The sequence below is a fragment of the Meriones unguiculatus genome, chromosome 20 (assembly GCF_030254825.1).
Source record: "Meriones unguiculatus strain TT.TT164.6M chromosome 20, Bangor_MerUng_6.1, whole genome shotgun sequence".
In the NCBI taxonomy this organism is placed as follows: domain Eukaryota; kingdom Metazoa; phylum Chordata; class Mammalia; order Rodentia; family Muridae; genus Meriones; species Meriones unguiculatus.
The window spans coordinates 20,194,659-20,266,747 of NC_083367.1; the positions used below are offsets into that span (position 1 = coordinate 20,194,659).

The following is a 72,089-nucleotide window of genomic DNA, read 5'->3' on the forward strand; positions in this document are numbered from 1 at the left end:
TCGCTCGTAGTTCTTTGAAGAGGCCATTTTAATCATCTGCAGTGGTAGACAGTAGAATCCACATGAGTTTACCCATATGTGGGGTGAAACCTTAAGAGAAATTACGTCTTGACCTTGGTGAGAGGCCTCGGACATGGCTATTAAAAATAACTTTTTAAGTGAAAAAAAAATTTATTCTTGGCAAAAACAGATAGTCTAGAATCAGGCATTTTCCACATAAGATTATATATTAAAGTAATGTGCAGTAAACTGGAACTGGGGATGCAAGAACCCCCCACAAAAACACAATTGAACTGAGAATGGTAAAATGAAGCAGAAAAAACCTCCTCATAAGGGTACCAGGACTTCCCAAAAGGGTAACCGGGGGCTGAGATGACATGTGTGGGCGCTGCCCACATTCAGGGGTATGCCCCAGGTTAAAACTGTTTCCAAAAACCCCTATTCGACCACAGACGGCGCAGAGCCTGCCACACTTATATTTAGAAACAAAGCAATAAATACATGAAGGAATTCCATCAGATATAATGAGATTAAAACAAGCGGCTTCTCTCCACTTTGAAGAAAAATAAAATTGTATGTACCTAGTCATCTTGTTTGAAAAGTGAACCAAAAATACACTCTCTCTTTCTTTTTTTAAATAACTCAGTGGGAAAAATAACTTTTATGAGGGTAATTTTGCAAAGTTTTCCTAGGTAGTTTTAGTAAAAATTTTAGGAAGTTTTTGGTTCCATTTAATGATTCAACATTAGAGGTGTGTGTGTGTGTGTGTGTGTGTGTGTGAAAAAAGTAAATTATCTTGGTTGCTTGCTTGCAGGCAGATATGCATATCTGTGCCTAGACAGGAGAGAAAGAGGGAAGGGAGAATATGATTACAGAGTGGATCAAGCACATGGTTGGTGGAGGAACACATCAGAACAAATCTCTAGAGGATAACCTGGAAACACTATCAAAGTTTTGTGCTCTGTTTCCACAAACTTACTCTGAGAAAATTATCACAAAATAATGAAAAGTCATAACTTTATAATAACAGAATATTGAATATGTTATGTGATAACATAAAATAATTAATTATATTACATATCATGGAATGTACAATGGGTCTACCAAAAGATGCAGAAGGCTTACAATAATTGATAAGAGGATGGATGGATGGATAGATAGATAGATAGATAGATAGATAGACAGATAGATATTTCACCATTTGGTTAATCAATGCCTAGAAAAAATGAGTTCATTTGTGTAAAAATGTGTTTATTATTGAATAAAATCTGAATGAATATAACATCAAAGACCTTATGGTGGTTATTCATCTGAAAGCAAAATCCTTGAAATTGGAAATAGCACATTTGTATTACAATGGTGATCCAAAGCTAATTTGAATGACTTCATTAAATTGTGTGTTGGGGTTATAGGTAATAGGTATTTTAATTCATTTTGATGTTATACCAATTTTTCTATTTTTTCAGTTTTTATTTAATATTTTATGAAAGACAACAGGAGCTGAGTGTGGTGGCGCATGCATTTAATCCCATCCTATCACTTAGAGAGGCAGAGGTGGACAGATTGCTGTGAGTTCAAGGCCAGCCTGGTCTACAAAGCAAGTCCAGGACAGCCAAGACTACAGAGAGAAACCCTGTCTGGAAGAAAACAAAACAAAACAAAACAAAACAAAAAAACCCAAACAAAACCAAACAACAGCAAAATAACTGAATAAAAACAATGGGGCTTGAATGATGCTCGGTGCATACCCATAATCCTAGCTAAGGCTGGAGGAGGACGGGCCTGGGCTAGAGCAGAATCATCTCTAAAAACCAAAAATTAATAAGAAATAATCAATAATCAACCACATGAATAAGAAAACAGACAAAAATGTGTTGTGGAAGTTAATGTATATGCAGAGAGAATTAAATACACGAAAGTAAAATTAAAATTTTTGTTGACTAATATTAATAGAATAGTAAAATAATAGAATGTGTATTTTTTTAGCATTTCTATCCACATGCTTACATAAGTACACACACACACACACACACACACACACACAGAGTTGTGGGCTCCGTGGGTAAAGGCAATAACTGTCTAGCCACATGCCCTTCATCCGTTTTTGGAATATGTAGTTGAAGAAGAGGACTGACTCTGAAAGTTGTCTTCTGTCTGCCACACAGATGACAATAAAAAGCCAACAAAAGAAAAAAAGGTGAAAACCACATGTCAACTGACAAAATATCAAATGTTTATGGAGAGTCCTCTCAAATTTTTAATTTACTAAAATTCAAATCTGTGCATAAAAGTCAATTGAGTTTTTATGTAACTGAAAATAAGTTAGGAAAAAATATTTAAAAAAAAAAAAAAAGATAGTGTCTGACCATTCTAAGAAAAGGCCTTGATGGGTAGCTCAATCTCACTGAAAACTCTTGATTTTTCCTTCTTCAGCTTTCCCATAGGCCATTATCTCAATTTACTCAGTTTAAGAGTCCCCTTAAACCACAGAATAAATATCAAAGGAAGAGAAAACACAAGATATAGAAATACTTTCATTTTCTTTCTTTTTTTTAAATTTTCAGTTAAAATTTTATTTTTTGTATTAATTACAGTTTATTCACTTTGTATCCCAGCTATAGCTCCCACCCTCATTCCCTTCCAATCCCACCCTCCCTCCCTCATCTCCCTCTCCAAGTTGACTGACAGGGGAGGTCTTCCTCCCCTTCCATCTGACCCTAGCCTATCAGGTCTCATCAGGACTGGCTGCATTTTCCTCCTCTGTGGCCTGATAAGGCTGCTCCTCCTTCAGGGGGAGCCGCCACTGAGTTCATGTCAGAGACAGTCCCTGTTCCCCTTACTAGGGAACACTCTTGAATACTGAGCTGCCGTGGGCTACATCTGAGCAGGGATTCATTTTCAAAAGAAGAGCCAAATTGTATAGAGAATATTGTGTTGTTTTATTTGTTAATCTAAGAAATCTGGCTTCGTGTGTTGTGTGACCTCTTAAGTTCATGGCAAAGAACATGATTTCCCATCCTCCTGCTCTAGCATATCTCAAAATCAGTTTCAGAGGTTAAAGACTTAAATGTGAACAATAAAGCTGGAAACACATGTTTGGTTATTGAGACAGGCTCTATCTACACAGTCCAGACTGTCAAAAGTTCCTGGTGAGCCTCCTGCCTCTGCTCCCTGAGGGCTGATGCTGCACAGAGGCGTGTGCTGCTCTGCCTGACTGTTAACGAGATTTTTAAATAACAACACAAGACAACACCTTTATGACTTCTGGAAAGGGAAAGATTCTGGAATAAGACTTTCATTTGTCAAAGGAATAAGATTAAAATTTTTTTCAATGTAAAAATTTAGTCTTGGTAAAAATTCAGCTACAAAATTCACAGAATATATTTGCAATATATTGATCTAACAAAACTATGTGAGACAACTGGCTCGTTAATAGGACAAAAATGAATAACAAGAAAGATGCTTTAAAAGAGTATTTTTGAAAAGAAAGAGATGCCATTATTTGTAACATTAAAAGTTACATAACATTCAACCTGCTGATTTTTAAACATTTTTATTCCAGAGAACTTTCTATACTTATGCAATGAAATATAATCATACTGAAATAGGATCACATTAAACTTCCATTTCTTCTTTGCAAGTGGCCCCATCAACCTGCTGATTTTAACTCTAAATATAGCCCTAAGAAAAATTATAGCATACAGTACCAAGACTCAAACAAGAATGCTCAATTGTTTGTACAGAAAAACAAGAAAACCACAAGTGTACATAAATACAGGGATGGACAAATAAATAAAATTCATAGAGTTGTATATTAAATAGCAGTGGAAATGAATTATAAGCTATCCTTTCAAAAATAGACAGCATTTAATCAGAAGAGAAGATTAAGTATGAAAAGTTTGTAATGAGGCAAAACTAACCTTTTGTTAGATTGTTCAGAGTAAATACAGAGTAGAACTGAAAGCAAAACAAATTACTTTATAAAAACCTAGACCCTCCTTTGTAGCCAGGGAAAAAGCTCATTCCCTGTACTGGGTTGACAGTCTCTGGAATAGAGAACCATGGGAATAAAAAGGGGTCCATGGACCCTCAAGAGGGTTGAAATGTCTGATTTCTTAAGCTCAGAGAATTATATGTATTATTATTAATTATATTTATTTTTATTTGTTTGTTTGTGTTTCAAGACAGGGTTTCTCTGGTGTAGCTTTGGCTGTCTTGGACTTGCTTTGTAGACCAGGCTGGCTTCTAACACACAGTAATCTGCCTCCCTTTGCCTTCCTGAGTGCTGGTATTAAAGGCATGCAAGCATCAGACCCAGCTTATTTTATTTTTATTATAAACTATGCCTTGATGTATTAGCTTTTTATTCAGTTTCTTATTAAGGTTCAAAGGCATTACAATGAGTTTATAATTTTCTTTTTCTTTTGGAGACCAACGTAGTTTGGGCTTCTAAGAAGCACAGGTGACATTTTCAGATGTGATGATACTGAGAGTCAGTCGTTTGTCAAATGAAGACAACACTTAACTCATAGTGTGTTGTTAGGATGATGTTAGAGTATAGTGATAAAAAATGAGCTTATATGATATAAGGTTCATATTTGAAATATACTGATGATAAAAATTTCTTTAACAATAAGCAAAAATAGAAATCATGTGTTTGAAATGAAATGTGCTAAATGGCATTAAATTACTGCTGCTCTGTTCATTACATCACTCCCAAATTGTAGTATGTTTTATTGAAAGGACTCAAAGTTTGTGGTCTAAACTTCCTCGCCATCCATTTTGCACACAGCATTACTACTAACATGTTTCAGCTAACATGTTACTAACTAACATGTTACTACTAACATGTTGGATCGGACATGCAGAATACCAAGGGTCTTCCAACTTCAGACTTGAAGGAGCCACCTGCCAGCAGAAACAAGGAAAAAAGAAAGTGGAATGAAGTTCAAGGAGATTCAGGGGTTCAAGTTTGAGCAGACACGGCTAAAAGTGAAGTCTTGAATTACTGAAGAAGGCAGAAGGAGCCTCGTTCCTCCAGAGGCCAGGATTGCATTGCAGGCCACTATCTGCATGACTTCATTTGATCAAGACATATCAAAGTGAATTGGTTTGACACCCCCAAAAGGGTAACTTCCACTAGCAAAAGTCATACTGCTCTATAGAACAAAGGAAAGGTTACTTTGCTAAAAATCTTTTGAGTCAAAAGAAGACAGAATTTCCTCCCATCACGAGGAACCAAGAAAAAACATCGTATTTCCTGGCTGCCCACTCACCTTACCACTCCCTCCCCCAAGTCCCTTTTCACAGCAGAGAAAGAAATCACAGAAGAGAAACACTGGCTGGGTGAGCCAGACTTTCCTTCCCAGTGTGATTCAGCCTCTGCTGGAGGAGGGGTAGGCAGCCAGCTCTAACTGTGTACCCCGGGCTGGCTTTCAATATTAGACATCTGGAGTTTTTGAAAATTAACACTGGAACAAAAGTTACTATCATCCTATATGTCCCCTTCACCCACCCTCAGTCCAAAGTTTATTTTAGCCTACTTGAACAAGAAGGAGGAGGAGGGGAAGAAGGAGGAGCAAAAGGAGAAGGAAAAGAAGGAAGAGCAGGAGGAGGAGGAGGAGAAGAAGAAAGCTATTGGGAAACACTGTCTAGAACTTTAGAAATCAAATCAACATAAGGGCATGTTATTAGGGATTACAACCACCCATGATTGATTTTTATCGCAAACTAAAGGAACAATGTGTTAAGTGACACTGCATCTCAGTTAATAGCCTTCCTCTCTCCTTCCAGCATATCTACTTAACCGTGTGTGACTGCCGCCAGGGTGATCAACAGTATCTGTTATCTGTGTAGTTGTCTTATCTAGGTGGAATGATACAACCTGTGATTGAGTCCCAGAGATAACACAATGCCATGGGGTCCTTTGGGCATTAGAATAGCAGGGGGAGTTTTGCCAAGGCCTCCTAGGGTGTCTGAGGTGCTTAAGGACCCTGGGAGGTACCCTCTGGTAATCCACAGACCAAATAAGAGCTCTAGGTTGCTGGATTGTTTAATCCACTATACATGCTCCACATTTCTGACCTAAGACTCTAATAATACATTCCCCTTATTTGGTTGCAATGTACCTAAGATAACCTAAGTGTCCAGAGGATATCTGTACATTACCTTTGAGAGGCCTGATCACTTTTGTTTTAGGTTCCCCACCAAAACTGTCAGGATGATGTCTGTCTGTTAAGGTACACTTATTGTGTGAAGTTCACACTCACGGGTATTGTGAATTCTTCCGGGCCACCAGAGTACAATCAACACTTGTTTAAACCTCAACAGACTCACCCCACAAGAGTGATTTATTGTATCAACAATATACCTGTGAAGCAGCTGTGAAACACTCACTGTCTAGCAGAAAAAGAGAGCTCCCAAAGCTCAGTCTACATGAACTTCACTATTATTCTCTCGAACAGGATAGAACATTCTAGAAGGGGCTCCCAAATTGCTTGCCTTCAGGGTAATAAGGAATCTGGGTTGAAAATTTGGACAGCTGCCATCTTCTATGCCCAGAACACAGTAAGGAAAAGTTATTTGTATCTCCTGACAGCTTGCTAGAGTCTTCCACCATGTAGGTTTCAAGGATCAAATTCAGTTACCAGGTACCTTGATGACTCAGGCATTGGAATTTGAAGTCACAAATCCATATGATCCTATTCATTAAATACATTTCACACAAGATCATTGTAAAACATTTTAATCTAAACTCTGCTCCCCAACTATGATATATTCCCACTTTTGAAAAACAAAATTGGCTTCGACTCTTTCTTAAAACTGATATTTACTTTGAGCGGGGGGGGGGGGATGGAAGGCTTAACTTTGGCCCACTTAGTTTTTCCACATAGCACTCTTGGGAACTGGGACAAATGGACAAGAAGCCTTCAGATTTAATACTGCATTTAAAAATAGATGCTGGCTTAACTTTATTGCTATTTATAACCACTGCCTTTTTTGGATATGTGTGCTGATCACCAAGGGTACGCTCATTGAGAAAATGAAGTCTGGCTATAGGGCTTGGGGGAAATCATTTATCAAATGTAGCAGTCTTTCAGTGTCTCCTGTTTGGTCTCGTTTAAAACAGTCTTTTCCACTCTCAAGTCAGAGAAATATTTTCCTAGATTTTCTTCAAGGTTTAAAATTTGGTTTTGACACATGACTTTCTTACTTTGTCTAGAACTGTTTTTTAGTGTGTTATGAGCCAGATATCCAACTCAATTTTATTTATAATTATCATTCACTACCAGCTGTACTTAAATATCTTGTCCTTTCCCTGCTATTCAGCTATGTCACCCCATCATAAGACAACTTTTTTAATGTATACATGCAACACATGAAATAATGGTCTCAGTGACGGCCAAGAAATGCTAACCAGGAATGGGGAGATACCATTTTATAACCATTTGGTTGACCTGTCTACTCTGTTCCACTAGAAATAGCTCCTTCTCTGTGTCTCTGTATTCCAGCCAATTCTATTACTTGTTTATTTTGTCTTAGGATGGAGCCAGTTTTGTTTTTTGTTTTTTGTTTTTGTTTTTGTTTTGTGTGTGCGTGTGTGTGTAGTATCTTTCCATACAGAGCTAGAGTTGCTTTTCTAATAGTTTCTTATCCATGTACTAATGTAATGGCAAATTAGGTCCGTGGGTATTTTTTCCTGTCTCATTCTATACTTGTCCAATTTAAACACTTTAAAACTTTATTTTATTTGTTTGACTAAATAGTCTAAAACAAATCTACTTGTTGTTTTCTTGTGTTGGTGAACAAACCCAGAGGTTTATGATACTATCCAAGGGCTGTGTGTATTTTTGCTGCTGGGACAACTCACTCAGGATGATCCTTTCCAGGTCCCACCATTTACCTGCAGATTTCATGATTTCTTTATTTTTCATTGCTGAGTAATACTCCATTGTATAGATGTACCACAGTTTCTGCATCCATTCTTCAGTTGAGGGGCACCTGGGCTGTTTCCAGCTTCTGGCTATTACAAATAAAGCTGCTACAAACATGGTTGAGCAAATGTCCTTTTTGTGTACTTCAGCCTCTTTTGGGTATATGCCTAGGAGTGGTATGGCTGGATCTTGAGGAAGCGCTATTCCTAGTTGTCTGAGAAAGCTCCAGATTGATTTCCAGAGTGGTTGTACAAGTTTACATTCCCACCAGCAGTGGGAGGGTTCCCCTTTCTCCATAACCTCTCCAGCATGTGTTGTCACTTGAGTTTTTTATGTTGGCCATTCTGATGGGTGTAAGGTGAAATCTCAGGGTTGTTTTGATTTGCATTTCCCTATGGAGGAGCTAGGAGATTAGATTGCTGGAGATAGTTTAAGGCCAAGCACATTGGATAAGTCAGCTGTGAGAGGGGTTTGAGCCAGAACAACTGAGTTGAACAAGCCAGCTATGAGCTCAGAAAGAACAAGAAATGGTGACCTTACTAAGTAGTAGGTCTCAGAGGCTGATACATTCTAGGCCCAGGTTAAACAGGAACTCCACAAGGAGAGCAACAGAACAAGAAAATTTGAACACAGGGAACTTCCCAGAGACTCGTACTCCAACCAAGGACTATTCATGGAGATAACCTAGAACCCCTGCACAGATGTAGCCCAGGGCAGTTCAGAGTCCAATTGGGTTACATAGTAATGTGAAGAGGGACTGCCTCTGACATGAACTGACTGGCCTGCTCTTTGATCACCTCCCCCTAAGGGGGGAGCAGCCTTACCAGGCCACAGTAGAGGACAATGCAGCCACTTTTGATGTGAACTGATAGACTAAGATCAGAAAGAAGGAGAGGAGGACCTCCCCTATCAGTGGACTTGGGGAGGGGCATGCATGCAGGAAGGGGAGGAAGGGTGGGATTGGGAGGGGAGGAGGGACGGGCTTATGGGGGATACAAAATGAATAATGTGTAATTAATAAAAGTTAAATAAAAAATTTTTAAAAAGTTCCATTTATGGGGAAGAGCCTTGAACTCATTGGCACAGGAGACAACTTCCTGAACATAACACCAACAGCTCAGACTCTAAAATCAACAATTAATAAATGGGACCTATTGAAACTGAACAGCTTCTATATGACAAGGCAAAGGACACTGTTAATAAAATTAAATGACATTCTACAGATTTAAAAACTTTTCGCCAGTCCTACATCTGACAAAGGGCTAATATCCAAAATATATAATGAACTCAAGAAATCAAATACCAATAAAAAAATAACCCAATTAAAAAATGGGGCACAAAACTAAACAGAAAATTCTCAACAGAGGAATCTTGAATGGCTGAGATGCACTTAAAGAAATGCTCAACTTCCTCAGTCATCAGGGAAATGCAAATCAAAACGACTCTGAGATTCCATCTCTCACTGGTCTGAATGGCTAAGAGGAACATCTCAAGCAACAGTGCATGCTGGCAAGAGTGTGGAGAAAGGGGAACCCTCCTCCATTGCTGGTGGGAGTTTAAACTTGTACAAGCACTTTGGAAATCAATTAGGCTGGGGCTTTGTCAGAGAACCCCAGTTCTTTACCTCAAGACCCAACTATACCACTCCCGGGTATATACCCAAAAGACGCTCTATCATACAAGGACGCTTGCTCAACCATGTTCGCATCAAATGTTCCACAAGCAGAAAATGGATAAAGAAAGTGTGGCACATTTACACAATAGAATACTACTTAGATATTAAAAACAAAGAAATCATGAAATTTGCAAGCAAATGGATGGAACTAGAAGTGATCATCCTGAAGGAGGTAACCCAGAAAGACACACATGGTATATACTCACTTATAAGGGGATTTTAGCCATACAGTATAGGATAAGCATACTAGGAGATAAATAACAAGGAGGACCCAAGGAGATAAATAACAAAGATGATCCAAGGGAGGATGCATAAATCTCACTTGGAAGGGGAGATAGACTAGATGGAGGTAATGGCTGAAGAGGGAAAAAGGTAGAAGAGGGTGCACAGAGAATTAAGAGGGCAGAGATCAGACCTGGGAAGAGTGAAGGCCAGAAGACAGAAGGCCTGTAGAGAAAAGAGAAATGGAGGGTGACAAGCTGGAGACCTTTGGTCAGGGTAGGCTCCTGGGAGGATATGAGGGGGACTCAAGCAAGACTCCTAGTAGCAGAGACCATAGAGACTAAAGAGGACACTCACTAACTGGTCTAGCCTCCTAGTGTAGTATAGTATAGTATAGGGAGGGGAACTCCAACCCACCCACAAAAACTTCAACCCAAATTTACCCCACCTACAAGATGTGCAGGGATAAAGCAGAGATTTAGGAAATGGCCAACCAATGCCTGGCCCAACCAAAGACCCACCCTATGGGACAGTGACAGACAACCCCTGACACTGTGAAGGAAAATCTACTAATCTTGAAGACAAACGCCTGCAAGAGTTGTCATCTGAGAGACTTTACCCAGCAGCACCTCAAAACAGACGCTGAGACTCACAGCCAAAAGCTGGGAGATGCTTATGCAGTCTTGTGGAAAAGTGAGAGGAAAGAGAAAAGGACTGGATGTGGCACAAGCGTCACAAGAAGACCAACAGAGCCAACTGACCAGGGGCAACAAGGGCCTGTGGAGACTGAAGCGCCAAGCAAAGACCATGCATAGACTAGACCTAGGCTCCCTACAAAGATGGCCAGCTTAGGCTTCATGTGGATCTCCTAGTAAGGGAAGAGGGGACTGAATCAGACAAGGACTCACTTGCTAGATTTTTGATTACTTTCCCCTGGTGGGACTGCCTTACCAGAACATGGTCCTGATGAGCTGGGGTAGATGAGAAAAGGAGCTCCTCCTTTCTGAGAAATAGGAGAGAGGGAGGGGAAAGGAGGAAGGGGATGACTAGGAGAGAAGAGGGATGGGACTACAACTGGGATGTAAACTGAATAAAAAAATAAAAGTCAAAAGTTCCATTTACAGGATACTATCAAGGATAGACCTTAAGAAAATGATTTTTAGGTGATTACAAAACTATTATACCTATTGTTACAACACACACATTATAAAGGAAAAAAGAGAAATTACAATTAGAGCATTATCAACTAGAAGGTATTATCATACATATTTTGGCATACTTCCTCTAGTCAATCTCTGTAAGACATGTCCCAGATACTTTAAATTTTTTTATTTGTTTATTATACTGAATGCATATTTCTCTTCTGTCTGTCTCTGTCTCCGTCTCTGTCTCTCTCTGTCTCTCTGTCTCTCTCTCTCTCTGTGTGTGTGTGTATGTGTGTCCCACAATCTGCATGCAATGCATGTAGAGTTCAGAAGACAATGTATAGGAAGTCTGTGAGTCCTGGGGACTGAACTCAGTTTATAAAGCTTGGCAGAAACTGTTTTTACTAGCTGTGCTATCTTGACAGCTATGACTAAGTAGTTTCTTCATCCATCTTTCCAGAAACACACACACACACACACACACACACACACTTGTGCACCCTTACACACATCAGATCACAAGTATATTACTTTTCTATTTCTATACTGTTACATTAGTATTCCCTAAACCAAATATGCCTCAAAATAGGAGTTTGTATGGCTGATTTGTTAAAAATCAATTCATACTAAATTTTGTTTAGGAGTCGGGAGTGATGGTTTCAATCCCAGTAACCATCAATCTAGAGGATGACGCAGAAGGATTATAAATTCAAAGCCATGTAATGAAACCTTGTCTTTCAAAAACTTTACTACATTAAGACACAAAACAATAAAAAAAAAAATCCCTTTAGGTAAATTTTTTTTACTATTTCTGGTAAATAAGGTTAATGTGTAAAAACTCGATACATTCATGTTAATATGTTTTCACTTCCTGTTATATTTTGGACACCTGTCACCTCCATTCTTCCTTTATCCCCACACAGCTGGTGTGACCAAACATGGACCTATGTGGGTTCCACCAACCCTCTGACATGCTTAATCTTAAGTGGATGCTGAATCCAAGGCCATGGTGCCTAGAGAAGGCTTCAGTGTCTTTGTGCCCACTGAACTATGTCCTATCTCTTTTGGCCTCTACTGAGAGTATTGGGCTACTTGTCTGGATGGATGCTGGAAATTTCCACATGAGCTCAGATCTAGGTCTCTGACAGCATTCAGCTCCTTTAGGGGCTCTCACTATCAGATATTTATATTCTTATTTTGCTAATCAGTAGCTCAAATCAATGCAAACATGCTGATTGCCTAGCCTAAGCCAAGCTAATGTGGATGGTGAGATGGGATGGTCTGGACTTTGATTTTATGCTGAAATGCCACTGCAAACAGACCCCAGTCAGCCCTGCCAAGAGCCTGATTTGGGGCTCACCACAGCCCTGACAGACTGGTTCAGCCCCAAATTGGATTCCGTAGACACTGACACCATATGGAGCTTGCAATGTCTCTTTGGCACTGTAACTTGAACAATAAACCATCACACTCAGAATCATCTTCCACTAATTCTGGCTTCCTGTCCAACTCTAGTGCTCCTTACCAAGATCCTGGCTGAGGTTTTGGAAAAGTTCTGCTGGGTTCTGACATTTACAACTTTATAGTTTACAAAAATATCTTTATATGCATTTCCCCAATCTAGTTTTGAACCTTAAAAAAAAATGAGATGATAGAAGAGGCTTGTTACATTTCAGTTTCTCCAAGAAGGGGATCTGAAGTCGGATGAGTTAGTTGTAGTGGCATAGCTAATGAGTGCCATCTTTAGGATTTGAACTCTCTCCTCCTTTCAGTGTTTTCTTCAGGCTGTGGGGCTTGGGAGAGACAATCTCCACTTTGAACAGACTTCACATTTAATTTCAAAAGGCAGGCATCTTTCCAGCATGAAAAGTTAGAAAGCCAGGAAGCCCAGGAAAACACTTTAACCCCTCCCCCCAAATAATAATTCAAAAGGCATAAATATGAGAGACTGCTTTCAGCAGGGTAAAAGTCGGTGGATGTGTAGGACCTCTGAGCCAAATCCTTCCTTGTCTCAAGGCCAGAAACTATGTGACTGAGCAACATGCAGAGCTGTCTAGGGAAAGTTAGGTCCAACATCCCTGCAGACCTAGCTGACATGGATATTTTGGAGTAGAGAAGCATTCATAGTTTATAAGACCTATGGCAGTGTTAGCTGGAACCATCTGTTGTTGCTGGCACTATCATCAATGGTCTCAACAGAGAGTTGAAAAGACTAAGAAAAAAAAACATTGTTTTCTGGTATCTACGCATGGGGTAGTGGACATAGAAGAAAATATGATCCCACTTCACACTTTCTGAAAGTCAACAGCAAATATCGTGAATGTCTCTTCCCCTTCCTTCCTTCCTTCCTTTTTTCCTTTCTTTCTTTCTTCCTTCCTCCCTCCCTTCCTCCCTCCCTCCTTCCTTCTTTCCTTGTTTTCTTTTTGGTTAAGAAAAATAGTGTGTGTGTGTGTGTGTGTGTGTGTGTGTGTGTGTGTGTAGGGGGGGTGGTGGGCAGGGTTTTCATCAGCATGGGACTTACCAAGTAGTACTAGGCTGGCAGAGAGTCCAGGGATATGGTGGTCTCTACTTTCCAACACTGAGATTACAAGCAAGCACAACCATGCCTTCTTTGACATCGATTCAGGATTAAGTTGCCCTATTTGCACAGCAAATACTTTTCACACTGAGCTGTGTCTCTAGCATTTGAAGTGAAAACCAGGAGTAGTGACCAGAAAAAAAAAATCAGGACAGGGTTTCATTATGTAGCACTGGCTGTCCCGGAACTCACTATGTAGACCAGGCTGGTCTTGAACTCACTAATCACTGTGCTTTACCTCAAACACTCAAACACTCAAGTTCAAATCTCAGACATTGAATTATACATTCAGGTGAGAGCAAAATGTAATTTTCCTACTTGAAAAAAATTAACATTCGTCAAAAATGACAAAATTATATTCTACATTGAATAAAAATACCTAGAGAAAGCAGCTGGACTAGACTTGATAGTGTGTTTTCCATATTAGCAGAGTTTAGGCTCAAGTCCGGAAGAATGCATAGGTGCTAGTTAGATAACGCGGTCATCACAGGCTGTGGAAGGGGCAGGGAGGGTTCCCATGGCAGTTTTGCATTCTGCATGGAAGCCAGAATGGCTGTGGGGATCTCTCAGTAGTGGAAAGCCCATTACTTATGTCACCAGGGGTCTTACAGGTTTGGCCTTGCTTGAAGATCTATTAAAAACAAGTCCCGTGGACGAAGTTTAGGGACATGGATTTTACGTGAATCCTTGTCCCTAGAAACCTCCAAGTTGAGAGTATTCCATGGCACCAGGGAAAGAATATTATTAAATGAACATTTAAGAAGATCCCACTGCTATGCTGCAGAGGAGAATTTGAAGGAGTTTTGGCAGTACACAAAGGACTAGCCATGAGACGGTGAGATGGTTCAGGTAAGAAATTATGTGATAGACATGACATTCCAGAGGAGATAAAAGCTTAGACATTAAAGAGATTTTTTTCAGGAGTTAAAATATTATTCTGGATATTTCATTTTTATTAAATAATATTTAATATAATAATTTTCCGTTTCCCTAAAGGACTAGAAGGTTTGCTTACTGTATTATTCTCACATCCATCAGCACATTTTCTGATTTTATTTTAATTTACTTAGTATATTTGTACTCAGATATGTGACTTTAAGTTGTATTTTTCTTAAAAATACAAAATCCTAGCAGAATGTGATGGTGAATGCCTATAATCCCATTACTTCTGAGTTTGAGGAGAGAGGATTGATAAACTCAAGGCCAATCTGAACTCCATAGTGAGTTCAAGGCCAGGCAGGGCTACGTGGTAAAACCCTGTCTTAAAAAACTAAAAACCAAATCTTCCAACCAAATACCAAAACAAAAGGGGCACAACATTTGTTTATATAAAATATTTCTAATTTTGGTGGTTGAATAGACACAGCATATTGTATGATCATTTAAGGGGTCTGTGCAACCTGCAGCTGGTGTGGGGTCAGTGGCCCAGACCCTGTGAAGCCAGGAGCCCTTGTATCAAGAGATTCCTCTTCCCTCTTGGAAATGATTCCTGGTGTTTTGTTTTTCTTGTTGTTTTCATTGTAAAAATGACCACCATTAAAAATTAAAATGACCACCATTTAATGACCACCATTAAAAATACCTATTTATTAAATACTCTTATTTGGTATTAGTATTTTCTAGTAGAAATTTTACCTTCTGCCCTTTTTTGGTTACGGGAAAGCTGGATTTCTTAGACTCAAATAATGTCAAGTCTCCTGTCTTGAAACCCTCTTCCATGATGACTACATAAACAAGTAAATGAATGAGGCAGAAAATACTATAAACAGCCATCTATTAGCCAATGGATACTTCTTCCTGTGTTAGAAATTCTAAAGTTCAAATCGATATGAAGCTTACTTTGTAAAGAGGGTCATGAGAACTGTGAAGTGTTGGTACTTCCTATTTTCTGACTCACTCTAATGGAAAATCTATAAAACTGGAGTTTACAGAGCGATGCTGTGTACATTCGTGAAACTAATATTCAACTACATGCTAATTGGTTTCACCTTCATCAACTGATTGGAACGAGGGGGTGTGGAACATCCAGGGGACTGGTGGATTTCAGGGGGACGAGCCCTCAAATGATATCTGGCTCCCTCAAACCTGAGCAGAGTTTCAATGAATCAGATAGTGGAAAATATCTAAAACACCTAGATAAGTAGATGGGTGCTGTTCTTGAAGAGCGGTGTGTGTGTGGGGGGGGATTGGCAATGGAAGAGAGTTTTATTTTAATTTCTTTGTTATCGCAGAGTTGCAAATTCCTTGCTTTGTTTTTTAAGGGGTAATTTATTTATTTTGAGAGGAGATTTTTATGTAACCCAGGCTGGCCTTGATTTCAGGATGATCTTGACCTTCTCAAACTCTGGCCTCATCCCGTGTGCTAGGGTTACAGGTCTGCACAGCCACAGCCAGTTTATGTGGTGGTGGTGGTGGTTGAGCCCAGGACTTTATACATTAGGGAAGAACTACATTGCCTAAGCTCCATCCCTAGCCTAAGTATCGTAGAAGAAAGAAACTCCGGCTTCAGTTTGCTGCACTTTCTCAAGATACACATGTACTTCTTGTTTGTATTCCTATGTGACTTGACAGTAGCCAATTGTCCTTTTTAGTATATACACATATATAAAAAAATGACGGGTTTGTTGAAATGGCTTATCAGGGAAAGATGATTGCTACCAATCCTGATGACCTAAGTTTAATCACTAGAACTCACATGATTAAAAAAAGACAAACCCCAAAAAGTTGTCCACTGTCCTCCACGTATGCATTGGTGGCACATGTGTGTATCCCCCTTCACTCGCAGGACAATGTGCACACCCACACACACAAGATTCCCCAAATTACTAACTTTAACTCAAGAGTTTACTTAATAATAAGAAAAGAATATAGGGTTGGTGAAGATCCTTTCCCAATCTGTAGGCTGTAGTTTTGTTCTGACGACAGTGTCCTTTGCTTTACAGAAGCTTCTCAGTTTCATGAGGTCCCATTTATTGATTGTTGCTCTTAGAGCCTGTGCTGTTGGTGTTCTGTTCAGGAACTCCTGTGCCAATGAGTTCAAGGCTCTTCCCCACTTTTTCTTCTAACAGATTTAGTGTGTCTAGTTTTATGTTGAGGTCTTTGATCCCCTTGGACTTTAGTTTTGTGCAGGGTGATAAATATGGGTCTATTTGCATTTTTCCATATGAAGACATCCAGTTAGACTATTCTTTTTTTCATTGTATGGGTTTGGCTTCTTTGTCAAAAATCAAGTATCGATAGGTGTGTGGGTTTATTTTTGGGTCTTTATTCTATTTCATTTATCCACTATTCTGTTTCTATGCCAGTACCATGGAGTTTTTATTACTATTGCTCTGAGTACAGCTTGAGATCAAGGATGGAGATACCTCCAGACAATCTGTTGTTTTACAGGATAGTTTTGGCAATTCTGGGTTTTTTTGTTTTTCCATATGAAGTTCAGAATTGTTCTTTCAAGGTCTGTAAAGAATTGTATTGGTAACCTAGAACCTCTGCTCAGATGTAGCCCATGGTAGCTCAGTAGCCAAGTGAGTTTGCTAGTAATGGGAACAGGGACTGTCTCTGACAAGGTGGGGGTGGTGACAAAAAGATGAGGCTGGGTCTCAAGGGCAGTTGGCAGTGCCTGTCCTAGCACCTTGTGCAGAGACAGACAGTACTCTGAAGGATTCTTCTTGATTTATAAGGAAACGAGATTTCATTGTTGAGAATCTGAGAAGGGCATGTCCCATTTGCCGAAGAATGCAGCAGTCACTGAGTCTGTCGCTAACTCCTTTGTGTCTGATTTTGGGCTCATGGTGATAGCATCCTTCTTGAATGTTTCTGATGAGGGAGCAACTGATCACAGGCATAAGTTTTTGTACCTGTTTGGTAAAACAGCTCATGCACAAATGGTCATGACAGTAGCTTACCTCGAACCTTGGTTTACCTGTTATTGGCTCTGGGACATTGATTTTGATGTGGCCTTGTGGCCACAAGCAGAAGAGGGTAACCATTGTATTTTAATACCCCAGATGTGTATTGTTACTGTGTACCCTAAACTTTACTTGTTTCCATGAATACTAATGAGTTTAAACCCTAGTTGTACATCTGATTCACTGGCTTATGAAACGAAAATCTACAAGTCTACAAGTGCCATCCTAGGCCAAAGATGAGTGTCTGTGTTGGCCCCATTTACAGTACTCAAGAAACTGAGGCAGGATCTAGGTCAGTCTGTGCTACATAGTGAGAACTTGTGAAAAAAAAAAAGAAAATGAAAAGAAAGAGTGAAAGAGAATAGAGAGAGAAAGAAAGAAAGATGGAAGGAAGGAAGGAAAGAAAGAAGGAAAGGAAGGAAGGAAGGAAGGAAGGAAGAAAGAAAGAAAGAAAGAAAGAAAGAAAGAAAGAAAGAAAGAAAGAAAGAAAGAAAGAAAAGAAAAGAAAAACACCTTTCTGGTAGGATAAAAGTGAGAAGTTCCCTGATATATTTCAATGTTTGTATGTGTGTGTGTATGTGTGTGAGAGAGAGAGAGAGACAGACAGACAGACAGACAGACAGACAGACAGAGGGTCCCCTACAGGACAGAATCAATGGGATGATTATATATGGCTATGTGTGTGTGTGTGTGTTTGTGTGTGTGTGAGGGTGAATTTATTAACTCAGCTTACATCAAAATAACAGTTTGAAAGGCTGACAATTGGCTGAACTCTGGAAGGTTCCTGACAGGCTCCTCGTCCTTAGTCTGTGATGGAAACTTGGGTTCTGATATCAGTGAAGGGATCAGCAGCAGCAAGAACAACAGGGTAAATCAAGAGGGTAAGCCAAGGGATGAAAGGCAAGTAGCATTCCTTCTGCCGGGCCCTTTTTATCTGAGCTGCTCCCAGGTGTCACCCACAGTTGAGGTGGGTTGTCTAGCATCAATTAAGGCAATCAGGGTGGTTCTTCAGTTGAAGATTCTTATTGAGATGATTTTAATTTGTAGCAAGTTGATTTTAAATTCAACCATAAAAAGTGTGCGTGCGTGCGTGCGTGCCTGTGTGCATGCGTGCCTGTGTGCATGCCTACACTTGTGGGGAACTAAGAGGACCACATACTACAACATAATCGATTAGTTCTCTCCTTTTTCATTTAGCTGGTTACAGAGGGTCTAACTCAGGTTACCATGATTGTGAAGCAAGTGCTTTTACCCACTGAGCCATTTCACTCCCTCTCTAATTTATTTTCTAACTGATGTATTAAATGAGAAAACAGAAGTGCAGAGGCATGAGACAAGTTGCCTAGGCTGAGTAACTACAGGCAAAAAGACCCAGAAACATAAACGTTTCTCTTGTAAAATATCAAGCTCTTCCTTTGATATTTGGATTTCCTGTCATCTATGATATCAACTATTAAACATCAGAAAAAAATGTGAAGGTAAGTTGATTTTTCCCCATTGGAGTGGTTCAAATCTGGAGAAAATTTGTTTGGCTAACATTTTTTAGAGATTTATTTTATTACTGTGTGTGTGTGTGTGTGTGTGTGTGTGTTCATATGTCACTGGCGGCCATAAGAGGGCACTGGACGCCCTGGAGCTGAAGTTACAGGCAATTGTGATATGGATGTTGGGAACTGAACCTGTGTCAAGGGTTCTTAACTGTTCGAGCCATCTCTTCAGCCTCTGTTTGGGTAATAGTTAAGGAAACTGAAAAACAAACAAACAAAAAACAAAAACATATCTGCTTTCCAGGTGACATGACAAAACATTGGCCTCTCATGTGGGAGGCCCAATTTTCAGGGCCAGGAAAAAAACAAATGTAGCTTTCAAGCTTAAGCATGCGTCCAATAAAGGAGTTTTTGGGTGAAACTGCATCCAGGTGAGTGAACACAGAGACCACTAGCACCCCTGAGTAGAGCCACTCACAATCACTCAGACGACAGTGACCCACTGTAACTGCTAACAAAGAGAGCACAAGTGCCAATTTGCATATCACTCACTAGCACAATGTAATGTACGTCACACTTTTTAAGAAATTCAAAGAGGTCCTATATTCTCCTTTTTTTTTCATATTTGGAATCATGTAGCCTTTTATTTATTTTTGTTAAGAATCGTTGTTAGTTAATTTTTTTCTTTCTTTTTTATCTGTTTTTTTCTTATTTTTTAATTTTTATTTTTTTAATATTAGTTACACTTTGTTAACTTTGTATCCCTGATGTATCCCACCCCCTCTTTCCCTCCCAATCCCACCCTCCCTCCCTTATCTCCTCCCTGCCCCTTTCCAAGTCCCCTGATAGGGAAGAACCTCCTCCCCTTTCATCTGATACTGGTTTATCAGGTATCTTCAGGACTGGCTGCAAAGTCCTCCGCTGTGGCCTAGCAGGGCTGTTCCTCCCTCGGAGGGGGGAGGGGGGCCAAAGAGCCCGCCATTGAGTTTATGTCAGAAACAGTCCCTGTTCCCCTTATTAGGGTACCAACTTGGATACTGAGCTACCAAGGGCTACATCTGAGCAGAGGTTCTAGGTTGCATCCAGTTGAGGAATGGATACAGAAATTTGTGGTACTTTTATACAATGGAATACTACTCAGCAATTAAAAACAAGGAAATCATGAAATTTGCAGGCAAATGGTGGGAACTAGAAATGATCATCCGAGTGAGGTATCCCAAAAAGCAGAAAGACACACATGGTATATTTTTATTTTTCTTAATTACAGTTTATTCACTTTGTATCTCCCCTGTACCTCCCTCCCTCCTCCCCTCCCAGTCCCACCCTCCCTCTTCCCCACCCGTGTCCCTCTCCCAATCCACTGAAAAGGGAGGTACTCCTCCCCTTCCCTCTGATCCTAGTCTATCAAGTCTCATCAGGAGTGGCTGCATTGTCTTCTTCTGTGGCCTGGTAAGGCTGCTCTCCCTCGGGGGTGGGGGGGAGGTGATCAAAAGATCATCCTGAGTGAGATTATCCCAGAATCAGAAAGACACACACGGTATATACTCACCCATAAGTGGATACTAGACATATAATATAGGATGAACATACTAAAGTCAAGCTAATTGGGAAGGAGGACTCTGGCCAAAATCCTCAATCCCCATTCAAAAAGTCAAAGAGGATGGACATCTGAGGAGGGAGAAAACAGAGAACAGGACAGGAGCCTACCACAGAGGGCTCTACCCTGCAGGGTATCAAGGCAGATGTTGAGATTCATAGCCAAACTTTGGGCAGAGTACAAGGAATCTTATGAAAGAAAGAAGTGGGAGATAGTAAGACCTGGAGAGGACAGGAGCTCCCCGAGGACAGCGACAGATCCTAAAAGTCCGGGCACAGGGGTCTTTTCTGAAACTGATACTCCAGCCAAGGACCACTCATGGAGATGGCCTGGAACCCCTGCATGGAGGTAGCCTATGGCAGTTCAGTGGCCTCCATAGTAATGGGGACAGGGACTGCCTCTGACAGGAACTGACTAGCCTATATTCTTACATGGCTTAGTATATACCCCCTGTGCTTGCCAGCATGTAGTCTTAGCTTAAGGAAAAGTATGACCAGAATATATAATAAGAGGAGGCTGAAAAGGGGAAGCAGGAGGTGAGAAGACTGAAAAAGGCTCAAGCTTAGCCCGGAGCCCAGAACTGATGGCAGGGATGGATTTGAGATCCACCCACAGGTACTGGATGTGGATATGGGGGAAAATAAAGAATTGGCTAAGAAGAGGGTTGTGCCTCCTCGGGCATGGAAAACTCGGACATTGAGCAATGTGAATCCCTTTTGGGCAATAGTATATATGCTACCTTGTGCTGTATAAAGATGGCATTCTGCATAAGTAGGGGTGAAATTCTGAGAAACTAAACCAAAGGTACTTCTTTCTACCCAAGTTTTGGGGCTGCTTGCCTTTTAAAGGAATATTTTCTTTACAGTTCTGAATGTCAGGGGTCCTCACTTTAAAATAAAAACGAATGTACCCATAACATGACATGGTGAACCACACGACCCCCAGAAGTTTACCCACTTCAGATGGAGGCCCTGCTCTACTCCACTCCTCGGTGCCCGCTAAACCCTCTCTGTTCCCTGTCTGGATGCCATCCTCTGAGTCAGATGTTAATTATGTCACTTCCTGCTTTAGAAATCCTGGTGAGTTATGGTCAAGTGCTAATGCTCATCATGCTGACTGAGGAATTGCAATTTATCATGCTGGTTGAGAGACAGGAGAAAGAGTGGAGAGGAAGGGAGAGGGTCTTTTTGAGAGTTTATGATCTTCTGGGTAAGTATTCACACAGTGCAGATAGGACGGGTTTGCAACAGGACACTCATTGTCACTGAGCCCAAAATAGCAAGTATAGAAGAGAAGGCTCAAATAAACTATCCTACAAGAAAGCAAGGATCCAAATCCAGAACAAGGGGTATTCTGTAGAATAACTCTCTTAGGCTGGGCCTGGTAGCCTGTAATCATAGGACTTGGAAGACTGAATCAGAAAAACTGCCGTAAGTTCGAGGCCAACCTACCACATTGTTAGTGCCAAAGCCAGCTAGTGCTACAAGGCTGTCTCAGAAATATAACACAAAACAAAATAGAACAAACAAAAACTCAAGCATCTCATCTCAATCCTTCTAACAAACTGATATCGTAACTGGAATATTGGAGAAAAAAAGAGCCTTATGAAAAATAATCAGAAGTAGACAATTTTAACATTAGAATCGAGCAATAATGGTGTACCTTGATTGATGACACAGGACGGTGGTCCCATAAAATTACATTACATAATAATGTGTTAGCCACTTCTGTTTCTGTGAGAACACTCTGACAATAACACAATGATGAAGTCAATCAATGGCACAGTTCTCAGAACACATTTTTCATTAAACCATCATGCCCAGACCTCCCATGGATTGGCTCACAAGGAAATGTAATTAAGCTAGAGTTATAAAGATAGGAGCACATTTTTATGAATTTGAGATACACACTGAAATGTTTGTGGGTTTGAGGTCATAACTAGGATCTGCATTCATAGCTATCATAGTCCATCAAATAATTTTGAAGCAGAAGAAACAAATTTAACAAAATGTTGCTAGATGGGAGTTAATTGAATTTTTTATTTTATATTTTTTCATAAGCTAAAAGGGTTTTTAGGATAATTTTTCAAAGGAATGGCTCTAAAATCTTGATGATGGTCAGAATCACATGAGGAACTCAATGAAAGACTCCGGGAGCTGTGTAGTGGTCCTTGCCATTTCCATGGTTGGTATATTTAGGGGGGTGGTGGGAGTAGGGATCACACTCCATGGTTCCTGCCTTGTAACTTTTTCCCTAAACTGACTTATGGAAAAAAATTGTCTTTAAGGCAAATCAAAGATATACTATAATTTTCCCCTACTTTGTGTCTTGGAGCTGGCCATGAAGGCCATGTTTGCTATTAGTGCCTTTTCTTATTAATGTGACCAAACATCCAACAAGAAGCCGCTTAAGTCCTGAAGGGTTTGTTTTGGCTTACAGTCTGAGAGGATACAGTCTATCATGGTAGGGAAGTCTTGGTGGCAGAAGCATGGTCACATGCAATCAGAAAGCAGAGCAAGATGAAAGCTGCTGCTCAGCTCCCATTCTCCTTTTTATTCAGTTCAGGACCTCAGTCCATGGACGGTTCACCTACACTTAGGGTGGGTCTTCTCATTTCTGTGAGCCCCGTCTAGAAACTCCCTCCCTAGCAGACGTGATGAGAGATTTGTCTCCTGAATAATTCTAGATTCTGTCAAGTTGACAATCAGGTGTTAAACATTATATTCTCATCTTAAAGGGTGTCCTGCTTCATGCCTGCAAGGAAAGAATGCTGTTCAAAAGTAAAGAATGTTAGGAATACACAGGCATTCCTGGGTCTTTCCACAAGATCTGTTAATATTAGGTTGATTCTTTTTGTCCCACCACAGATCTTCATGATTATCTTTGCTTTCATCGTGCATATAGCATATACAGTGAAGCATACATAAAACCCTGGAGAGCAAGGTTCAAAATGCTTCCCTATAGCTAGACACATGGAGGTGAGTGAAGGCAGTCAGCCTAGAGAAGGCCTGAATGGTCTACACTAGATACTGAGCTGATTGTTACTATTTATCTGTATCCATTGCGGTATTCTTCATAATGAAAGAACAAATATGCTTCTCTGACCTCAATGGCCACTGACAAAATTAATCAAGTCTGAGGAGGAGGATCTATGGAAACTCTTATTTCCGTTGGGGCTCGGAACTGGCATGTAGTGTGTGGGACTGAGCCCTGAACTTCAGTAATCTGATGCTGTCTTTGAATGGTGTCAGTACTGAGTCAGAGGACTCCACTGCAGAACTGAGAGCTTTTGTCACCTGGTGGAGATTGTCCCAATGTTTTTGGGTGATCACAGAACCCTATGTGGATAATTATGGTAAAAGAGGCGAGCAGAGGAAAATACTTCATTTTCCACTGGGGAAGTTGATAACTCACCAGCTCTGGTGGTTATCATAGCCAGGCTAACTTATCTGCTCTTCTTGACAAAGGAAGCAACACACTAATCTTTCTCCTTCCTGATTTCCTTCTTCCCTGTCACTCTCTCCTTATTGTTTCATTTCTCTCTCATGAATGCTTCAGCAGGAGTCTCCAGAGACGTGGTACTGCACCTGAACAGGAGTGTGTTGGGAGAGAAGCTCTGCCACATCCATCTGGCTTCTGTGTCATTGCTATTAAACCCAAGGCCTGTGCTTGAGTACATGGCCTTATTCTCATGCACTGATCGATTCATGTGTGTGTACACATGTTCTTGTGTGTGTGCGCATGTTGTGCCACCACATCTGCCTTGTACATAGGTGATAGGGATTGAACTCAGCTCCTCGTGCAGTAAGTGCTTATGGACTGAGCCATTTCTTCAACCTCCTGATTATTTTTCAGAAGTTATCTCTATTTCCATAGATAAGAGTTGACCCATGGTCCAGTATACATCAGTCTTCACATTTGAGCCTATCGTCTTTACTTAACTTTTTAAAATTTTATTTTTTATTAAAAATAGTTTATTCACTCTGTATCCCAACTGTAGCCCCTCCCTCAACCCCTCCCAATCCCACTCTCCCTCCCTATTCTCCACCCATGCCCCTCCCCCAATCTGCTGATAGGGGAGGTCCTCCTCCCCTTCCATCTGACCCTAGTCTATCAGGTCTCATCAGGAGTGGGCCCATCTTCTTGTAATGCTCATCAGTAGAAAACATCAGAATTTGTTCTTAAATAATTTATTTTTTTAATGTTGCCTTTTGTGAAGTTACAGTTCTTTTTAAGATACTCTGAAGAAATCCAAAAAAGGTAGATTTTATTCTTTGAAAGACAACTAAATGTGCAAATTTCACATACTTTTTATAAGTATAAATAATTTTATGGTTTCACATTAAGAATGAAAGTATCAATAGACACAAAATATCAAGCTATTAACTTTAAAAGAATTATATAAAAATGCTGCACTGTATCTGACATCTTTGGAAAAGAAGGACAAAGACGTATGTCAGGGAAAGACACATGTCAGATATGGAGATAAAAGTCTATGTAGAGTTATTTATCATAGTCCTCTTGAGATTCTGGGTTAGACCCCAGGATTTCCACTCTTACCTCTACAGAAATAATGTCCTTCCTTATATAAGACTAAAGCACACAGAGAAGCTGCAATCCAATGGCAGAAACCTCCTCATCCCCATGACTACTGTCTTTGTTATCCCAAGGCTGGAGTTCCTATCTAGTATCCCAGGGGTACAGCATTTGCATAGTAAGTAAAGATCACAAAAGGCCACATATTTCTGTGCCCCTTCAGCCCTGTCACTCCATTTCTATCTTTTCTTCAAAGAGGTAGGATACTTAGAAGCATTTATAGAAGACAGACAACAATTTCTTCTTGTGCAGCTGGGGAGTCATATGAAGCATCAGACCCTAAAGGCTTGATTCATAAAGCAATCCCTTCTTTGCTAGGGAGGCAACAAGGACAGAGCAGACAACTTCCCCATCACATCCTGTGGCCAGGAACTCACCAGGTTCCCAGAACACAGTGGAAAGTATATCTGTTATTCCAAGAGAATACTGCCATTTAAATAAGTTTGAAGTTCATAATAAATAAAGTAGAATGACGATTCCCTTTAAGAAGGCAGCTCATTGAATTCACACAACAAGCTGTATACACAGGGGTGACCTGACAACCAGAAAATAGGTTATTATTATTAGGTCTTCCTGACTGCCTCTAAGGAACCATTTTGTTGTTTAAAAAAAATCCCTCATACATAATGATAAGGGTATTTTGCATATATACACATTCTGATACACACCTCAGTCCAAGCTCATCTCTTTGGAACTGAAGACTACAATGACCAATGGTGGCCTGCCTTGCTACTAAGATATTCTGCTGTCTAGAAGGTGCATACAGTCAAGAGCAGCTTGCTTTATCTCTGTGTGAACATGTTTCAGCAGCCTCGGGATCACAGTCTGTGTGCGGTTCTTTCCTCAAGGACCTTGGAAACTGAGTAGGCAGGTAGGGAAACCTACTGACTGCAGATGTGCTCTGCCGATGTCCAAATTCCCTGAGCTTCCTCCAGCATCCTGCGGAGGGCCTTGGCACTCTGAGGATTCAACCTTGGCTCTCTGAGAAAAGTTTCCAGGGGGTAGTAAGATGGTTCCAGGCTCCATCCCACCTTTCTACATGCCTTTCTTCCTGTTTTCTAGCAGGTAAACACAGGAACTGCTACCAGTCCTATCATGCATTCTGTGTCTAGAGATCTCCACAGCCTCCTGGTAGATGAGCAGCAACAGCTTCAGGCTGAACCTAAACTGCCGGTCACAAGGTCTACTCTCAGCCCACCTGGGCAGAGTCTTGGTTACTAACCTGATGGTCATGGCCATGATGAAGGAAGAGCTTATCTTGCCTCCTTTGCTCACAGACACTTGAAGCCACTGCCCCAGGGCCCACCCTTCCTGTGGCTGTCTGGGGTATAGCACCACTCTGGCTGGCAGTTTGAGGACCCATCTTGTTGGGTCAATCTACTTGCTCACACTTAGCCATACATCTGCTTGAACTGGAAGCACTCGTTGCAGTAACCGTTACACTTGGCATTGCCGAAGTGATCACAAGCAGGGGCCCGGCAGCGCTGTTTAGGGGGCTCTTCAGGACTGGGCTCACCCCGGTGGGCCATAGGTCCCACTCGCTGGCTTAGGTGCTGGCACTCCATGCAGAGCTCCTCACTGCGACAGGCCAGGATGTTCTTGCAGGAAGCCCGGGCACATTTGGACCTTGAGGCTCCCTGTGTGGTTTGAGGCAAGTCTCTCCGCTGGCTGGATCTCTGAATGGGAAGAACAGAGAGAGAGAAAGGTGTTACATTTATCAGGAGACCAGAGGGGGGATTTCAACTAACAGTAGGGATGAGAGAAGTGTGCAACTGAGGACCCAAAGCTCCCTACCAATCCCAGCAGAAGCTGACCACCCTCCAAGGGAAGGTTTGTCTTTCTTTTCTTTTCTTTCTCTTTCTTTATTTTTATTTTTATTTTTTTATTTTTTGGCAGTATACAGAAGCATCTGGGATCCTCTGGGTAAAGGATTATTTGAGAAGTCTGCTGCTCCTTCAAATCTAAAATGTCTCTTAATCCTTCCTGGCTTTTGGGTACTTGCTAAGGTTGCACTGTATGGCTGACTATATTAGCTTTTCAGAGTAAATTCTAAATGAGCTTAGGCCATACAGTTTGTCCACCTCAGAAGCCAACAAAATGTGGCTGTCTTTCCCAGGCTTTCTCCCAGCAGCCTTTTTAAAGGAGCCTTTGTCCTAAGGAGACAGCCTGTCTGTCACAGACGAAGTGGCTGACACCAGAGGGGGCACATTCCACCGAGTGTCTCACCAGTTGTTCTTCAGTCCTTTTTGCTTCATGAAATCTCTGGTTCTGAGCTTCAATGAAACACTTCTGACAGTATCCTTCAAACATGGTGCTTCCAAGCGTGCCACATTCCCTGCCCAGGCATGGGATGTTGTTTTGGAACCTGGGGGCTTTCCCAGAGGCAGCGACAAACTCTACAAAAGAGTGGATGCTATTCAGTGTCACATCCGGATTACCATGCACATACAGACAACAATGTTAGAGAAGAAATGGGCTCTCAGCATAGATGATAACAGCCTTAAACATGTACTTGAGGTCAAACTTGCAGTGAACATCTTTGGCTTTACTGATCTCACGGATCACCAATCAGTCAAAGAACAAAGCAACAGGCATTAACTGTCTACTAGCTCTTTGAATTAGAGCTTCCTAAGTTATAATGTTTACTGGTATTAGTAAATACTTCTTTTCTCTTACTACCCCTCTTTAGAGCATTTCAGCAAAGTTGCTGAAGTCTGAACTATACATGGATGGACATCCATAGCCTTAGTAAAACCAGCCCACAGTTTGGTATGTCAGCACATGCCTAAAATCCGAGCACTCAGGGCATAGGAGCAGACAGATTGCCAGAACCCTGAGGCCAGCTTGGGCTACATCATGGGTTTATCTTGGGCTAATGTGAATTACATCTATAGAGTACTCTTGATGGAGGGCACAAGGAAACTAGAACTGCTGTAATGAGATAGTGTCTACTGCTTTCAGGTATAACAGCAGAGCAACAGTAACTGTCCCCAACTACCACCCTATGGAAAGGTGCAGTGAGACGTAGATTCTCTGACTGCTGAGGTTACTTTCTTGACATTCAAGGCCCTTTCTAGGCAGTAGCTACTGCAATAGGCAACTATGATTTCACTCACGTTTATTTTCTCTGTATTCGAGGAAACACAGCGTGCAAAAGCCCTTTCTTTCTGGAGTCCCAAAATACATGCAGCCAGCTTTTCTGCACTTGCTTGTCCCCGTTCTGTCTCCTGGAGTTCGTGCTGCCTGGGAAAGGCAGCCAGAGGGGATGTCATTTCCAGTTTGGTGGCAAGAGTGTGGGGTGAGACTTTGGATGAGTTGTGAGGGGTCAGACTTGGAGCGTTGGTGACAGGAGGGAGGGACACTGGAAGTGAGGCTGGAGAAGGGCTCTGCTGTAGTCCTTTTGAAACAGGTACTGCAGATGCCATTAAATGTCCGAGTGACATCCTGATGGCAAGCTTGGCACTTACCAGGATCTGCAGTATGGCTGACATTAAGCTGCCGGGCATTGTGGCAACGCTCACAGAATCCATTATGCTGCACATTCAAGGTGAAAGGGCATCCAGGGCTCCTGCACTTCATTGCAGTGGTCTCGCTGAACAGAAAAAGGCTGGGTGCTGTGGGTGGGGCCGAATGAGGTCCTCCAGCTGCTTCTTCAGGGCTCCAACCCATGCCTGGGAGTCCTTCAGGGCCCAGCTTTGAGTTCAGCTTTGGGAGTTTGCTCTGGTTTTTTTGGTGCCTCTCTGAGCATTCATGGCATAAAGGCTGAGTGTTCACAGACATGAAGAAAGGACAGTTGGGTGTCTCACATTTTATATCCATGAGTGATAGCTGGGGTGTGGAAGGTTCCAAAGGGGTTTGTGCATGTGCCCCTCTCCTGCCCTCATCATTACTTTCCTGCCATTTCTTGTATTCATGTTGAACAAGTTCAAAGTAATCATCTACCAGATTTATTTCTTTGGGTAAGTTAGCTTCATCCAACCTAAAGGGCAAACAGGAAAATAAGTGGTGACCCCAAATAACACAATACTTTACATCATTAGCTCCTAGAACATATTTCCAGAATGCAGTCCATGGCAGTAACATCACAACCAGAACCAAATGCAGGCTTATGACACAACGTAGTCAGTACACTTACTGTCATGTTCTCAGGTCAAGAAGGCAAATCAAAGGGAACTGCTTACTTTGCAGCACTGATAAGGTGAGTCGTGCCATGGTCCCAGCCTTGCACAGGAATTTCCATCACAATCAAGTACTCCTTTAGAAGCTTTTCCTTCATCTTGTTTTCAGGGTCTGTCAAAAAGTGAACTTTTAAGTCTTCAAATCTTCCCCGGTCTCTGTTAACAAGTGGAACAGCTCGAATTTCTGAAGGAAAAAAAAAATGTGTGTGAGTAAAACATTATCCTACTAAATGATGCTGCACATATGATCATATAATGATTCAAATTTAAAGACACTCAAAGCTTACAAAGAGTAGAAAAGTATCACCCAGTCACACTTAAGTCCAAACAAGAAAACAAACTGTGGTAAACTCTAACATAAAACAAGTTGTTTCCAGGGAGCTCACAGAATAACAAGGGACCTAGCACTAGCAGACTGCTTTTAAGCAGGGATTTTATTTGTAATTTTTGTATATTTGTTGTAGCCAAAAGGCTGAGAAGTGATTTTAGTTTTTGCTTAGAGTACAAAGATTCTGTCCTTTCTTTTGAATACACAAATATAAATGGACTTTGGTTGTATTTGAGCTTTTATGTCCTCTCATTCCTCCCTTTCTGCTGTGCCCCTCCTTTCAAAATCGTCTGCCTTTTACTTTCATGTCTTTTATTCTGCACCCTTCAAATAAACATCTAGATTCCATATATGAGACAAGATATGTTTTTCCCCAAGTCTGTATTATTTGTTTAATGTGATTATCTTCTGTATCATCTTTTTTTGAGCAAATGACAAAATTTTCTTTTTTCTTATGGCCGAATAAAACTCCATTGTGTCTGTGTATGTATGTATATATATATATATCACAGTTCATTCATCCATCCACCTGCTGATGGTCACCTAAGCTGATTTTGTCACCACAAAAAGGAGACAGTAGAAATGCCCTGCTTAAATTCTCATGCCTCCCCATCTGATCTGAGTCAATGTCAAGTCAAGCATGTCATTTAACCTTTCTGAGTTTCCATGGCCTCATCATTAAATAGGACAACTCATGTCAATATCTCACAGGGATGCTATGAGAACGAAATGAAAGAATGTTGCTTAGAGTGCTTAGCACAATGCTTATTATACACTAAAGTATTATAATGATAGCTAGCCTGACAAACATCTGCTTGCTCTGTGCTAAATATGATACTGAGGCTCTGTATACCTTAATTCATCATGTAGTAATAATAATAGGGGTAGAAGTATGCATACATGACTGTCCAACCCATGCTTATCATGCTGAAAGTAGTTCCTAATTCAAACTAAAAAAGATGGGGGAGGGGAGTATATTTTCTGATACTGCATTACTGTGCCAATGTGTATGACTCTAATCTGAAAATCTCAAACTTACAAATCTGACTGGACTTGGGAGCATTCAGATTTCTGATTAAGGATGCTGAAATGGCAACATCTATATAAACATTCAGGACATGTAAGACTCTGAAATCTGAAATGATATTGGTTCCAATCATTTCACATAAGGAATATTTAATCCTCCATGATTAAGCAAATGACAAAATAACAAATGTAAATAAAACAATTTTAACTGGGAACAAAAGAACAAGCCTGGAACTCTAGGATCCAAAAGGGTTATGAATATGAACTGATGTTTTCTTACCAGGTCCACTGTCCTTCAGGGTCACCAGGGGAACAAAGTGCTGGCTGTCATAGCCAAGGACGATGGGATATCTGTAACAGTCCTGCGCAGGCCAGTGGAGAGGCAGGTAAATCCCACCCATTTTCAAAGGAGCAAAATTGGAACCTGATTCCAAACTTCTTAGCATTTTGTCTGTTAATGAAAAGAGAAAACAAGATAAGACGCTAAGATGAGGGTAACTTTCAAGGAGTCCCCTCCACTGTTAACGGAGGGCTGCAGGGGAGTGCTGTTCACCCTCACAGCTGCACTGAGCCTGGGGAACCAACAAGAAACTCTGAGGCAAGTCACCTGAAATGACAATGATGGGTCTTCTGAGAATGTTGCTGAGGACAAATATGTGGATTTCTTCCAGGGAATTATACTGAAGTCCACTTCGGGCAGCAGGCGTGTCTGCTGATGCCATTTTGACCAAGTTGTCCCATTCGTCATTCCAGTTCTAAGGGGAGAGAAAAAAAGAGGAATAAAAGAATGGATTAACAAGTAACTCAGATGTCACTCTGTATTTGTACAAGTAAACTCCATTCATTCTTCTCCTTCATTGAAACAATCATTCAAATGTTTACCCTCTCCCCAATTTTGATTTTCTTCCTTTACTTTTTTATATGCAGGGCAAACTCAAAGCTGCTGGGAGATACAGACAGCATTTGCTTTCAGAAAAATCCTCTTCTAGGGGTAGGGGAGTGGGGTAGGGTGCTGAGTATAGCTCAGTTGGGAAAGTGCTTGCCTAACATGCATGGAGTCTTAGGTTTAGAACCACATAAAGGTGCAGGCCTGAAATCCTAGCACTATGGAGGTGGAGGCAGAGAGATCATCTTCAGCCACACAGCAAGCTCATTTTCTGCTACATGGTGGGTTTAAGGACAGTCTGAGCTACATGATATCTAGCTCAGAAAACAAACAAACAAACAAACAAAAACCCACAAGACATTGAAGCACTTTCTTCTATTGTTTCAGAATCTTTCCAGCTTGTGACTGAAGATTACGAAGTACAATCTTCCCTAGACTGGCTAACTCAGCTGAGCGAGCAAAGTCAGGGAAGTGCTCAAAAAAAGGTAGGAAGACCTGTCATGACAAAGAGATGCACACCCAGGTATCTGCTGCTCCCCAGGCCACAGAGCAGCGAGTGGCTAAAGCTCAGAATTAACCTCACAGAAGGTTCTTGGTGTTCTCCCTGAGTGTGCACTGCTTGGCATAATTCATCTGACTACTAAATCATATGTTCCTCAGGGAACAGGGACTGGCCCACAGTATTCTTTGTCCACGATAGGGCTGTTACACAAGAGCAAACCATACCCGAGTGTCGTAGCAAAGTCCTGTTTCCACAAATTCCTGAGATTTGAGAGACTCCAGCTGCCAGCGGAATTTAAAGTTCCGTGTGTCCGTCTCCTTGAGGGTGCTGCAGAGGGCCTTCCTCAGGACCAAGTCAGTATCCTGAACACCCCACATGTACTGACAAGCTGCATGCATGAGGCAATTTCCATCACCTGAGGACAGAAGGGAGCGATGAAGAGCAAAGTTAAGCAGCTCAAAGTGACTGTCCTTTGACAGTTTTCAAGATAAATTAAGCCTACTGCTGGGAACGGCACTGTTGGCTCTTAATCAAGGGCCAGCTGATAAATAATCCATAAGAAAACTTCTTTTTGTTCTTCTGTTTAATGCATGGTACCAAAAGGAGGAGGAGTCAGATGACTACCACTGTAGCATGGCTCTGATGCTCTGGAAGACTTTGGGAACATTCCTGAAAGTCTCTTCTTTTCCATTTTGTGGGGCGGAGGGCACCGGCTTATGAACTCTACAGTTCTTTCTTCCTAGCAGTCTTTGGCTTGATGGCTAAGGCCCTGGTACTACTACTCTCTAGTTCTAAGGAAAATTTTACATCCAGGGCAACATACACACCCGGAAGCACTACGGCTACTAGATAGGGCCTATCTGGCTATGACTCAGTGATAAATGACTTGGCCATTCCACTTTAGCTTTCAGGACCTGGGAGTTTCCTCTCCTAGCTTATAAAGCAGGATTGACAGTCCAGTGAATTATGAGAACCTGCTTGTAAGCAATTGTAAAGCCCTTTTTAAAAGTGTTAAAAGGCAGGCAGGCATGATTGTGCATGCTGGTAATTCTAGCATTTGGAAGGCAGAAGCAGGAGGATCAGAAGTTCAAGGTCACCCTTAGCTACAGAGTGAATTGATTAATTAGCTTGGAGTACATGAGAAACTGTCTCAATCAGTTAATCAATTAAAAAAAACATTAAAAATAAAAGTTATAAAGATGTTGACATTTAAAATGATTCAGTGTTTGGGGGTAGCACTTTGAGAAAAAGACACTAATTCCATTAATTTGTTACCTTTCCAGGATAAAAGTCATAATTCAGCAGACTGTATTCTTTCAGTTTATACTTTTTTTTTTTTTCAGTTCTGGACACTGAACCCAGGGCCTCAGGAATGCTAGGCAAGGGCTCCATCAGTGAGCTACATCCAGTCCTAGACTGCATTCTTTTTCGTGTCCCAAACAGTAAACATTTGGGAGAATCATTTAATATAAAATAGTCAACTCTTCATTCTCCTTTGGAAAACAATACATATTTTTAACTTTTAAAAAGTGTGTATGTGTCTATGTGTGTGGTGTTTACATTATTCTATCAATAAAGGAATGAAGCTATTTGAAATTCCATCAAATCCTAATTATCGTGAAATGTAAACAACCTGTCAAATACATGTCGCGGACCAGTATTCCTTCAGTGTGCTTGCTTCACACAACTCGCTGAACTAATGAACAAAAAAGATTACTAGAGCCTAGTGCCTAGGCTGAGGTGTGGCAAGGACTGCATTCTGTTGAAATTTCCCCTTTGCAAAATCTAGAGCAAAGATAAGGCTTTTTTTCTTCTTCTTCTTGGGCTTACTTTCAGTTCTTTATTGAGATGCACCAGTATAAAATTCCCTAAGTAACATGTGGAATTCCCCAGTGCGAAGATATTTGACTAGCAATTGAGCAACAGTTGTTGTACGTTTTGTTCTGGTGTGTAGACATTTACACTGCGAACTGCACCCTGGACTTTCCAAGTGGGTGTGGCCAGGCTGAGCTGGAACAGGGCTACTCACTATACAAGTGAAATTGCCGTGGCCAATAGTCGATGGAATTTTCATGAAGTTTCAATTTTATGCCACCTACTCCCTTCCTCATTCACCACAGTCTCATATCCTCAAACGCAGGCTTTTGAATCACCCCCTCCCCAAACAGACTTGCCTTTGAAGAAAACCTCCTGGAGGGGAAGGATTTTTTAAAAGGAAAGAGATGATGCTATAATAATCATTTGGGCAGAAAGGCACTTGTTCCCTCACTTCCTCACCTTAAAGGTCTTTTCTTTCTTTTTCATAATTTTAAGAACGTTTCCTCAAAGCAGGGAAATTAGGATTCTGAGGCCTCCAAATCCATATTTTCCCCCCAATATGCTACTAAAATATCTTTGCTTTTGTAGCTTTATTTGTAATGTGAATCCTTGCTGATTTGAATAGCAAAGAAATTGTTTAGCATATACATTGTATTTTTTCTTCAGACAGGAAATTAGATATTTCCTCTGTTAATGAGATACTATATAATAGCTACCAATTCTGTGAGTGGCAAATAAATTTTTCTCTACTCCATTTCTAATTCTCTCAACTCCATCTCTCTTTTTGTAACAAAATGGGACACAGTAAAAACCACAAACTGTCAGGTATATAAGCCCCTTGATGACAAGGTAACATAATTATCTACTTCTAGGCATCACTTGACTTAATGCCAAGAACAATGTAGATAATCACTGTCTCCAGTTTTCTTTCGACTCTATTTCTAAGAGTCTAAGCTTCATAAATATAGGGAAGATCTGCAGGTAATATATAAGAGTCCCCAGAATCAAAATAAACAAAACCCAACATCAACCCATCACGGAGCTACTCAAGTCAAGAACAGCCAAAGTTAATGTACCAATTAAGTTATTAAGCTAACATTCCTAGCAACAACTGCCAACAAGGATTTTCTACTCTTGGATGTATTATTTTGACCCAGATAATTTAGTCACTGATATAAGAAAATGAAAAAAAATAAACATTATCCTTCCTAGTAAAAGAAAAGAAAGGAAGAAAGGAAGGAAGGGAGGAAGGAAGGAAGGAAGAAAGGAAGGAAGGAAGGAAGGAAGAAGGAAGGAAAGAAAATGAGATTGTGCTAGTACCTACACTCTAAGTATTTAATTGATCTCATACACTCTGTTCTTACAATGCTAAATGCCTACTACACCCTAAAGGCAGAATTCTGTAACTGCTGAAACAGTATCATTGGATGTTTCTGCCAATATTCTTATTCACAGGACATGATTTTAAAAACTTGAAATAGAAAATAGTTATCAGTGGTAAAGTTCTTAATGTAAGAAAAGGCAGAAATCTGACTGTTTGATACAATAGGTGTAGATGCCCCTTGATGACAACATAATTATCTGCTTTTATACTTCGCTTGATTTGATGCCAAGAACAGTGCTGAAAAGCTGTGCCTCTCATTTGCTTAGGCAACAGAACCAAGGTAAGGAAAGCAGAAACAAAAGCATACCCTGTCCTTAACATCACTTGTTTGTGAATCGAGAAAATGTCATCAACCCGGGAAGAGCAAGGACATCACAGCATTTTTTTCTATTGACAGTGGCAAACAACTGCAATTCCAGTTTTCAGTACTCTACTTTCCTTCTGAACTAAAAACCTTTTAAGGTCTTTCCATTCTGGCCAGTAAAGGACATTTTATAGATGATTAGGAAGATTAATCTCCCAATTGGGTCATGGGGTTTAGAAATGCATTCCACAAGACTTCATGCCCTCTGTACCCTAACACGCACACACTTAGAAAACACCTTAAATAAAAACATTCACCAGCTGGCTGCAGTGATGCACACCTGTCCTCCCAGCACTAGGAGGATGGAAGCAGAAAGATCACAAGTTTGAAACCAGCCTGGGTTACACAATGAAATCCTACCTCCATACAACGGGAGATGCATCAAACACATTTACTGCTGTAACTTGTCCCTTACAGAGTGTCTACAGGCGTCTGTTTAATGCCATTAAAAAGCACTGCCAGAAACAGCCTCCTAGGCTGGAGGAAAAGAGCAAGCCTTACCATTGGTTTTCAGAGCCACAAGCTTCCTGACTTCACGACACCAATTCAACTTCTTCTGGCTTTCCAGGGAAGCCTGGACACTTCTGTCAATAAGCGCCTTGTGGATGATCTCCCGAAACTGTGGGCAAAACTGACATGTTCTGAACATCTCCAGCGTGTATCGGTGCATGGTTTTAAAATGATGGATGATCCCATTGGTAGGTTTGAAAATGTCTTCTGGAGTTCTCTCTCGTATCTTCACAGCTTTCCGCATATTGCTCAAATACAAAGCCTGAGGAAGGAGTTGTTCAGCCATGGTCCTTGACGAGGCCTGAAGAGGATGGGGAAAAGCCCATTCCGTTAGCCTGCCTTTAACACTGCTCCCATATACCTGTCTACAGGAAACCCCAGTGTTTGATCTTGTCATTACTCTAATCTGTAGGTAAAAGATCTTAGTCACCTCTACTCCTAGGATACTAGCTGGCCCTGAAGATTAACTCACACTGGACTGTTTTAAGTTACATCACTTTTAAAGATTAGTCTAAACAAGAGAAGGAAGGCGGAGCGTGGGTACTGAGGAGGAGGGGAATAACCCATGCTTTCAGTAACATTTGTCAGGGAGCCAAGTCTGTCTCTCAGCGACAGGTACTACTCCACAAAGCCAACCTCAGATGCCTCTGATGTCATTGATCAGAGTTCCAAGTCTAGACTGTTTTTGAAGACCACCACCATTCAATCCTTACTCATGACCCAAGTCTAGATTCAGGTCATTCAAACATCCCCTTCTTGATGCTCCAAAGACAGCAAATATTTTATGGAAATCCCATGTGGCATCTAGCCGCTGCCTGGTATTTCCTCTTTCATATTGGCCCCAAAGAAAAGTTATAAATACTTGGTTCAGAGAGTTTATGATATCCATAAGGAGTCAACACCACGTTGTTTTAAAACCAACAACAAAATAAAACTTCTTTTTTACAAGATGCTTTACAATCTTAAAAGTAAAGAAATGTCAGCTTTACTTCAGACCCTGTGGCTGAACATGACACAAGACAAATGAGCAGAGTGACAATGAGGTACACCACACCTCCCAGACAAAAACAAAAACAAAAACAGATGCCAGAGAGCTCTGTGATTTCAACTCGAGTAGACCAACTATTACCGCTGCCCTTCCAGGTAGCAAAGCTCAGAGACAGCTCCCCTCCTTCCTTCACCCTGAAAGACCAAGCAAGGATGGAGGAAATGAGATCTGGAAGCAAATAGGAAAGATATCTTGGCTAGGGTACCACTCAGGACAAAGACGAGTAGCCCCATGACCACGCAGGCCAGTTGTGCAAGCATATACACTGATGCACAGCGACACCCTTCCAGTGTGGAGCAACCGTGAGCCAGTTCTGCTTCACTGTCCCCGTGGACCCTCAAGAGGGCACTTGGCCACACATCCTAATTTCCTAGAAGACAGCAATGATTTAGAGCACCTAGCAAGTTTTCATAGAGAAGCTTAATATCATCCAGGCATCATGCTATCCTCCAAGGCAAACTCACCAGATTAAAAAGGTGTTAAGATGATGCAAGAGGGAGAAGAGATCTAGAGATTAGACTCCCAGGTGGGGTCTGGGTTCTTTTAAGCCTGATACAGTGGTCTAAATTGTTGTGCCTGCTGGAAAGGGAGAAGCTGCTACTAGGAATTTGCGTTGGAATTCTAAATGCTAGCTAAGGCCTAGAAATCATTCTCTGTGTCCTTGCAACTGGAATTAGGCTGAAACAGATATAATTAAACTAAATTACCATACATACATACATCTCCTTGGCAATGGAGTAATGGTCTCTTTTACAATGTCATTACTCCATCCAGCCATCCAGCCGTCCAGCCATCCACACAGCCAGCAATGCCAGACTTACTATTTAAGGCCAATCCCTGTGCTTGATGCTATAGCTAAAAATGACTTCATTCCCAGCCTTGATAACACACAAACACTAGGTCTGCATCTAAGGCAATGAAGGTAAGATACATCTCACATCCAGCAGACACAAGGGCTTAGCTTTGCCTAGAAGCCAAGTCTTCCTATTTCCAATACCCATCCCTTGTTAGTCTCCTAACAGCAGCCCTGAGGCACAGTGCTTGCAGCTCTCAGTAACAAACAAGAAGGCAGGAAGTGTTTTTATGACTATTCTGTTTTGCTCTTCTGGACCTAAAGATCTTTTAGTGTAGATCTAAAATGTGGGTGAAGGGTTCTCTAAGCCATGTAAATATCTGCTAGCCTGCTATGATCCCATCCTTAGACTCTGCCTCTCACTGCCTGCAAGGAGCCTATTTAAAACAAATCTAAACCACTACCCAAGTTTCCAGTTCTTGGATTTCCCCACATTTAGAGAATAAACTTTCCTGACATATTATTGTAATGTCTTATGGGTAAAAAAAAAAAAATTACACCATTACACTTAACTTTTAAAAATATATTTGTTACCTCACTGCCTTACCAATAAATTTCCCAATTTTTGTCACTGGATCAATAAGATTCTACAGAACTTACTCATCAAAGTCTTTCCCCCAGTTTTATTTTTCCACTCCGAAAAGATTTTCTTTTTTTGTCTGCGATGTGAAAACTTACGTATTATATATCAACAGATACCTCAGGCAACTGTTGGGAAGTACCCCTTTAAAAAAACCATAAAACGAATTACAAAAGGTCCAAGAAGCATCTCAGACAATGAGAATGGAGACCTGATTGGCTGCTCAATAGTCTGGAACATCGTTGTACAGAAGACTAATTGACAATGACCAACTCCAAGAGGTGCCCCCACAGACACTTGACCAGACTAGCTTTCCAAAGAAAGATCAGAGACCAGGAGAACTCAAAACAAAGCACGCTCCAAAAGGAGCTCTTCATACCTCAGCTTTCCTGAGAGGCCAGGTGGCAGGATGTGGGACGACCCGGACTGACAACCCACCCAGTCTGAGTGTGGGTCAGGGCTACAGGAGAGCGTTACAGGCCACCTGAAGTGGAGTCCCCAACAAGCAGGCTGGAGACCCATTTCTGGGTAGTAGAACATGCATACTTTTCTTATTCTGCTGCAATTAGGGGCCGAAACCTCGCAACACGCCCCCGGACCCCCGAAACCCTCCTCCCATAGATCACCCTGTCTGTGGAAGCTGTCTCCAGAAAAGTTCCCTGATAGAAGCCTCCAAGTGGGCTTGGGGGGCCTCTGAGAAACCCATCCTCTGTTGGCTAGTTATGCACGACAGGCGATGAAACTCCAGCGCGGTTCTGCAAGGTCTACGTGCCTACGAGCATGCTGCGCTTGCTCTCCAAGAGCGGGGAAGAGAGGAAAAAGCAGCAAACCGCTCAGGAACACACGACCTAAGTACCCACCCGAAGGGTGACTCCTCAGCAGGCAGCTGCAGCTCAAGCCACCCTGCAGGATGGGGAAGGGACTAGTCTGCCGGAGAAACCCGGCGCTGTCACCTAAACAACCGGCACCGGGTCCTCAGCTCTGGCCAACAAAACCCACGCTCGGGGACCCCCGCGGAGCCGGGCCCCACGCGGGCTGGCCGCGCACCCCGCATCCTGCCGGCCGGCCGCGCACCCCGCCGCCGGGCGCCGCTCACCTGCTGGGGCCGCGCGGAGCCGTCAGTCTGTGCGCGCGCCGCAGCCGAAGGTCGCGCTCCGGGTCGGGGTGGGGGTCGGTCCGAGGCGGAGCCCCATGGGCGCCCGCTCCGGCTCGCCGTCTGTCTGGGGGTGTGCGCGTCTCTCGCCGCTCGCCGCTCCGCCTCCGGCTCCGAGGGCTGCAGACTGGGCAGTTCCCTTTTTTTGCCTTTCAGTTGTATGCCTCGCCACAGGGGATTTCCGAGGGACTTTCCAGTCACGTGACCCCCGCGTGGCCGGGAGCCGGCCGGCAGGGGGCGCTCGCCGCCGTCCGCCCCCCTCCCGGAGAAACTCCTAGGTCCCGCCCCGGGGTGTCCCCGCGTGAGTCACCTGGGCATTTCGGAAGCTGCCTTCCACGTCATATCCATGTGGAAATAGCGGTGGTGGGAACTGGAAATGCAATAGGTTCTTTTTCTGTAGCTTCTTTTCTGAAGAAAGTCAGCTGTGAAAAGGAAGGGAAATTAAAGAGAAAGAAAACCCTAAAAACCACCCGGACACACAGGACCTGAGGCCTGAAGCCGGCTCTAAGTCTGGCCTGGGCATGTGATGGGCACTTAAGAAAAAGCCCTTGGCAGGGCCCTGAAGGGAATTGAGTCAAAAAGCGGCAGGGTTCTCCAAGCCCTCGGTGAGCTCCAGGCTGAGTGCAGTGCAGAGTGACATCAGACCTCATGCTCCAGCAGCTTTTGAATTACGGGGGGCAAGGTCAATTTCAGAGAGAATTAGATTTACACACACACCCTCCAACACTCCATTTCTCTTATTCCCGTGCTCCCAAGAAGCACGTTAGTTTAGAAACCGCTTCAAGTTTATTGCTGGCTTTTCCCATCTGTCTACAGTTGTTTTCTTAGTTTTCTTACAGTTTCTTAGTGGCTGGCCTGAGAATTAGTTCACCCGGAGAAGCCAACAGGATAATCTTCCACACAGCCCTGCTCCCCTATTGTGGCTCCCACAGTCACTGTACTTCTCTAGAAGGCAGAGAACTTGGCTTCGTTTGGACAGAGAGGCTTGAGCCGTGCAGAGAGAGGCTGAAATGCTTTTACCATCTTGGCGTTTTTCTTCTAGGATCCCCTTGGCAGGATTCCTAGAAAAGAAAGCACAAACAGGTCAGAAACACCCCGTGTCATTGTGACTTTAGGCATGTCTGTCAGGTTGCCAAGCGGTGTAGTGCGCGTTTAAACTCGCAACATGCGCTCCTCTCCCCGCAGTGACTGGGCTAGGTGACAGAGCGCCGTGCCACCTCTGGTTTGTAAAGGGAGGCTTGGAGCAAGGCAAGAGTCCTGGCCACGATCCCAAGACTGGGACAATTCTTTTTCAGCCAATGGCTACCCACCCCCTCCCTCCCCGTTTCTATTTAAAACCTGGTAGAATTTGTCCTCTTATTTACGGATGTTTTCAGCTGTGGACACTCAAACCAAGGTCGTAATCTAAAATGACATTGCTGAAATATTTATTATAGGTTCACATAAAGCTTTTATATGAAGTTTAGAATGCTTATGACACAGGCCCACAGTCTACACAGTAAGTGTCCTGGCAGCTTTTTGAACTGTGTCTGCCTTGCTCCAAAGCCCACATGAGAGGATTAACCACAAGACTATCTGAAGCCTAGGAATCCTTTGACAAATACGGCAACATAGATAGCCACAGTAGATGCAGGCTCCACCATCAGGAAATCTCCCAGGCACACTGAGGTGACAAAAAAAAAATGCTAATAGAAAAGCACACTATGCAGAAAATATTAATTCTCAGATCACTCTCCTAGGTCTGCCTCTGCAAACAGAACTAGCCAGCTCTCTGTTATCTCAGATGGCTCCTTAATTAGTCCAGCAGCTTCTATGTGCCCATTCTGACTCTATTTTGGCTCCCTGGTTCGCTGAGCTGGGGGTTCAATAAGGAAGAATAACAAACCTGGAAGGCCACCTTCAAACCTGTAACTCCCATCGTCCCCACAGAACTGCTTCACCATCTTGCCTGCTAAGATTTGTGATTGGGCAGATGTAGGAGGTGCTCTGAGCTTTTTCTATTTCCTACAGCTTAACTGTGCACCTCACCATTGCCCCCCCCCAGCCTCTCCAGCACCTCCACCCTCTCCAGCCTCCTCAGTCTTTCCAACCCCCCAACCTTCTCCAGCTTCCTCGGCCCCCCAGCATTCCCTGCTTTACCCAATCTCCCCAGCCTCCCAACTTCCCCCAGCCTCCAACCTTCCCCAGCCTCCCCGCCCCCCACCCCCAACCATGCCCTGTCTTTCTGGCCCAGAGAAAAGGGAGTGGAGGGCATACTTCCTAGTTTTCAATGCCTTTCAGGGCACTATTTAGCTTTCCCTTTCTGAATCCATGGACAAAACCAGGAAGAAGTGTCTTCTAGGTGAATCAGAAGAAAAAGATAGAAAAGGGAGTGTAGGAGTGCCTCCTTTGGGAGAAAATAAAGACAACTAAAGTCTGGGGACCTTTGATGAAGGCATTGAAACTAGTGAGAACCATAAGGTTTGAAAGAGCCTTCACAGTTTCTGCTATATATCTTGTCAAGATGTTCAGGGCTCTGCAAAAAGGTAGGAATATGTAGGGAAAAGTAGTGGATTAAAAAAAAGTCTCTTTAGTAGAAGAGAAAGGAATTCTAGGTGTACAGAACATTTCTGAGAATTGCTGAGTTCTCAGCCATTTTACTGTGTGCCAGCATTCCTGTTATAGCTGTTGTTCTCCAGAAACTAAACTGTGGGACTGTTGAACCACACCATGAAAGAGATGAGGATCCCTCAGTGGGGGTCCCAGTGCACTGCTGTAACTCTAGGAATTGGGAGATGAATAGAGGGGAATCAAGAGGCCAAGGCCATCCTTAGCTGCACAGTTAAAAGCCTGCCTGGGCTGCATAAGGCCCTGCCTCAAACAAGCAAACAGTAACAACAAGCACTCACAAAAACAAGGAAGAGCTGAAACCCAGTAAAGAAAAACAGACTCCAATTGGTGTGTATGCTCAACTCAAATGCACTGAAGGGTCTTTCTTAATCAGAAGCTAGTGATGGCACCTGAGAGACTGTGGAATTCCTAAAAGTGGCAATCACAAATCCAAGGAAAATCAGACATTTTGTGCCCACAATTGCCCTTTCCCTCTATCCCAGCATTGTTCTCAAGTGAAAAGACAGATCCCTAAAAAACACATTCCAATGGCTTGATACAAGTCTGGTGGTTTACTTATTACATGGCATCTTTGAATCTTGCATACCTGTAATCTCAGCCATCCAGATAGACATGAAACAAGAGTTTGAAGCTGCTCTCGGCTTTATAGTAAGTATAAGGCAAGCCAGAGCTACAGACAAGGCTCTGCTTCTAAAATAAATACATTAAATAAAGAGAATAGATACTGTTTGTAATTTCAGAGCCACTACAAGGACTAGTTCTGAGAAGACAAGGGCAGCTCTCTGTGAGAATCACGGGGTATCATTATCACAAGAATGCTGTCATCTTCTGAAATGCTCCCTCTTCCATAGGGACCTAAATTCCTTACAGGAATCCTGTAGGAAGAAACCCAAGACCCACTCCAGTGAAAGGCACCTGAGGTAACGCTGTGAGTCACTGGTCCCAGGAACCAGACCCTTCATCAGGGAGGCAGCAGGTGTCATGGTAAGGGCAGCTCCTCTACTTCCAGGGGGCCTGAAACAGTGAGCTGCTAGAATCACAAACTGCTCAGAAATCCATTCTGTGAATTCAATTTACTGTCAGCATTTGGCTGAGTTACTTGGCAGAGTAATTTTATTTTGTATCACAAGTGAAAAGGCTCAATTCTTGATTTTCTTTCTGTTTCTGTGTAGAGTTCTATTAATGAGTGACCATGAACAATTAGGAAAGGTTGGGCAATGGGTTCTTGGGAACTCACTGGTGTCTGCTGCTGGCTTAAACAGTAAGATGGCTATTAGCTGAGGGAAATTATTTATTTCTAAGTATGTAAATAAGTGTTTTTCCACCCATTCATCCCCCAACACACATACACACACCTCATCTGCCCCTTAATCCCCTTGGATCAGTTTGGGTTTTCCATAGTCCTGCTTTCTTGCCACTCCAGTCTCCTTTACACATCATCTTCATAAAAAAGGACGGTGGCTTTAGTTCATTTTGGGACTTGTTTTCTGGGACTGACTGACAATGCAGTTGATCCAGGTTCACTTATTTTCAAACAGAGAGCAACATGTTACCATGTTATATTTCTTGAGAGATATACCTATGGATACCAGGACATCCTACAACGGAGAAGCACTTTGGCAGCCTGGATGAGGGTAACTGGATGAGGAGATTCTGTACTTCCATCCTGAGAGCCCTTGTGTGGAAATCACATTATAGATTTAGTAACAATGGGAAGAGCAACCTAATTGTATTAAATACAAACATGTCTGTTCTTTTACTCACTGACAATAGAGTATATGTTTTGATGTTGCTGCATTCTTCCCCCTTCTTCATTGCTGTCCCATCCATGTTTGATCCCAATGCTTTTGTAGGGTTATGAATCTTCTGAGCTGATCTTGGTCTGTAACAGGTATGCATGGCAATGGTTGAATAGGCTGTTGTAAGATCTGGCTCTTTGGATCTCTTATTTATAACTTCAGTATTGACCAGGTCAATATATATGCATAAGCATTTCTCCAAGACCCACCACAAGCAACCAGTCATTGAAATGTGCTGTTCAATGACTGTTACCTATTCCAGCCTTAGAAGACAATTTGATGCTGTCTAAGCCTGAGTCAAGAGGGCTGGCTTGTATCTCCATACTTGTTAATTTTTTTTTTCATTGATGTGGAAAATTTTCTAACAAAGCAATATAAGAAAGGAAAGGTTTACCTTGGCTCACAGAATGAGGATTGTGATAGGGAAGTCATAAAGGAGAAATGTGAAGCTGGTTAAAAAGGGTTGGAGCCCCTTGCTAGCCCTGCTCTAAGCTTCATGCCCAATATTTAAAAAAAAAAATAGTGTGTTATAGAACCCAGAATATATGGTATTTCATAAGAATAAACACTCAATGCAGTTTGCAGAGCCGAAGTTCTGGGTTAATCCTTTAAAATGATTTATAATTTTACCCAAGTTAGAGCCCAGAGACAAGGCCATAAAACAAAGTGTACTGCTTTTAAATATTATGTTCCCAAACCTGCTATTAAGTGTCTCCAAATGTACCTTAAATTGTGGGGGGAGGGGGGAGAAGAATCCAGCTTGAAATAGGATTACATGTTCCTGCAATGGCCTTGGCCAGTCATTTCCCCCCTTGTTTTGACTGAATCAATAAATATCAGTAAGACAGCCTGTATCAAGCCTTTGTGTTGAACATATTTGTTTGTTCCTGCTTAGTGGGTATTAGGGATACTTTGGATAGATGTCAGCTAAGACTCAAGGATTGAAGGCACAGTCCCCGGCCTGTGGTGCTGCTGGGGGGAGGGTGGACTCTTCAGAGGTAAGGCCAAGTGGAAGAACTAGTGTCACTGGGAACACACCCTTCAAGAGGGATATCCTCCCATTTCCCAGGTACTGGGAGGTGAGCAGATTGATTCTGTTAGACATTGTAACAAAACCCTGCCATAGGCCCAAGAGCAGAAGAATCAAAACCTGCTAAGTTAATTTTGTTACAAGTGGAAAACTGAATAACACAGGTTGGCTGTTTTCCCATGGAAATGTTTAGAGGTTTCAAAATGTATTTTAATTTTTATTCACTAATAAAATATATGGAAACTTTTAATACTTTGCTTACATTACTAAAAAGGTCATTTCCCCTCCTGTTCTTATAAAGTCTTAAGAATTAGTGTTTTTCTTAATTCCTAGTTTTCATCAGAAGCTTAGAAGAAAAATTTATAGTTGGCGTATTTCTAATATGCATCACAGGAAGCGCAAGTGATAAGATGGGGATTGAGATTTTCCTATGGGAAATAAATCTAAGGAATGTGTTTTTAGCTATTCAGCTCTCACAGGAATATAATGATGCTTTATTTGTTTACTTCTAGAATAAAATTATTCATAGTTGGAGGAGAAATTTGACTTTTAAGATAGCTGCTAGAAGTACCACCTTACACACCAAATCAACAGCAACAATTAATTTTTCAAAAACTCTTAACATGTTACATTTCATCTGTGAAATGGATTTCTGAGGAGAGATAGATATCTAAATTCTTGAAGTTTCATGATCAATTCTTAGGGTCTATGGTTGAACCTGATCATGACTTGGCCTTGATGTTAAGTAGATGGTCTTGATATCAAGCATTCAAATGTGAGCAAATGTGAGATTTGAGACTGAAAACAAAAAAAAATCATAAAACAATGTAATTCATACATATATTTTTGGCTTTGAACTATCAGGAAAATCATTGTACTTCTTGGGTAGCTGAAAAAAAGCTTAATTGTGGATGTTGTGATTTTAATCACTTTAAAATATTTAGCCTATTCTGCCTTACTTCCTAGAATGGCTGTTGTCTTTACGATAAATGATCTATGGTCCAGGACCCAAATTTGCCGGCCTTTCATGGTGCCTTCCTAGAGCTAACTCAGATAATGTGAGTGTAAAACAGCACCACAGACATGGAAATAACCTGCTGAACCAGGTAATTTAGCTGGAAAGCTTGAATTTTCCCAAGTTAATATGTGCATTTAAATTAAAAAAAAAACAATGAAATATTTAGGTTGCAAATTAATACAGGAATCATTTTAAGAAACAGTATAAAAGGTGAAAATTTCAGGTTCACTAAGAGATTTTTTTTTCCTTTCCTAAATTACCTTTATTTTGTTCACTTATAAACTGAAAGATCTACCCGTACAACTTGCTGATGTGCATGCCTCAGCTCTTTCCAGGCAGAGACAAAAGGATCAGGATTTTAAGGTTGGTCAGCAAGTTGAAGTCCACCCTGAGTCATAGGGGAGCCTGACCTGAACATACATATACATACATACACACATACATAAAATGTGGTTGGATTTACTGGTTGGTCAGAGCTATTCTAACTCCAAAATTATTCTGTAACTGCATCAGGGAATTTGCTATTAGTCACTAACAGCACTGAATGCAGAAATCTATGTACAGAGGCTGGGTCAGATGTGGGATCAAGGTGGAAGTCTGCCATACAACACATCAAATAACCTTAGTCACATTACTGGCTTCTCCGCATTAGTTTTGCATTTGGAAAAAAAAGTGATAATAGGTTCTAATTATTGGAGTTATTGTAAAGATTAAACACAATGAATATATTGAGATGCTTAGAGCAGTGACTAGCACAAAATAAGACTCAGTAAATAAATGCTGATTATTATCTGTTCACTTTATTGACAGAACAAAGCTTCTTCCCTGCATAAGGTTTGCTTATAATGATTAAAATTAAAAGCTAGGGAAACTTCATGGTTATTGTCCATATTAGAAAGGAAGAGGCCATGCCTCTATTGTACAAGGGAGTTCAAAATTTTCTTCATATATTTACTTGTTTTGTTTTTCCCAAATATGTGAAATCTTAGATATTATCAAGATAGAGCTCATCAAACTATGACCTCCGTGAGCATCTTTGACTTACTTGGAGGTGAAACTAAGGTCTTCCCAAGTCCTAATGTGATGAGATGAATCTCCTTGCTCTAGCAATATCTTATTCCTCCAGACTGTCTTTGCTTCCATCTGCCTTATATATTGTAATTCTTGATAAGAAATTAACTGATTTAAGTAAACACTAGACGAAGGGTGCTAAGCCAAAGGCTTAGTGTTGACTGTAAATTCCTCAGAATCTTCATCTCACTTAATATTAACATCTCTATAGAAGAATGAATGCTTGCTTTTCTAGGACACATGCCAAGGGCCACAAAATTTATGTGTCAACTACATGGAACTCAGGGTAAAATTTTTCCTACAGTAACTACTGTAAGTTGAGGTTTCCTGGCAGGATATTTTTGTTTTTTGTTTTTGTTTTTGCCATAAAAGAAATATGAACCAGGTTTTTCTGGGCCAAATGCCAAGTTAGGTCCTGTAATTACCCTTTGCCCATTTTCTTTCCCCAAGCTGTTTTAATTAGATAAGAACTCTGCATTCATTTCCTTCTGTGAAGGGAACTGTAATGCTGCCACGAACACTTCTGGGACTGATAATGCTCCAATATGCTGAGTGCCTTTTCCTTAGAAATGGAAAGTTTTGCTATAAGTACAAAATGCCTTCCAAGGAGTGGAAGGTCTAGAGAAAAAAAAAAAAATGTGGGCTATTCAATACTACATCTCTTAACTGGCAACTAGTTCAGGTAACCCTGGGGGGAAATAGAGAAACCATACTTAACCCTCGTGCCCCAGATGTCTCTACTGTATTTCTCTTCAGGACTAGCAAGATAGCTAAGCAAATGCAGACACCTGTCATCAAGGCTAAGGACCTGAGTTTTGTCAATGAGATCCACTGTGGAAGGAGACATTTGATTTCATCAAGTGTTCCTTTCACCACCACATGCTTTCCTTGGCATGAGTGTTCATATGTGGAAGCACATACACACATAGACACATACACTCAAATAAATAAATAAATAAAGCAATAAAAAGAACTAAATTTTTCATTATCAAGTTGTAATCGACCAGTATCATGAAGCCAGTCCCTCTACTCTACACTCCCCATCCTTGAACAAACCATCCAAGGGAACAAGTGCTCCACAGTCACAAAGCTGTGACATTCACTGGCCTTTACCACTTAACATAAATGTAGCTTTTGCATCAGCACATTTAGAGTGCCTGATGTCTCTTACAGCTATGCTTTATGCTCAGACAAAGTTCAGTGCTAGTACTAATTGTCCTCCTACAATGCAAGATCCTGTAAGGTAAGTCACTCTACTTCTAGAAGCTTCTTTTCGTACCTTACCTAGTTTTGTTGGTAGTGTTTTTCTGTTGTTTTTGTTTTCTCAATATGGCTTGGGGTGGTGTAGATCAACACTTGAACTCGGCCTTATTGTCTTCTAATAGCTGCTGTATTCCATTAAGCAGCTGTAGCATCATTTAACTATGGATGCATTTCCAGTCTTTTGCTCTGGGAGTCAACTCTTCATTGTGGGTGGGTGATTTCACACTTATCTCTGTAAGACCTATTATTATACATGGAATTGCAGCCCCCCCCCAAAAAAAACAAATCTTTTGCGTGTGGAAGGGAGGAGACTGGTAGGTATTATTCACTTACAGTGCATTGTGGTTGTCTCTTTTGACCACTAGTGCCTAAGAGCTGTTTCCACAAGTGAAAAAAAAAATCTTCAGTGTCATAAGTGAGGTTGAATATGCTTTTATGTTTACAGGGCCATTTTTTTTTCTCTTCTTTTTTCTCTAACCACAAGGCCATTGTACATTCTCTCTTGAGCATTGGTCTCTTCTTGTTAAATTGTGTGAACCATTTTGTATGGGGAAATTAGTTCTTCTTGTGAGTTATATATACTGCAGATATGCAAGCATAGTTATAGACTCTGAAAATTTAATCTTTAACCTTTGCATATGGAGTGGCTTTCCAAGCAGAGCTTTTTAAAAATGCTCTGTGACTTCCGGGTTTGTATTATATTCAGAAAGTTTTGCCCTACAATTCTCTTTGTAACATTTGGTGACATTCTTTTCCACATTTAAATATTTGGCCCCTCTTGTACCTTATTGCCTTTTAGCCTGGGAGGTACAAATCTAACTTTATTTTATTTATCCAGTGGCTACCACTTGGTTTCAGGAACATTTATTGACAACCATGTCAAACTCCAGCTAAGTTTACTGTGTACTTAATTTGTCTGTACATTTTAATTCACTGCTGGATTTTCTGGTCCCTTCTACTGATGTTTTAACTGATCCTATGCAAGTAAGTTGTTTTTATAATCAGAATGATATGGTATGTCATAACACCCAATGAAATATTACTTTTAGATTTATTTCTTGTGTGAGTGATGTATGTATACATATTTGCACGTATGTGGGTACATGTGCACATATGTGCATGAGCTTGAAGATCTGAGGTTGGTGTCGAGAATTTTCCTTATAGTTTGTGCACCTTATTCATTGTGACAAGGTCTTTCAGATGAATTCAGAGCTCACTGATTCTGATAATCTGACAGGACAGCTTGCTTCTGGGACTCTTGTCTCGGGTATTTAGGGTGAAATTGTAGGTAGACTGCCACACCCACCCAGCAACTACATGGGTTCTGGAGATCTTCTTAACTATGGTCCTTATGCTTGAGCAGCAAGCACTTTAACCTCTGACTCACCTCTCCAGCCATTAGTTCAGTTTTCTATCTAAAATTTTCCTGGCTATTATTGTTTATTAAATTTTTCCCCATGAATGTTAGGATCCACTTATTTAGTTCCTCTTCTATCAACAAAATCAATTAGTTTGTTTTGGGGAAAATATACAAATATATAACTAAATTAGAAGAACTATCCATCTTTATGATACTAATTTATTTACTGAAGACTAAGCTATGTCTTTCTATTTGACTATTTTGTGTCTCTGTAGTATTTTAAACTTTCTTTATAAGGCGGATAATATAGAGAGAATAATGATAGTACCTACCTGTCCTGTTTGGCATATTAGGTTTGTTTGTTTGTTTGTTTTTTTGTTAACTTGATCCAAGCTAAACCTAACAGAGAAGAGGAACTTCAATTGAGAAAAATCTGTTCATCAGATTGGCCTATAGGCAAGTCTATAGGTCATTTTCCTGATGAATGATTGATGTGGGAGGGCCCAGCACACTGTGGGTGGGGCCACCCCTGGGCTCATGGTCGTATGTTGTATAATAAAACAGGCTGATCAAGCTAAGGAAAGCAAGCCAGCAAGCCTCCATGGTCTCTGCTTCAGTTCCTGCTTCCAGGTTCTTGCTTTGGGTTCTTACTCTGATTTTCCTCAATTATGTACTGTGATACAGAAGTGTGAGCAAAATAAACTCTTTCCTCTCCAAGCTGCTTTTGGTCATGGTGTGTATCACAGCAGGAGAAACCCCCACTAACGTACTTCCTTAAGGCGTTTTTACCAAGATATAGTGAAGATAATACACACTGTATTAGTGTAACATGTAACAGTCAGGCAGACATTGTATGACAAATGTACACTTCTTGCTATATCCCGGAATATGTATGACTAATCCAGTAATATAAATCAGCGTTTCAGTAATGCCAAATTTCCATGGCTGTGACTCATAAGTGCTTCTATCATTGAGGCAGAAACTCTTTCCTTCTCGTGCCACACTCATCATTGGCATAGGTTGATGGAAGGGTATCTGTGGGTATCCCTGTTGACTTGCATTAAACAGGTATGGCTGCCTTGCCAGCATAAGGGAGGTATCACCACCCAGGAAGAAGTGTCTGTGTAGGAGTCATTGTTAATCATACAGCCAGTATGGATGGTCATCTCAGCTCTGCACTCCATATCCGTGTGCTTTATATGCTCCGTACATACAGTGTTGTCAGTACAGAGCTCTTGTTTTATTTCTTATATTTAGTCTTCTAGAGTAAGTGCAATGGTCCCATTTTACAATTAAAAAAAAACCTCATGGTCTAGGTCACAGATCTAACCTGATGATGGAGATTCATTTGTCTCTAAAGTGCTACTAATCAGTATTTAAGTTAGCATATTCAGAAGAAATTAAAACCAATGACCAGCAATGTGGCTCCATGGGTAAAGACAGGAGAAAATCAACTCTACAAATCTGTACTCTTGCCTCTATGCTGTGGCACGGTGCAGACCCATGCATGCTTTCATTTGAACATGCATAAGCGTTTAAATCAACTGTAAATAAACCGTAATGCTATTTGACTAGGTCAGAGCACTTTTTCATCTGCTATAGAGGCATCATTATGTCGTGCATGACTGTGCATTCTTTCTGTCAATAAAACCACACCTTTGACAAGGACCATACAGTTCCTGGTTTGAACGTCAGCCTGAAAAAGCCCTGGGAAATTTGTCTTTTCAGATACATTTGCTTTCACGGGTTAAGCTGTTTATTTCCACACCATCTGAAAATGCCACAGAAATACTCAAATACCCTATCTCTTATTTGTCTTCATGCTTAGACATCTTTATTTGGTGAAAAACTTGTGACACTTCCATATAGCTTTTAGCAGATAACCTGTCGAACCTAAGTAACACACTGGCAAAAGAGGCAGTCCAGAAAGCAGCTTATTCCCCAGGGGAAGATGCATGTGAGGCTCATGGATCAAGGAAAATCCATTTGCCAAGAGAAGAGCATTATTCAGGCATCTCTGCATGTCTCGCAAAACAAAGATATCCCTACATGGCAAATGAACAAAGCCAGAATTCCTTTGCCGGATTCCATTAGTGCCACCCACACAACCTTGCTTACTACTGAGGAAAGAATGACGGTTTCCCACTAGAAATTAGGAAGTAATGCTTTGTCACAGGGGAGCTGGGTCTGGGAGCTAACACTGGAGGAGTGGGTCAGGTATTTGAAGGTCAGTGCCACGTTGATGGTTCAACAGAGGGTAAGACCTGGAGTCAGGGAGTGGGAATGCGTGCTCACCCAGAGTTCCAGAGTTGGCAGAAAGACGGGGTCTAAGTTGGGTGTCAGAGGACCTTCTTTCTAAAAGAGCACATCCAGGATTTGTTCTCACAAGATGTGAACCACCTACTGTGTTAGCAAGGTAGATACTTGGGTAAAAGTCTGGCTTACTTGATACAAAGGGAAGGCTTGTTCCTAATAACCATATATTTTTCTGGCTCCTTGCTGAGGTGTTTTCAAAAAGAGGCCCTCTGGCTGGCAACTCAGTTGAGCATTCGTTGAGTGAACACATGAGGTATAAGGTTGTCACGCAGTTTCTGAATATAGGGCAAGTGGTGACAGCAGTTCTTTAAGAGGTGATAGCTTGGTGCTGAGTCACCTGCAGAGTGACTAAGGACACAGTTATTCCCAAGCCTAGGGTGGGACTGAACCTGTAACTGGCTCAAGTAGGGAAAATTACAGGGGTGGGGAAAATGTAAGGGGATAGTTTCTTATTTAGCCTTTAACAGCTTTCTGTTATCACTGGCTCTTAATTTTTGGTCAATCTTTCTGAAAATGCTTTGCTACATTCCTCACCTTTCATGGTGTCAAAATGAGACTCTAATTAAGGATGCCATACATGACTCACGTGAGCACTGTTCACAGCTGTGGGAGCTACCCTTCAGCTGGAATGTGTTTAAAGCTATGTGGCTGGCACTGTCAAGTTTAATATACCTAAGACCTCTATTCCTTCAAGTAGTCTCTAAAGAAAGATGATATTGGAACCACATCACCTAAAGATCAAATTGTCTGAGGCTCCATGGATAGGAATTATTAGGAGTGCCAGACCCCACCATCTTTCTCCAGACCTCCTTGAGATGGGTCTCTTCACAGATACAAGCTTTAGAGTGCAGAGAGGCAGCCTGTTGAAGCACGAATTCTAATTCAGATTTTGAGCTAAGACCTTTCGCTCACTTAGAAGCACTTAGGTGAGGCCGCTGCTGCTGATCCCTGGCGCACACATTGAGTGGCAAGACGCTACAGCCAGCTTGGCCAGACAGTGTTTTCACACTTGGGGGCCTTATGGTCTTTATGTTATCACTTCACTCTGCTGCGTGTGGAACAAGGGGGTGATGGGACTAAGAGAACCAGCCTGGAGCAACAGTGAGGTCAAGATGTGTCCACACCCTGAAAATCCTCAGACCAGCAGGAGTAAGGATCGCTCCCTCCCACTCTGGGCCTTCGTGCCCAACTGCACATAGCCTTTCATCCTCCCACCTCTGCCACTCTTGAGGTAAACACCACGTAGCGCGGTAGGCAGGTTTCAGGTTAAAACTTCCGATTTTTTTATGCGGACATGTCCAGGCTTGCACTTGGAATTCCTCTTCTTCGTGCAAAGGAAGCATTCCCAGCACCTCAGCCCCCGCCAATGAAAGCCCATTCCCGCTTCCCCAAGGTTTATAAAGTCCTTAAACCCCAAATAATGGAGAGCTATTTCACTGAAAACCATCTGGCCGAAGGCTCCTCTGCCACACATCCTGCTAACCCATCTGCGCCACCCTCCACCCCTGCTCCCGCCCCCAAACCAAGCTTCATTCCTTTAAGTCCACATCTGTGCACAGCGTACCGGGATGCTCCTAGGGAAGCAATGATCTCAGGCTGACGGTACACTCAAGCTTCGATAGACTATACGTGCATAAGCAAGCGTGTTAGTAAGCTAGCAAAACTTCCCTCGTGGACGCTGTAGCCAAGTTTCTTGTAATCTTCATGTGTTAGAAAGTTTTTATGTTCCTATTTGTTTTAGTTATTTAAGTGTGGGAAAATGAAACTGGGGCTGTGTGTAGCTCCATGCTAACTCTTACCTGGCATGTGTGAAGCCCTGGGTTGGACCTTTAACACTGCAAAACAATAGAAAATAAGGAGGTGAACATCTTAACAGCCCCGTTTCCTCACCCACAGTGTAGAATGTTCAGGGGCTTTCGTATCAAGGGGTGAAGAGTTTTTTAGAGAAAATAGGAAGCCCATCACCATCTATAGTGACAGGAAGCAGACAGATGGCCAAGGTGAACATGAAGCCTCATTTGCCTCTGTGACAGCTATGACTGATCCAGTATGGTAATAAGGAAAACTTCATATTTCTTAGGGCCTCAGTTTCTCACGTGCAAAGTAAGACTAGAAAGCACCTACCCAAAGGGTTATTGTTAAGAGAACAAAGACTATAATCAATCTACATAAAACTTTTGTGACATATGAAAGAGATGAATTACAATGTATGAACCAATGCAATACCAGAGGACAAGAGTCCCTCTGAACAAGAGCAGACTTCCGAACCAACCAGCCAGCAGGGGATTTGCAGGATAATTTGTGGGTCAACAGATCATGGTTGTTAACAACCACACATTTTGATGAATGCACCTTAGGAACGGGGTGGCAAATGGTCCATGTCTGTGAGTGAGATCTGTGAGACAGCTTTAGGAAGATGTCTTTTCAGAGTGAGAAATGTTGAGAGAAAGGTCGGGAAGATACAAGGACAAGATTCACGTGATGCCATAAGGACGATTACGAGCTGTCAGAATTCACTGAGTGCCTGGTGACGGGTCTAACACTGCTTCCCACGCAGTACACTAGTTAACTCTCACAATCGCTTCACAAACCAGGCACTACTTAATCCCCATTGACCAGAGGAGGCAGAGACAGGAGGCTAAGCAACACGCCCAGGGCTATCTTTTTCTAAAGTGGCAGACCAGACCGGCTCTAGCATCTACGTTCTCAGTCAGCACACTGAAGTGTTGATCTCAGCAGCTCTAGGTTCCCTGAGTAAAAGTGGTTTGGCTAGACATGGATGAAGAGGGTGAAGTCTCTGGTTCTCAAGTGGGGTTCAGGGATGCTCAGTCTTTTTAGGCCACTATGTTATGATGTATAAATATGTTTCACGTGAGACTATACATTGCACTTTCTGTCCTCACATGTCACCTAACCCACCTTTGCCACAGTTTTGGCATATCTACACACAGAATGGGGGCAAGTTCAAGGCATATTCTGCATTTCCATGTAAATTCATTTTCAGAAGCAGATGGGGACAGAGAAAATATTTCTTTCTGTCTTCTTTGTGGGTGATGATGCTTGCCTCACTGGGGATTGTGCACAGACAATGTGAAACAGAAAGATGCCTATTGTGGATATAAAGGAAATGCCACTCGAAGTAAATCTCCTGAAATTAGTGCCTGTGATTACTCGGATCCCATGAGTCTACACAAAACTTTGGGTGGTTCCCCACCTTATGACTGTCGTATTTTCCCATCAGTAGTCTTTTAAAAATTGAGCACATCTCTTAAGGTTGAGTTTGGAACAGGAATTTTTAATAAGGGTATTCCCAACCTCTTCACCTCAGGTGATTTGCACAGGAAAATCAATCTGACACTGTGTGTCCATATTTGGTAACTTCCTCTTCAGTCAAATCAGATTTCCTGGATGTTCCAGAATTGCCCACACTGTTTCTTCAGTAACAGGAAGAAAATTGAACTTCAAATGTTATAACACCTCTTCTCAATTTTTAAAGAACGATACATGACCTGTCTGTCCTAAAGCTGCATGAAAAACTATACATACAAGCTTTTACCAGGTTCCATTGTCAGTCCTCAGACCTAACCAAAACTACTTCAGATTGTCCAGATCCTCTAAGGAGTCCTTCTAGATGATTGGAGACGCTGTGTCCTCCACTGCTTACTTACTCAAGGAGGATGTATGTAAGTACTTGGATAAACACCCTCTAATTACTGCTATTTCATTACTATAATAGCAGTGATCCCTGAGCCACACAAATGTAACTGCTTCGTTTTGTTTTGTTGAGAGAAGATCACATGCAGCTGAAGGTGGCTTTCCAACCCTAATCCTGCTGTCTCCACCACCCGCCTCCCCCAGGTGCTGGGATGGCGGATTGCCTGACCCCATGCCTGGCTCCTATTGAAGATTTGCTTGATGCTTGCTTTCTTCCTTCTTTTTTTTCTTTCTTTTTCACTTTCTTCGTTGTTCTGAAACCTTTTTTTTCAATTGTGTTATTTATTTTTAAAAATAAGTTAGAATAATTGTGAAGAATTATGCCTTAAAACATATGGTTTAAAACAAAGCTTTTAAGATTTATACATTATATACAGCCCAAAATAATAATTGGGAATAGATGCTTAGTTAGGTGAGAGTCACAGAAAAAAATCTTGAATTTCTTTAATAGTGCTTTGTCGTAGTCTTTTAATATGCTGAGGGAGTCAAGGCAATCTGTTAGGAGGATACGTTGAATACAGGGAGTAAGAATTCCCTCCCTCTGTCTAGCACACCTCATAAACAGGCTACAGTCTTCAGAAACTGGCTTGTACCACATCCTTAAAACAGCAAAATGTTGATCTTGTCTTCTAGGAAGGATTTGTTTCTCTTCTAACACAAATACATTCTTTAGAGCAGTGTTTACAGAAAACTAGAAATAGCAAATATGGGTTTCTAAAATATATTCTCTTTAAAAACTAATTTTGAGATGAATTCTTGCATAAAGTGAATTCTAAAGGTGTTTGGATTTTGGACATTCAGTACTTAGACAATCTGAGCAGCACGTTGTGGTGATATACTAACAATTTAGATTATTCAACATTTGATTTCTCTTGGCTTGGTAAGGAAGTATCTATTTTGAGATCTGTGTTACTCCCAAGAATATCATGCACTGAGAAATCCAGAATAACCTGCATTACAGACAATTTTATGGCTGCCATATGTTGTAAGAATTCAATGGAGACCTGGGTATGGTGGCACCTCTCTAGAATCCCAGCACTCAGGAAGCAGAGGCAAGTTTGAGGCCAATCTGAGATGTATTGTGAAATCCTGTTTCAGTATAGAAAAGGGAGGGAAAGGAAAGGAATGGGAAGAGACAAGGAAGACGAGAGGAGAAGGGGGAAGAAAAAGAGGAAGAAGGAAGAAAGGAAGGAAAGTAAGAAGGAAGAAAGGACAAGAAAGAACTTGAAGGATAACATAACATCGAGAGATGTCACTAGGCTAGAAACTCAGAGGAACTGAGAAACCTCTTGGTACTGAGTGACAAGGAAAATGTTACACAGAGTCTACACAGTTGAGGGCTTTCCAGGTGAGGGAAACTAGGTGCACCAATCACCAAAGCAGGAAAATGAAGCCAGAAACTGCATAAAAGATCAGAACTGTAACCAGACCTGAAGAGAAAACTGGGATTCCACATCCTACAGAAGCCACCAGACAGGAGACCAGGCTGGCCTTAAATTATAGCAATCCTACTCCTCCTGAGTCCTGGAATTACAGATAGGGCCACCACACCTACTATTATAGACTCTTAATTCAGGAAATTAACCAGTTTGTGATGCAATGAAGCATGTTAATAGATCATTTACCTTCGAATCAACTTCAATTTTAATCTAAAATTGTATTTATCATAATACCATTTCAGAATTTTGTAGCAAAATATTTAATAGAGTAACATCAGCATTCATCACTCTCTGTTTGGTAACTATGGGTGTGTTGTGACCAACCCACTCACACTTCCATTCCTATGCCTTCACTCCCATGGTATACTATACTATCAAATTATGCACATGCGTGGGGAGGGGTGTGGGGCTGTACGTGTGTGTGTGTGTGTATGTATGTCTGTGTGTGAGAGAGAGAGTGAGCTTAACATAACTGCACTGGCCTACTTCTGGTTCTATGGACCAAAGAGTAGTAAAAGGCCCTACACATGCTGTGTTAGGGTCTGCCTAGTACTAGATGATGGGAGAAATAGGATCTATGTTCGGAAAACTTATTCCTTGAGGTTGGCTGTAGACAAATCATTGCAAACATTGAGTTGCAGTTGTTCTGACTGCTAAAAGGTACTAGATAATTTGGGGAAGTCTAAGGGAGGGCCTCAACACAGTGTTGGGGCCTGAGGATTTGGGGAAAGTCTCCCTGGGGAAGTGATTTTGAAAACGAGATCTGACCACTGGGGAGGAAGGGAGAGTAGAAGTGGAAGGGTGTTAAAACTTCTCAGAAGAGGAAATTGCATTTGTGAGGGCTCTGAGGTGAAGCAGAGTCCAGAACATTCCAGGAACTGAAAGAAGGGCCAGCTGGGCTGGAGGTCAGGGCAGAGCCACATCTGAAGGGGCACTCTGCCAGGCAGATGGTGCTTGACAGTGGAGACTACAGCAAGAGCTTTCTTCTATCATACTCCCTTATCTTCCTTAAAGCTAACAGCCCCCTTCCTTCCTATTTGTCACAGTGACCTTGACATTCACTCTTATGGTCCTATAACATTAAATCCTCAAACTCTGGTTAGTTCTCAGATCTGCGTGGGACTAGGCCCAAGATCCTTTATGAATAGCAAAATTTGAGCACACTCTTCTACCTTATAAAAATGCATAATATTTGCATATAAGCCAAGCACATCCTGCCATATGTTTTGAATCTTCTCTAGATTATTTATGATACTGAATACAATACAGCTCCCTGCAGATAGTTGTACTATATTGTTTAAGAAGCATTGGCAAAGCAGGAATGCTGTCACATGCTTGGTATCTCAGATGTGAGAGGTAGAGGCAGGAGGATCATGAGTTCAAGGCACTTTTCAGTTATACAGTCAATTTGACATCAGCCTGAGATACAGGAGACTTTGTTTCTTCATCATCATCATCATCAATAATAAATAATAATCATAATCATAATAAAACAATAATAGCAAGGTAAAGGTCTCTATCTGTCCAGATATGCAATATTTTCCCAAATCTTTTGACTCTGCAGCTGGTTGAATCTCTTGTTAGCTGAACCCAAGCTATGGAGCCCAGATGCTCAGGGAAGATTGTACCTACATGAGATCTGTGCAAATATTACCTGCTCCTGAGTGAGACCACTTCTTAGAGTTCAAGGTTGGTTGAAGGAGCTCAGCCTCTGTCATTATAACAAGCTCACATCTTTTTAATGGCTTTAGTGCTTAGTAAGCACTTCGGATTGATTGCTTACTCTCTTCCTCCCTCCTGCTTTCTAACTTTCAGGCTTCATCAGCCCTGAGCCTGCTCCCCTACTGGGCTATCCTGGCAGGAGCCCAGGACTCTGTTGGACTTGTTTTTCACTTTCTATGTAGATGCTGGCCAAACCCTATTAATTGAATCAACTTCAGCCTCTCTTTCACTTTCCTTCTGTCTAGCCAAAAGGCTGGTTCCTGGCTTTAGGTCCTCACTTTCCTTGCCAAATGGAATTCTTCCAATCTTTCCTCCACACTTCCTGGGATGTGAGATATATAACTTTGTCACTGCCTTGTTTGAAATTGGTCAATGACTTTCTTTCCCAAATATGGAAAGTCCAACCTCTTTATGGAGAAAACAGGGACACTGTGGCCCAGTTCCACTGCATCCACAAGCCTTCTGCCCAGGCATGCTGCCTGCCTCTCTGGTCTATTCCACACGTGAATCTTGCACGCTAGCTGTGCTAACTTGGCTTCTTTCTCTAGCACCAGGCAACAGCCTGTCTCTACATACTGTGAGATCTGTTTGGGGGTCTTTTCCCCACTCATGTTATTCCCCACATACCCAATGTCTTTTAGAATTCAGCACACAAATTCTTGAAACACTGATCTCTTTCTGCATAGTTGGTCATGACCTCTTCTTCCACCACGCACTCCCCTCAGTGGATAGCATTGTCACAGTAATAATTTATCATCAAAGCTTTCTTTCTTCCTCAACCTGGTTGGAAGCCTCTCAAAATCAAAACTTAAGCATTACCTGACTTTTCATAGATGGTGCTCAGCTTGGCTCATGGTCTGTCATGAGCATGCAGGACAATCTCTGACTTGACAATCTTACCTCTCATCTCGCTGAGTTTAACTCTTAAGTGAGGCTCTTCAATCTTCCCTACCCCTCCAGAGAAGAGCCTTCTATCTGCTCTATCAGTCAGGTTTTCATTATATATATGAAGCAGGCTGCTTTATATGAAAAAAAAAAAAAGAACAAAAAACAAAACAAAACAAAAGTATTCTTTATTTCACAGTTTTGAAGGTTGGAAGTCAAAGTCATGTGCCTTATATGGTGGGAATTCTTTCCTTTTTCTTTCTTTTTTTGTTTTTGTTTTTTATTTGTTTGTTTGTTTTGAGACAGATTTTCTCTGTGTAGCCCTGGCTGTTCAGGAACTCACTGTGTAGACGAGGCTGGCCTCAAAATCACAGAGATCTGCTTGCTTCTGTCTCCCAAGTGCTGGGATTAAAGGTGTGCACTACTATTACTGAGTTTATGGTGGGAGCAAGCAAATTATTACATCCCTAACCAGGAGCAGAAAATGGGCCAGACCTCCCAATCCTTTCTAAGGATACTCTTTAGTACCCTAAGGGCCTCTCATGAGACCCCGCATCCTGAAGGTTCTACCGCCTTCCCATACAGCCAAGCTCCATCTATTAAAGGGGACCAAGCCTTTAACACAGGAACCTTGGGGAGAGGGTGTCCTGGTTTGTATTCTGATGCTTTGTTAAACATCATGGCCAAAAGTAACTTAGGAGAGGAAAGGGCTTACTTGGCTTATATTTCCACATCACAGTCTATTACTGAGGGGAGCCAAGGTAGAAACTAAAGCAGCAACTGAAGCAAAAACAATAGGGGAATGCTGCTTAGGGGTTAACTTTCTCTGGGTCTTTCTCAGCCAGTTTTCTTAGACAAGCCTGGAGCACCTCCCCAGGGGTGGCATCATTGAGAATGCACTGAGCCCTCCCACATCAACCAGCAGTCAAGATGGTTCCCCACAGATAAAGCCACAGGGCAATTTCATCTGGGCAGTCCCTCGACTGGAACTTTCTCCACCCAGGCAATTGACAATAAAAACCAAGCAGGACAGGGGCTGTCTAAATTACATGTATACCCACACGCCTCCTCCCTTTCTTAAGTCCTCTTTCCAAAAAAAAAAAAAAAAAGTGTCCTTGATGCTTTCCTAGGTTGGCCCTAACCTCATGTGCCCACGATCTAACACAATTCCATCTCTTGAACTTTACTCCCTAACTCATAACTCCTGATTTTACTTTCTGTTTCTTCCCCTTTTTTTGTCTTTTCTTCTACAAATCAGCTCTTTCTTAAAAAATGAAACAAATTCACTTTCCTCACCCTCTTTAAGAATTATGTCTACCGTTGCGTATGGAAACATGTTTTTGTTTTGAGATGGTCCTCAGCAGGAAACTATTTTCCTCATGCCCTCTCTTAGAGGGGGTCTTTGCCAGCTGTAGATAGTTAAAACTGATGACTCTGAGGAGGAATAAAGGTCAGAGCCCAGAGAGAGTTGAGGAGGCTCTAAGAAAGAAAGTGTCCACCGTTGCTGCTTCTGGTTGCTGTTAATGCAGTTAGATGAGAAGAAGTCAAAGATATCCTGAAATGAAGACCGGACTTTCCCCCAAGGAACCCAAAGACCCTAATCAGCAGTAAGTAGCTGAAGAGAACTCCGATCCCTCTTAACTTCCTTTCTCTCCTACCCAGTATAGGGGTGTTGGAAGGGACTGGGATGGAGAAGGGAGAAAGAGATATTAAGAAACATAAATGAAATAGTTAAAAAAGAACACTAACAAGTGGTGCCCAGGCGTTGGGCTTGGAATAACCTCGGAAAATAATCTGGAAAATCTGGATTCTAATACCATAGAGGAGACAGAGGGGTACAGAGAAATGAATATACTGTTTCAGGATATGACCAAAAGGTTTGCTGTGGCTGCTGCTACTGGTTTTTCTCCCACTTTACTCCCAAAGGTGATTTTCTGTTTTGCTTCTTTGTCTTTGAATTCCGCATCTTTAATTCTCTTTCCAACCTATTCTGGCTCCTGTAAAACCATACCACTGAAGTTGCTCCTTCAAAGTTTGCCAGGGACTGCTTTATTACCAAGCTCAATGGCCTGGGCAGTTCTGTGGCATTTTACAAACCTTTAAAGTCATCTTACTTGTTTTATATCTGATTCTTTTTCTCACCCTTATGTCTTGGCCCCTCTTCCTTCATTCAGTTTCTTACTGGTTTTCTAGGAACTGTTTTTTTCTCACACCACACAACCCATTTGTCTCACTCATTCTGGAGGTTTCAGCTGGGATCTCCATGTGCACACGCTGCAAATCTACAACCATCTCCACCTTCTTTCTGGATTCTTAGTTTCCTTGACATATGTTTTTGTTTTTTCCAAAGGAGAGGCCTGTTGGTAACCCCACCCCACAATGACTAAAAACAAAAGAAAACAAAACAAACTCTACAGATTTTCCTACTCCTGGATCCATATTCCAGACCATAAGAGCATGTTTTCAGACAACCCAAATTTGACCCTCAGCACCTATATCAGGTAGCTTACAAACATCTGTAACTCCAACTCCAAAGGAGCTGATACCTCTAGCCTCCAGGAGCATCTGCATACATGTGGCAAACACACACCCATAGCTAAATTTTTTAAAAAGTAAAAGTTTAATTGCTTAAATAGTATGCTAAAGAAAGGAATCATCTCCCCATTCACATGGACTTAGATAATCGGAGTTACTTCTGTTCCTCCTGGGTACTGGTTAGTCACTCAGTTGATCATCTCCCTTGCAAACATCTGCCTTTAATCTAGAGTGCTTTTCCCTTGACATTAGCCTTCATATGACCCCTAAAGAAATCTTTCTGGAATACCAACTTAAAACAGCTTGTAACTCTATTTTTTAAAACTGTGGTTACAAAATTTTGGAAAGATTAAGATGAAAGTATACTATCTAAAACTATGTAGATGGCCTACTTGTTAGAAGTACTTGTTTTGCAAATATGATGACCTGAGTTTCATCCCTGGAACTCATGTTGTAAAGAGGGGACCAACCCCTAAAAGTTATCCTCTGACCTCTACATGTGTACCATACACATGTACAAACCAACACACACAATAGTAATAAATAAAATAGTTAAACTTCATAAGATCACCGTGATTTTATATTTTATGAAAGTCTAATTTTGAAATTTTTGTTTATTGCCAAATCAAGTTATATATAGACTTCCCGTTGACACTGTGTGCACAAGCATAATGCATTATGTATAAATAATGCAGCCTAATTTCCCACCTTGATTCTATAACTACTCTGTTATAGCCAAATGGCTTATTCTTACATATGTTCATCTCCTTATCTACAGTCTATGCCAAACAGTTTTCTAATTAAATTATGGCACATGATATGATATGCATATATAAAATACATACATAATACATACATTCATACATACATATGTGCATATGTACATACATGCATAGATACATGCACTAATAACAGGATCATACTATGTTTTCCAGGATAGACGTAGGCTTGCAATTTCTTGCTTCAGCTTCCTGAGTGCTGGGATTACAGGTGTGAACTGATATAAGAAGAGATAAATAGAAAAGTACATTTAAAGACCATTTCCTTAAAGCATTAATCATCAATAAAGTTAATAGCTCAGAAAATTGAAGCTAAAGTTCCCATCTATACATGTAGCCTAAATTTGTAACACTGAATTTACAGCTATCCCACAATGTAGTTCACGTTTCTGAAGATTTCTTTGTCATTGGTGTGTGCTGTTTCAGATCAGCCACTACACTGATGAGCTCTGTCTACTCAGAGCTACTGGCCTCCTATTTTCCAGCATCAGTAGGTCTCAGGGTCCAGATTCCAGGATCTAGAGTATGGAAAATGCTGGGCTCTGCTAGTCTTTCTAGAGTCAGTGTCAAGAAAAGAACTAAGCAGCTGTGTGGAGTGTGATCATGATCACTGGTCTTTGTCTCTTCTCGCTCTCAAATGTGCAATCTCCGCTTTCTCAGGATGCCATTTTCCCATGGTCAGCCCAGATGCGCTTATATTTCGACCATGGTAGAGAAGGCATTCATCTCCAATTCAGAAAAGTGGACTGTGTTTGCAACTTCCTTCTACTACATCTGATCTTGGGCTGCTCATGCTCCCTAACTGCAATGTCATCAGAGGAAGGTAGAATGGCTGTCTTTTGATAGAAGTTAGTATCTGGCTGGTACCCCTCCTTTACGCAGCCATGGCTAGTAGGATATTTGTACCTCAAGGATGAACATTTGAAACACATTTTAAGACTTTTGTCAAGTCAATTTGTTGTATTTTTTTAAATGCAAGAAATTTATTAGAAAAAGTACATTTTTAGTTCAGTTGCTCTACTCTTATGTAACTACAGCAGTGTTGTGCACTATCTGGGTTATTCTAAAGAATCTAACATTATTCAATAACTGTACTTTCATAAGAAGCTGTAGTCAGGTTTCAAATAATCAAAAACACAAGAGTTTTTAGAATGTATAGTGATGAGCATTAAGATTTTAACTTTTTATATACACATATTTGTTTTTATAGCTTGAGGTTGGATGAGACTTTGGAAAACAAAGGTTTTAAATATGCAAAGTGATGAAAACTGTACACCTTAGTCTTTATATTTATCTATCATTTCCTCTGCTTTCTCTCCCTTCACTTCCTCCTTTCCTTCCTCCCTTCTAACTTGACCTTTTTTCCTCCTCTCCTCCCTCTTTGTTCAGCATATTCTCTCAATGTGGTGTTTCTGATGGGTGTGAGGGAGCCCTTCACTGCAGGGAGGCAGAAGCCATAGATTCTGCGTGTCACTACTTGATGGCATTCATGAATTTACAAACTTACACAGGTGATTTCAGTATTTTACCTAACTATATTACCAGGTAGGTTTTGTATGTACAGGAGTTTCTGATAAAATAAAGTTGGATAATAAAGCTGAGTCATTTAATCTCTTTAAAAAGTCCCCAATCTTTCCTACTTCCATTCATTTGCCTGCAAATTTCATGATTTCCTTGTTTTTAATAGCTGAGCGGTATTCCATTGTTTAAATGTACCACACTTTCTGTATCCATTCTTCAGTTGAGGGACATCTAGGTTGTTTCCAGATTCTGGCTATTACAAATAAAGCTGCTATGAACATAGCTGAGCAAATGTCCTTGTTGAATGATGGGGCATCATTTGGGTGCCAGGAGTGGTATAGCTGGATCTTGAGTAGCACTATTCCTAATTGTCTGAGAAAGCACCAGATTGATTTTTAAAGTGTTTGTATAAATTTGTACTCCCACCAGCAATGGAGAAGGGACCCCCTTTCTCCACATCCTCTCCAGCATGTGTCTTCACTTGAGTTTTTGATCTTAGCCATTCTGATGTGTGTAAGATGGATTCTCAGAGTTGTTTTGATTTGTGTTTCCCTGATGATTAAGGACATTGAACATTTGTTTGTTTTTCCACCATTTGATGTTCTGTTGAGAATTCTCTGTTTAGCTCTGTACCCCATTTTTAATTGGATTATTTGGTTTGTTGGTGTTTAATTTCTTAAGTTCTTTATATATTCTGGATGATAGCCATCTGTCGATTGTAGGATTATTGAAGTTTTTTTTCTTTTCCAAACTGTAGACTGTCATTTCATTTTATTGACAGTGTTCTTTGCCTTTCCTTGCAGAAGCTTTTTAATATCAATATGTACCATTTATTAATTGTTGACCTTAGAGCCTGAGCTATTGATGTTCTCTTCAGAGAGTTGTCTCCTGTGCTAATGAGATCAAGGAAATCATTAAATTTGCAGGCAAATGGATAGAACTAATAGCGATCATCCTGAGTGAGGTAACCCAGAACCAGAAAGACACTCATGGTATATATTCACTTATAAGCAGATATTAGCCATATAATATAGGATAAACATATTAAAATTTATAGACCTAAAGAGGCTAAACAACCAGGGGGGCCCTAGGAAGAATGCTTAACTCTCATTCTGTAGGCAAACAGGATAGATACCAGAAGTGGCAGAAGACAGGGAACAGGATAGGAACCTACCATACATGTCGTCTGAAAGGTTCCACCCAGCAGGGAATCAAAGCAGATACAGAGACTCACAGCCAAACTCTGGGCAGAACACAGGGAGTCTTGTGGAAGAAGTGGGTAGGAGGTGGAGATAGAAGGACATGGAGAGGACAGGAGCATCACAAGAAGACCAACAAAGCCAACAATCGGGTCCAAGCGGGCCTGCAGAGACTGATGCATCAACCAAGGGCTATGCATGGAGAGGACCTAGCCCCCCTGCTCAGATGTAGCCCATATGCAGCTCAGTGTCCTTAGTAAGCTTACTAAGCTTACTAAATCTCCATAGCAGCTTATTCTCCTAGTAAGGGGAGCAGGGATTGTCTCTGACACATACTCTGTTGCCTGCTCTTTGATCACTTCCACCTGGTAGGATAACCTTACCAGCCCCCAGAGGAAGAGGATACCGGCAGTTCTGACGAGACTTGAGAGACTTCAGTCAGATAGTAGGGGAGGAGGACTACCCCTTTCAGTGGACTGGGGGAGAGGGATGGGAGAGGAAAAGGAATGGAGAGTGGGACCAGGAGGAGATGAGGGAGGGTGCTACAAATGGGATGTAAAGTGAATAAATTATAAAAAATAAAAAAATAAAAATTTGAAAACTCTTAAAAAAATAGAAAAGAAAAGAAAAAGGAAAAAAGTCCCCAATCCTTCTTCTTCCACTTGGGATTTTGAGTCTGAAAAGTTCAAGCATTTTCTATTTTCTATGTGATGTGATCTTTCTAAAAACATGACTTGCACAAACCCTGGCACTATTTTTGCTCTGTGTGTTCAGCATGGTAAGTAGCACCCGGGAAAGTTTTCCTTGTATTAACTCTATCGTTAGCCCTCTGCTCCTCTGAACAGCACTTTTGGCATTTTCAGAGAGACTGCGTTCTGGTCCTGACTATTCTGTTATCTTTTGAAATTTAAACATCTTGGCTGAAGGTGAGTATATTGTATTATCTAGGTGGCAGGCGCTGTATTTATAGCATTATTCGCATCTGGAGATGTACCTCTACCTGAAATAGGTTATTGAAAAGTAAATATGCAACTACACACAAAGGTCTACTGAAGAAATATTTAGAACTTGGGTCAAATGAAGACGTCACACATCTCTGATGGTCTCATATATTCATGCTGAAGCCAGAGCAGGGTACTTAAAAGTACTTAAAAGTCTTAAAAGTCTTGTGACTATAGTATGATTTTTCTACCGATTAGCAGGATATTGAAGGGAAAGACCTTTCTTTACCAGACCATAAATACTTATTAGCACAGAGTGATACATAATAAGTGTGTGTAAATATTTATGAAATTTACCTTTAATTAAGACATGCTTAGGGTTCCTTGTTTTGATCCTCATAACTTTTGTACCTGGAAAATTTACTCTATTCTCTTTCAATATATTTATTCTACTAGGAAAAACTAATAATAAACATTTTGTTAAGTAAGCTTTTCATAAAACATCATGCAGCTTGTTTTTTGTGAAGCTTTTTGTCTGTTACTCGTGTGTCTTTTTCTAATGTCAGTAATGCATTCCAGAGAGGGCTGACTTGGTTTTAGTATTAGTTAATAGTAGACTTCTAGAATGTCCCATTTTCACTATCATAAGTTGCTCATTTCTTGTAGGGAGCTGTGGTTCATTGAGAAGGGGAGTTCCTTTATGGCTAGTAATACTTTGGAATCCCCAGGGATGGTCCATGACAAAAGAGATTAGAATTCTGAAGTGACACCCTGAAAACCACAACTAGTCAGCCTATGGTCTGAGTCACAGATCAGGTCAGCCTGTGCCTAAAAGGGGGTAAGAGAAGGATGAAATCCTTGTAAAAGTACAGTGTGCCCAACAGAAAATTTTCCAACCATGCTTTAGAATTTTGAGCTCTAACCAACTGATGCTTTCTAATATTTAAAATTACAAAGAGGCCGTGGATTTCCCTTCACTACACTGAGGACTTTAGTTGTGAAGTACTTCGTTTATCTACATATTCTTCAAGTTGGTTCTGAATATTTTTCTTGAAGCTTTTTTCTATTTCATTTTTGTTTCCAAAGAGAATTTTCTCAACATTCCAGGCTTCAGGTTAGCTAAGGTACTTTTTTAAAGGGGGCTACAGGTTCAGTGTAACAGCAAGAACTGAACTTATTAACAAAAGCATAAGCCATCAAATTTTTGTTAGGGCATGTCTATGAGTGATAGGTCTGAATGGGCTTCCTTAGTCAGGTGTGCACATTAACCACTGAAGAGGTTTTGAAGAATCCATGCAATAAAGGAAGGGATTATCAGAGTAAGTTACTATCTTTTCCTAAGTAATTTCCTCATTGGTATTCATGAGAATAGCTGAGTAATTCCAGGGTTTTGCTGAGGAAAGCCTTCCCTTTATTCCACACCTGTGGCTGGAGGTCAAGTTGGCTAAACCTGGTTGTTCTGCTCATTTTAGCTCTTGTCACTTCTGTAAACTTTGCTTTCACTTCATAAGACAAAGTCTTCTGTGTGTAAGCCGTACAATATGGTGGAACTTGGGTTTCCTGAGGGTTGACGTGCCAACTCTGCAGTTTTTAGGACTTGGCCCAAGTTATTTTCCTGGATCCTCCTCTCAAAGCCATTCTCAACTCTGGAAAGTGTGTAAAGTGACATTCTAGAGCAAAGCACATGGACACATATTAGGTGTCCCATAACCCCATACCCCAACAAATACTAATAAAGAATAAATAGAAGCCTGGGTAAAAAAATAAATAGTAGCATGAATCTACGGGAGGCTGGATCAAGAAGATTGCAAGTTTGCATCCAACCTCAGCTACACAGTGAGACTTTCTCAAAAATCTAACAGAGTTTCAAAAAGCAGATGAGAAAAACCTAACACTATGCTTTCCATTTAACATGGGCACACAGTGCTTGTGGTCTCTGAGGAAAGGGAACAAGAGGGCTTCCAAGACTTACACTGAAGTCCTGCCATGTACTTACTAGCTGCCACCTTAAGAATTTTCTCTCAAAGCCTGAGCTTCCTCACTTGTAAAATGAACAGAATCTTTCATGACTTGTCTAAGCAGCTTAAAAAAATTATGTGTGTGTGTACATGTGCACACTCATGTGTGTGCATGAAAATACTTTATAAAAGATGAGATATTAAATGTGAGGGCTCTCACTACAAAGTTCTTGGGAGATAGCTCTTTTCTTTCAGGAAGAATAGTCTTTGAACCAGACCTTCAGAGTTCCCGTCTGTCAAGGGTAGTGGTCCTTTCCTCACTTTTCCTAAGTGGCTCATATGGAACTTGTCACAAACTATCTTTCAGTTGATTTTTCTTTCCTTTACTTCAATTCAGTTTTGGTTTCTGGAAGACACAAGTTTACATCTGTACATTTGTGCTCTCAGCTCAGAGGAGGGCCTGTCAGGAAGCCCTTCTGCGATTACCACACCACACCATGCTGCACTACCCCTCAGGTGGGAAGAGTCAAGTGGGACAGCAGCTGCCTTCTCGGAGAGGAGGAAAGAAGAGTGGGAATCTGGCTGAAAGGAGGAATTCTGAGTTGAGGAATGCTTAGCAGTCTTATGGATTTGCCTTGATCTTATTACAGTAAGGAAGGAAAGCCAAAGAGATGAGAAAAAGAAAGGAGATGAAGTATTGAAGACACAGACATCAAAGTACCAAGATGACATCTTGGCTCTTTATTTCTGTGTGATAGACAAGTCCATATTTTTCCTTTTGGAAAAGTATCAGTGCTTATTACAACTGACATAGAGTTGACACTAAAATAATTAGTTCTTGACCCTGAGATTTGTAGAAAATATTTTGTTATTTATATTATATAGTAGTAGCAAATATGATAGCACATGGATATAATATCACAACACCAAAATGTATAAAGGCCACGTGCTTGCAACTCCATTATTTTTAATACTGAGAACAACCTGGCTGGATGATGCCCTCATTATACAATTTCAAAATCAGAGTACTGAGACTTTAAAGCATGCTTATAGCATGAACGGTATTGAGGGAGGAAAAAAATCAAATAATTGTAAGATATGATTGAGAGTCATTTAAAACCAGAGCTTGTGAGTGTAGTCCAGTACTACCTGCTTCCCTCAGCTGGGTTCTGCAACCTGGAGTAGCTGACTGAACTTATCTGGATTTAAACCTTTCTGGTTCTGGGAATGTCACCACCTTTGTGTTCCACCAATTAAGTCAGGCAGCAAAGAGAGGACACAGTCTTGAATGGAGATGAAAGTCTGAAGGAAAGAGATGTTAGAGACAGATAGCTGTCATTGGCCTTGAAGTGTTTGAGAAACTTTGCATCATTGGTTGTGCTTTGTCCCAACCCCCTCTGGCTAAATATCTGAATCCTGGCCCATGTGATCTTAACTCTGTTCAGGAAATACTGGTTAGGAGGACTCAGAACTTGGGAGGAGCCTGTTGGTGAGAAGCCATGAGACTGCACACAGCCCAGAGTTGTTTGCTGACTAATGGGTATTGGGACTAAAGTGGAGAGGACATCCCCACCAAAAATCTGGGGAGGGAGGGGCACAGTCCCTTCACGCCTTTATCACTCACCTGGAGATCAGGGACGGTATCTTGGCTCTAAAAGTTATTCTCTTTATCAGAGCCAAGATGGCTACGAAAGGTAAGAGAATTTGTGCAATCTTTCTAGTACAGGGCAAAAGGGACTTGCAATCAGACTTAAACTACTCAATAATAGCAATTAATTTGGAAAAATAAGTATTTGAATTATATCAGTTTTAGCTTTCTATCTGTCAGAACAGTTTATGAAAATTGTGCTGTTTGAATCTGGACCACGGAACTTTCTCAAAAGAGCAGACAGGATATGGAGAAAGCTGAGAACAATGTCACTTAGGCTTAGGTAAAAGGGTGGCCCACCCCACAGGGCACATGCTTAGCAGGCCTCCCCTGTGCCTTGATGCTTTCCTGCTGTGATAATCAAAACACATGATAGAACCTAAGGGAAGATAAGCTGTTTGGACCCTGGTTTCAGAGAGGTCTCACTTGTCATGTCATGGCTGTGGTGGTTTAAAGGAGAATGCCTCCCAACAGTCTCACATATGTGACACTTGGTTCCCTGTTGGTGGTGCTGTTTGGGTGGAGGTAAGAAGTGCATATGTCCTGAAGGAAGTTCGTCACTTGGGGTGTGCTTTAAGGTTTCAAAGCTTTGCATCATTCTCAGTGTTCTCAATCCCTCCTTCTTGCTTGTGTTGTAAATGTAAGCACGCAGCTTGCTTGCTTTGGCCACCATGTTTGCTGCTTCCCTATGATCGCATAGTATGAGCTTCTGGAACCACAAGCCAAAATAAACTATTTCTCCCATAAGCTGCCTTGGCCATTGGATTTTATCACTTTTATCATTTGTTACTTTTATCAGAAAAGTAACAAAATACAACAAAAAAAGGTGTGGAGGCCAAAGCGGCCCCGTCCACGGTGATTTCTCACCAGACAGGTCGGGAGTCAGTGAATAAACTGGTTAGTGTACTCTTCAAAGGCTCACCCTCATGACCAGCTTCTGCCAACCAGACATACTCCTAAAGGCTCTATCGGCTATAAAGTAGTGCCACAAGCTGAAGACCATTCAAAACATGAGCCTGTTGGGGGACATTTCAGGTAGAGAGAGACTCAAAAATTGACTGGGATACAGTTTGGACAGCGTCACAATGAATTCTAATTCAAAACTGAGTTGAGAGCACTGTTCAGAGAATGAGGTGGTTGGAATATAAAAGAAGATGCTTCCTCTTGGAAAAGGGTCTTGATCTTCTCTTCAAGAAATAGTACTGTACAAAGTGTTAGTGAGGTTTAAAAGAAAAAAAAAGGTTAAAGGTTTGGGCTGCATGTGGAAGTGGATCAGGAGACAAGACATCCATGACTGGACAGAAATTGTCCAGGCATGCCAAAAAAGCCTGGTACATTTCGAACCCCACCTCATTCCCAGAGCACCTCTGCTTTCTCTTTTTTCTACATTGGATTTTTACCCTAATACATCCTTCAACAAAAGAGACCAGCTCAAAAACGTTTCAAAATCAATTGACCTGTAGTACTATTAATAACTCTGAAATTCTATAGTAGTCAATCTTTGATGTT

At 41.3% G+C, this 72,089-nt stretch overlaps 1 protein-coding gene across 2 annotated transcripts; it reads right to left on the reverse strand.

The window, feature by feature from the left end:
* Window positions 1–24,720: 24,720 nt before the first annotated feature.
* Window positions 24,721–40,224, reverse strand: Tnfaip3 (TNF alpha induced protein 3). Of its 2 annotated transcripts, XM_021664208.2 has the most exons (10): window positions 40,083–40,224; window positions 39,716–39,899; window positions 36,130–36,439; window positions 32,287–32,477; window positions 31,282–31,429; window positions 30,955–31,125; window positions 29,324–29,504; window positions 28,259–29,121; window positions 27,369–27,538; window positions 24,721–26,818 (listed from the first exon to the last, which is right to left on the reverse strand). In XM_021664208.2, the coding sequence occupies exons 1-10, from the start codon at window positions 40,118–40,120 to the stop codon at window positions 26,534–26,536; spliced, it is 2,541 nt and encodes an 846-aa protein (XP_021519883.2). In that variant the 5' UTR covers window positions 40,121–40,224; the 3' UTR covers window positions 24,721–26,533. The 2 variants fall into 2 exon arrangements, with proteins under 2 accessions (XP_021519883.2, XP_021519884.2); XM_021664209.2 differs by lacking the exons at window positions 39,716–39,899; window positions 40,083–40,224 and adding an exon at window positions 39,480–39,547.
* Window positions 40,225–72,089: the final 31,865 nt, after the last annotated feature.

What these genes read in the sequence shown, in the direction of transcription:
- Tnfaip3 (XM_021664208.2), bottom strand. Translation starts at nt 40,120, where the DNA reads ATGGATATGACGTGGAAGGCAGCTTCCGAAATGCCCAG. An exon ending in ACCCATCATTGTCATTTCAG is followed by an intron (nt 31,126 to 31,281) that starts GTGACTTGCCTC and finishes TTTCATTAACAG; the next exon opens with ACAAAATGCTAAGAAGTTTG. An exon ending in CCTGAAGGACAGTGGACCTG is followed by an intron (nt 29,505 to 30,954) that starts GTAAGAAAACAT and finishes TTTTTCCTTCAG; the next exon opens with AAATTCGAGCTGTTCCACTT.